Below are 68,004 nucleotides of genomic sequence, written 5' to 3' on the forward strand. Positions count from 1 at the left end.
TCAAAATAGCATACAAAACAGAAGATGTTTGATTTTTCATTATATATTTTTTTGCTAAACAGCATTGCCACCGAGAGAGCATGCCTAAAATCACACAATACACCAGTTAAGGATTGACAGTAGTTTAAAACCATTAACACTTCCAACAACAGCGTTGGTATTGTGTTGTTATTTTTTAAAACTACTGTTAACTCTACCTCTATGGGATTGGTGTGTCCCCGCGGAACAGTTGAGCTAACGTATGCTAATGTGATTAGCATGAGGTTGTAAGCAACAAGAACAACAAAAGAATCCCAGGACATAGACATGTCTGATATGGGCAGAAAGCTTACATTCTTGTTCATCTAACTGCACTGTCTAATTTACAGTAGCTGTTACAGTGAAATAATACCATGCTATTGTTTGAGAAGAGTACACACTTATGAACTTGAAAATGTAATAATAAACCAATTATGCACATTTGGGCAGTCTTGATAAAACATTTTGAACAGATACTTTGCACATACACTGATGACACCTAGTGGCCAACATCTAAATGCCTGGGCTAGAATAATACATTATGGCCTTTTTCTTGCATTTCAAAGATGATGCTACAAAAAAAAGAAGGCATGTTTTTTCTTTGTATTATCTTTTACCAGCTCAAATGTGTTATATTCTCCTACATTAAATTCACATTTCCACAAACGTCAATGTGTTTCCTTTCAAATGGTATCAATAATATGCATGTCCTTGCGTCAGGTCCTGAGCCACAGGCAGTTAGATTTGGTTATTTAACTGGTGTACTAGCTTAAAAAGTGAGACAGTAAAACGATCTTTGTTAATTGATTTCAATAATATATTGTTCGTTTTTTCAGTACATGTATATTTAAGTCACTTTTAACAATTGTTGTGATTTTAAATCAGAAAAACGTCCTGTAACGTTCAAGTAAAATAAAAAATATACGGGACCTTTATTTTGAAATGCAGCCGTATGATCAGCAACGCCTGCTCTGTGGTAAACTGAGCATGTTGCCATAAAAGACAAGTGAACAAGAAAGGTAGGTCCGTGTGTGCTGTCCCTTATTTTTGTTTTGTAGCGTGTTAACAGTATTTCATGTTCGCGGTGTCCAGATTTCTAAATGTTTGTTTTTTTCACGGCAAAGCCATTAAAAAACCGCGCCAAGTTGCTAGCTAGCCAAACGATTGCTTAGCGTTAGCTAACTTTCAAGGTGAGTTCGAGGCTTCTGGCAGTCAGACAGATGTTCCCTTCCCCCATCTGCAGTTAGCTAACCAAACAATGACTCCATTAGATGGATATCATTAGCTAACTTTACAACTAAATTGTGTTTCCTAACGTATACTTAGTTAGCTAAGTTATTTTTCCGCGGAACTAACGTTAGCTATAATTTTGGTTTAGTTAAGTAACGTTATTAACGTCGTTAGTCGTCTCCAAACATAGCTAGCTAGATAGCCCGCTTTAGCTGTATATTCACATGTGGTACGTTAACTTGGTACACGTTCGTTGAGTAATAATAGCTAGTTTGTTGACAACGCAGTTAGCTATGCTATTTAGTTAACGTTATTGTGTATTATCATTGGGCTAAATTCTCACGATTCTTGTTTCAGACTTCCCAAAATGTCAGATTCCGACTCCGGTCCAGAGTTTTTGGACTGCGACATCAGACACGGGGCGAAACTTGTGAGTAACAAGGATGGTTGACTGTAATTTTAAATATTGATGTAAGTTAGGACCGGTGAGCTAACTAGATCCATTTGAAAATGGACTACTAATGCAATAAATACGTGGCAGTACGTCATTGACCTCATGTTCTTCCTCAGATCTATGACAAAGACAGTCCCTTTGTAGCCCTGCAACCTCCAGGTAAGAAGTAGAACACTAGCTAGTTCCTTACACAAATACCTAGTTAGCACTGACTCACACTAATTGTGGGTGGAAAGGCTATTGGGAGTGGACAGGTGACTCAGATCCTCCACTATCAGACTGAAAACATATCTATTCAAGGTGGAGGTTGACAATTACATGTAAAAAATAACGTACATTTTCACTTGTGTCACACTGTTTAATTTTGCAGATGTTATATATGAGCGATGGAATAAAATCCCTGTCGTTTTGAAAAAGAAGGCGGCCCAGTTAATGAAATTGTATGCCTTTTGGTACCACATTCTGCTGCGTCAAGAGAATCACAACACCACACGCTGGGCTGTGCAAGTTGGCTTCTTAGACTCAAAGTAAGAAATGACTTGCAAATTAATGAACTCTCCTGTCTCACATTTGTTGTTCCTTAGTAGTGTTAATGTGCATGGTTTTATCTTTTCACTTTCTCTAGTGTCAGCAATGACTTGAGTCTGAAGAGACTGCACAAGATAGAAATATTGGAGGCCATCCTCAGAGCGATGGAAAAAGGATGTGTAAGGTCTTTGTTACTATAAATGGAACCATACAGGAATTACAGTGTTGAACCTGAAGGCTCATGTTGTCACTTGTTTTCTCTTTCAGTTATTAGAAGATCAAACAAGGCATATGATCTGGATAAGCAATAAATTTAACTTGGTAAGTGTAATGTATGCCTATGGTGCACTGAAAATGCAAATATGCTGTAGCATCACTGCTTTCTCTTGCTCATCTTACCTAATAGAGCAACATGGTTTCTTTTTCTAATATGGAACTATCCAACTATCCACTCAGCACAGTAATTATTCATAAGAATACAAGAATGTTCTCTTCATGCATAGAAAATGGGGCAACATTCTACTTACGGTTGTGGTAGCCAAAGAGTGGGGTGCCAATATTCATTGTTTTAACAACTCAGCAATTTTTTTTACACCCTGCTGGTACATAGCCAAGCAAAGGACACCAAAACGTCCTGTTCTGTGCTCTTAAATTTGAATCGTTGATTACATTATAAGACTCGCTCAACCTGATTTGTCACGTGGAATATCTAGCAACCTGGTGCGCATGAACTTCCCGCCGATTGGTGTATTATCTTATGGTTGCCGTGGAGTTGCCTAGGCAGAGAGCTCTGTAAATATTGTACATAATTATTACATTTTTTGGTCTTGACTCTATTGCAGAATTGGGGTAAAGGATGTGTATATATTTGTCTCATTGCTAGATGGCTGTTTGGATTCAAATAATGTAGCCCTGGCTTTGTTTAATCTGTCGGGAAGAATTACAAAAAGTACTGCATGCTGTCCAGAGATGGAAGAGGCTCGGGAACTGTTCTTAACCACAGCCAAGATGTGGTGGCTATTCATGTGCTTTTCAGCAGCTGTGGCATCACCCAAGTGGGTGCTACATGTTTGGCAATTGAGGACCTGTACCTATGGAGGAACTGTCTGCCGGCGAAGCGGATGTGGTCTGGGCCTTTTTGTCAGACTTTTTCTCTGGCTGTACCATCGATGTCCCCTATGCTGAAGATAGTCTTTCCAACACAAACTCCCTCAAACCCCACCCTTTCATCTGAAGCCAAAATGGGGGTGTTTAATCTCCCATCTGTACCATCTCAATTGATTTTCTTGCTTTGAGAATTTTCTGTAATCAGCGCTATACAAGTTGTTATGATGGTGAAGGCTAGAAGTGTTTTGTTGACTGGTACCTCTCTGTGGTCAGCATGTGCCGGAGGTCCTGGACGATGCGATACGCTGGCTGGAGCGGACAGGAGAGCCACGCATCAAGCGGCGGGTTCAGGAGCTGGGCCCCATAGGGAACTGCTTTGCTGCCCTGCAGCTCATCTTCACTGAGTGTAAGAACCACTTTCGGGCAGTGTGTCCTCCATTGCTGTTAATATGGTGGTCTGATGTACTGTCTGTAAGCCTCATACCGATGTGTTTTTACAGCCTTCTCACACTAGATCTTAACCTACTGAGGTCTGTTTAGGGCTTAGTGGTAGGCAGCTTGTGGAGGCTGAAAGGTGAAATGTGGTAGATAGGCAGTGATAGCCAAACTTTATCAGCAGGGGGTCTTGTTTTTTTTAAGCCAGAATGTCTGGAGACTCAAATCTACTCAAATCTAATGACATGACCTTAAATTGTGAGTCACTTATTTTTCTATTACATAAATAACATTACATTCATTACATATAATTAATCAAAATTAAGAACTAATGCCGTAAATATTATTTATGAAACGTTTGTATATTGCCCCATACAATTTTTATTCTTAACTGTTTTGTCACACGCGCCGAATACAAGTGTAGACCTTACCGTGAAATGCTTGTAAGTAAGCGTTTCACGGGAAGGTCTACACTGATATTCGGCGCATGTGGCAAAGTTTGCTTTGATCTCTATTCTTAACTGTTTTGTCCCCGCCCCCTCCCAACTACAATTCCCGTGTGATAACGACTTTGAATATTACTGGGCTATAGGCTAGAATACCACTGTGCAATTAAATATGACATTATTTATCCTACTCTGGCAACTTGGTTAGCAGTGAATGGGTCCCAATACAAACATGAACTTCTCTCATCAGATGCCCACTATACACAGGCCATGGGAGTCGACAGAAAAAAAATGATGCGAGAGCTTGCACAGGACCCCAGCCAATGGTCTATTGAGGTAAGAACCTGTAATTTATAATGTTGTCAACCTTGAAGGACTCATACCCTCGCCTTGTGTGAAAATGGGGACGATTTGGGGAATTTACATTCGTTCCGCTCATCAAGATAAAGTTCTGAACCGGTTCGAACCAAAAAGTACTGTTTATCGTTTTACCTGCAAAATGCATTTTTATTTGGGTAATTCAATGAGCTAATCAGTGGATAGAGCAGGCAAACAAGTAGCCTATGGTGCAAAATTTGTCAAATTTCGCAGATGGGTAGAAAGAGGGTTGAGGCTTGAAGCGCTGGGCATCTTATGACATGCATTATTTGGATTAGGTCCACATAATATAATAATATATGCCATTTAGCAGACACTTTTATCCAAAGCGACTTACAGTCATGTGTGCATACATTCTACGTATGGGTGGTCCTGGGAAATGAACCCACTACCCTGGTGTTACAAGCGCCATGCTCTACCAACTGAGCTACAGAAGGACCCCACATAATTATACATAGTGGCTTCTGTGGTGGAACTTTGCATTTCCTTTTGAGTTGGCTTTATCATTATTATTATTATTATATTATTATATATATTATATTATTAACTAGCAAAACAATCTTGTGTGCAGAGCGGCACCAGAATTTAAAATGCATCTTACCATTTTGTAGTTAATAAATCCAATGTGGTAACTAGCCCTATAACTTTTTCAATGCTAGTAAAGGATACTAATCTAATCTTCTGTAGCTAATTAAACATACCGATCTTCTGAATCAAGCTTGTCACGTCAAGACAGTCTATTCTTTGGGAGGGGCAGGTATCCTAAACATGCAACGGTGTTCATATTACAGGTAGATACTAGAGTTTGAGTAACAGTGGGCTTTGCATAGGCACTTAAGTTTTGTGGGACTAAAAATACCTAGCACATAAAGTGATTTTATTAACTGGTTCCCATGCTTCTAAAATAACAGTTATGTTCCGTAAGATTATGGATCACTTTCTTTGTTCCTTCAATGTTATTTTCCAGTTCTGTTCTATTCCCTGAACCGGTTCCAACCCCTGATAGTATTTTTTATGAACCAAGTTGATGGGTAGGTTAATTCTGACATGCGTTTTCTATTAGGATTTTGTTGGGGGAAAAAACTATTTTCCTTTTCCTCAGAAAAGTGAAGAGATGAAGACCAGAGGAAACGATCAGTTTCAGAAAAAGAAATATGATGCAGCAGTCAAGTGTTACTCAAAAGCCATCAAATATCAGTAAGTGGTGTTTTTGGTGGTTTTGACATCGGATTTACGTACTATTGGAATGTTGGAGGACAATATAACATACGCCTGTGATTGCATCAAGTCAGGCTGTTTCCCATGTACTCTTATCTGTGCATTACTGCTTCCCAATGTGTTTGTCACGGTACCTTTTGATTTAATTGTTTATTGAAGTGACTAACACCCTGCTGAACATGTTCATTTACGGCACCATAAATGTCTCTGAAGTGTAAATGCTACTTTGACCACCACTATCATGGCTCGCTTTTCCATTTGGTCTGTCAAAATGGACCAGAATGGTGTACTTAACTACTCATAAATAATATTTTTTTTTTGTTCAAGGAGTTCTTGTTGGATAACATAATCCTATCTATTTTTCAGCCCTGAAAACCACATTATCTATGGGAACCGAGCACTTTGCTATATCCGTAGTGAAAAATATCTGTAAGTCCTTCAAACTATAAACCTATGATGAACAAACCTGTTTGTGTAGGACACTTATACAGACCCATTAAACATGTTTCATGATCAAGGCATCATTTGTTACAGAAAAGCTGTTGGGGATGGAAAGCGAGCCACTTTAATACAACCAGAGTGGGCAAAGGTATGCAATTATCCCACGGCCACATCTGAATTTCCATTACGATTGCCCTCAGCTTAAAGGGATATTTATAGATTTATGAAGTTCCCCAGGGTCAGATTAACTTGTGGATACCATTCCAGTCATTGTGCTAATGCTAGTTAACAATTCTGCTAAAGCTAGTTGGAAACTTAAAATGCGAAGACAAATGGTATCCACAAGTTCATCTGACCCTGGGGAAGTAGATAAGTGGCTTTGTTGCCAAAATCCCTAACTATCCCGAGATCAAACCCACTGATGGTGTTGAAATGAATACATTTTAGTCAGCTCTGTTCTGACTGACCAGCAAGCTAGTTCTATTGATTTGAAATCAATAATACATTTTTTTTTCAGTGTGTGGCATGAAATTCTCAACATTCTACAAAAAGGATATGGTGTGTGATTGTAATGGAATGTTAATGCCCAAAGTACTGTCATTCCTAAAATGTCTATGCTGTGAATGATGGCATCTTCCCTTCCTCTGTGGTCTGTGTATGGCAGGGTCACTACCGGTATTGTGAGGCGCTGTTCCTACTGGGGGAACACAAGCAGGCGATAGAGGCCAACGAGTGGGGCCAGACCCTGTGCAAGGCTGACCCAGAGGGCATGAAGGACCTGCTGCAGCAACATGTCAAGTTCAACATAGAGATAGAGGAGAGCAAGTGCCACCGGGCAGAGGAACGCAAAGGTAATGGAGATTTGCCCACAGAACTTAATATTAAAACCAACTGATCATGTAGGAAAACATAATTACTAGGATAAATTTGGAGAAGATTGTAAGACTTGGCTCGTGGTTACCAAGATTCATTTGGCGCCTTGTAAATCTCCTAGCGATTTACCATGACAAATCAAAGGGATGGTTAAAAACCCTCCCAACAAGCGCTTGTCCCATGTGCAAATCATTCTTCATGCGAAGACCGATGCACTGCCATAGATTTTTTGCATATCCAATAGCAGGAAGTGGGGGTGGCTAATCCAAACTTTGTTTACAGTGGGTTCGGAAAGTATTCAGACACCTTGACTCTTTCCAGATTTTATGTTACACCCTTATTCTAAAATGCATTAAATTGTTTTCCCTCAATCTTAACCCAATTCCCCATAATGATAAAGCCAAATCAGGTTTTTAGGAATGTATTAAACATAAGTATTCAGACTAGGGATACTCCGCTATATCGGTGAACATATTGGAATCGGATGATATTTAAAAATGCCAGCATCGGTATCGGCCGATGTCAAGTTTAACGCACAATGTCAAAGCTGACGTGCAAACCTAATATAACGAAGGTACATGACGTAACGACACCATGTAAAATGTTGCGCTATTGCGTGCAACACAGCATCTAAACTGGCCCACAATGTCTGCTGTTTGGGTCAAGCAGTCGTTTGAAAGAGTAACAATTTCAGTGAACTCGATGGTGAAATCCATTAAAGTTAAGATAATAGAATTCATTGCCCTTGACAATCAACTGTCCTGTCGTGGGTGGTGATGGCTTTCGCTGACTGGTCCAGCACTGGTTAACACTACCGAGTGCGCTATTTTTCCGATGTTACCCTACCGGAGTTGCACAGTAATAGCTTCACGACATGCATACTATGGGACTTTGCGTTTCAAAGCTATACAAAAGTCAGCCAACACCGTCCATGAACGATGTTGGCAATAAAGCATAATTTGTTCGACCGAAACTTCTGGGGTAGCTAGCTTTAGCTTGGTACCTAGGTTGCACCAATACAATGATCAGTAGAACCTGCAGTCATTTCCATTATTCTTAGCAATAATTTAGGAATCCTTGTAAATTTCAATAGAAGAATACTTAACTTCAGTTCATGAAATTAAGTAGCTGGCTAGCTATTTAGCCCTGTTCCACAAAGCTAACGTAATAAGCAGCCAGCTATCTTCATCCGGCAAGTGAGGCTCGATTGGCCCGGGTTATGTGTTAATTAAGCTAGCCACAACAAGGATTAGCCACAAGTCGAATTTGTGGTTTGCCTTCAAAATAAGTGTCATTGACAGTGATGCAAATTAATACATAGAATTATGACATACTTTTAATGAAGGCTAACCGCAAAGTACAGTATTGTGGCTAATCCTTGTTGTGGCTAGCTTCACATAGATGGGTCCGGCCGCCATTAATCAAAAACTATAAATAGGTTATTTTAGATGACACCTAGATGTTGTTTTGCTAACTAAATAGCTGTTTCAGTAGCTATAGAAAGTAATGTTTTTGGGGAAGAAAATTGTTTGCACCCATAAGCTAGTTTTTTTTTTAATGACCAGCACTGTAGGTGTGCGAGGCAACTTTACCTGCATCATAGCATACGTATCGAATTGGGGATGGTGCCAGGTTTCCTCAAGACTTGACACTTGGCATTCAGGCTTAAGTTCAATTGGTTTCATCAGACCAGAGAATCTTGTTTCTCGTGGTCTGAGTCTTTAGGTGCCTTTTGGCCATCTCCAAGCCGGCTGTCGTACCTTTTAAAAAAAATTTTTAAAAAAGGAGAAAAAAATGGCTTCTGTCTGGACACTACCTTAAAGTCCTGAGTGGTGCAGAGATGGTTGTCCTTCTGGAAGGTTCTCCCAGAGGAGCCCTGGAGCCATGTCAGGGATCATTGTGTTCTTGGTCACCTCCTTGACCAAGGCCCTTCTCACCTGAAGTGTGGTGGAACAAGTATTGTTAACGTTAAGTTTCTTGCTATAGTAGCTGGATTGAATAATCTGTTATGAAATGTTGAGCCAATTAAGCTGATCAAATAATTGAGTTTGTCTGAAAATTAGCTGGCTAATAAAGTCACAGCTAGGTAACGTTAGTAACCTTGCCGTTGTGCCGAATTCCCCCATGTCAACATACTTAATTCTCCATTGCTGTGACTTGCTTGCTAGTTGAGATTTCTGCTTTTCATTCAGTTGTCATTTTAGCCTACATCTCAATGATCACTTCAGGCTGCATTTTATTTTTATGGCAATTTGATCGCAGGGGAGGCACTATAGTGATGTCTGGAGTTTTCGCTTTGGCTATTTGTTTCAAGTGTATTGGTCTAAATAAATCTCTTTGCCAAAATTAGTCAACTCTCCCATGCCTTATTCAACTAGTTTTGAAATGTTTATTGCTTGCCTACATTTTACTCCCTCTGTTTAATATAACACAGATTTTAATGATACACAGATTTTAATGATACATTTTGGTTGCCTGTCCGGACGTAAAGTTTGTTCTATGACGTTTTTGGCTTTAGTGACAATTTAAGGAAATTAGAAATGGGGGTGGGGGAGAAGAGTATTTCGGCAAGGCCATTTTCTTGCCTGCTGAAATTCTCCCTGCCGTCTAAGTAATGTAAGTAACTTAATTTTATGGCTAGTCAAATACTTTGTGGCACACTACTGGTCAACATGAGCTACCAAAATGATTCTGAAGTGTGCCAGGCCTTGAAGTCCCCAAAATGTGTATTAAACAGAGGGAGTAAAATGTAGGCAAGCTATAAACATTTCAGATTAACTACTAGTCAAATAAGACATGGGAAAGATGAATTTTGGCAGATTAATTTATAGACTACACTTGAAACAAATGGCCAAACCGAGAACTGCAGACATTGCCTCCCCTGCAATCAGAGGACACAAAGTGCTTTCTACTAAGATCAGTGAAATGTAGGCTTAACTGACAACGTGGTGAAGAGCAGAAATCTCAACTAGCAAGCAAGCTGCAGAAATGAAGAATTGAGTGTGCGCGCGTTCACAAAGGGGAGGGGGGGTAGTAGTTCGGCGCAACACCTTTCCTCATGTTACAATGTGTTCATTGCTTACTGGAACCTGGCAATCTGACATGTTAACGTACTAACTACTGTTTTCCCGCTACAGTATGTGGTTTTCAGAATGAGAGAATTAGGTCAAAATGAGGCGTTACTTGTTAAACAAGTGGATTTGGAGATCAAGTGTAGCTGGGCCTGGCTTATACTGGATGCCAATATAGGTGAAAGAAATGCCACACTTTCCCTCTTTTAAATACGGTGAATAAAAAGGGGTATGCCAGGTACTCTCTGCCTGAATGACAATGAGAGAAATTATGCCAACTAAGGGTATCATGCTCTGCTGGCACATTGTAGAACAGATGTCCACAGGCAGAAGTGTACAATGTAATAACATGCAGTGTAGCCCAAAGATAGTGCTTTTGTGTTGAACTTGACAGTAATGCGTGAGAGGGGATTATTAATTATTTTACTCCGTGAAAGTTATTTTTGCACATGTAGGCTCGTGCACTTGATCGACGTATACTGTAGTGGGCACTATAATAGATCAAAAATATAATGCCTGTTTAATTATATTTCTACTTAGCTGTCATGGCTAACTGCAAGATAAAAATGAGTTACTTGCAATAGTCTAGGCAACATAACATTGCTTTCCTTATAATTTTTTTTTAGCTGTGAGTTAGGGTTACGTTAATCACTTTATTTTAGACTGATCATGTAGCGCATATGTTTTAATGAGTTAATCTGCGTTTCCCCCTAGCAGGGATTCTTTTTTTTTTTTTCGTTCTTTTTTCAGTGCAACGCAGTGTCACCTTGTTGGGCTCTCACCAGTTTGCATCCCTGCTTGTTCCTCAATTGTTCTAAGTTTATAGTTGTTTGTTGGAGATAGTCTGGTTTTGCTAGATCATTGTCTATGTATTGCTAGATCATTGTCTATGTATTATCTTTGATTTTGTTTCTTTTCATGTTACAAACCATTCATTTCTAGCTGGAAGATCAAATAAAACTGCAGCTAAGAAAGTTTCAAGTAAAAGGTATGTACAGTATTATACAAGTGTTTACGAACCAATGGCAATCATGCATTTGTTGATAATTTTGAAGTTGTTAACCTGGTGTTTTACTGTTATCTACAGGACAGAGAGTAACACCAGAGCAGACACTACAGAGTCACAACAGGCCGCTAAACCCACCAGTAAGGTTGAGCCTTCTGCTAAAAACACTGTTCCTGAGAACAAGGTCAGTTACTCAGACCCGAGCCTCAACTTTCAGTACCCTAATTTATGAATTGCATTCAGGATGACACATTTTGTCCACAACAGTCCTTGTAGAGTACAAACAGGACTTAATCCAAGAGTAGTTTCAACTACAGCAACTGGTGATTGCTTTGTGTTGTGCAGGGATCAGTGAGCTGTTTGATAAGCTAAAGCATTGATGTCATCTCATGGACATTAATGTTTCTAAAGTCCTGTTTGTGAGTAATACTGTTAGGCATGTTATGCAGACTGAAGAAATATAAACAGAACATGTGTAACTGATTTCATGAGTTGAAATAAGAGGCCAGAAATTTCCATACACCTTATTTCTCTCAAATTTGGTTCACAAATGTTTAAATCCATCCACTAGAAGTTGATTAAACAGCATGGTCATTACACAGCTGTACCTTGTGCTCGGGACAAAAGGCAACTCTAAAATGTGCAGTTTTGTCAACACCATGCCACATATAACAATCTTTTGAGGGAGATTACAATTGGTATGCTGACTGAAGGAATGTCCACTGGAGCTGTTAAAAGAATGGAATGTTTTAGAAAATTTGGCAGTATGTCCAAACGGCCTCAACTGCAGACCATGTGTAACCACGCCAGCCCAGGACCTCTACTTCCGACTGCTTCACCTGCGGCATGGCCAGGGACCAGCCACGCGTACAGCTGATGAAACTGCAGAAATTCTTTGGTTGCGCAAACCCAGAAACTGTTAGAAATCGTCTCAGGGAATCGTATCTGCGTGCTCGTCATCCTCACCAGGGTCTTGACCTGTCTGCAGTTCTGCGTCATAAGACTTAAATGGGAAAATTCTCACCTTCGATGGCCACTGGCACACTAGGGAAGTGTGCTCTTTACCGCTAAATCAACTGTACCGGGCAGATGGCGTTGTGTGGGTGAACGGTATCCTAATGTCAAAGTTGTGAAGAGTGCCTCATGGTGGGGTTATGGCATTAGCAGGCATAAGCTACGAACACAATTGCAATTTATCGATGTCAAATTGAATGCAGAGATACCGGGGACGAAATCTTGAGGCCCATTGTTTCTGTATGATAATGCACAGACCCATGTCACACGGCTCTGGACACAATTCCTGGAAGTGGAAAATGCCCCAGTTCGTTCATGGCCTGCATACCCACCAGACATGCATTGCATTTGGGAAGTATTCAGACGTTTCCACAGGTTACATATGTCCTCAATATACACACAATACCCCATAATGACAAAGCAAAATCGGGTTTTTAGAATTGATCAAAAGTAAACTTGTATAAAAGTATGTAAGTATTAAGACCCTTTACGCAGTACTTTGAAGCATCTTTGGCAGCGATTACAGCCTCGAGTCTCTTGTATGACTCTAAGCTGGGCACACCTGTATTCGGGGGAGTTTCTGCAGTTCTTCTCTCCTGATCCCCTCAAGCGCTCCGGTTGGATGGGTAGCGTCGCTGCACAGCTATTTTCAGGTCTCTCTAGCGATGTCCAAGTCTGGGCTCTGGCTGGGCCACTCAAGGACTTTCAGAGACTTGTTCGGAATCCACTCCTGTGTTGTCTCGGCTGTGTGCTTAGGGTTGTTGGCGAGTTGGAAGGTGAACCTTGACCCCAGTGAGAACCTACTTCCGAAGGCGTTTAGGACTGCATCAATGAGCTCTACTTTGCTCCATTCATCTTTCCCTCAATCCTAACTAGTGTCTCAGTTGCTGCCACTGAAAAACATCCCACAGCATAATGCTGACACCACCATGCTTCACTTTAGGGATGGTGTCAGGTTTCCTCCAGACGTGCTGCTTGCCATTCAGGCCAAAGAGTTCAATCTTGGTTTCATCAGTCCAGATCATCTTGTTGCTCATGGTCTGAGTCCTTTAGTTGCCTGTTGGCAAACTCCAACTGGGCTGTTGTGTGTTCTTACTGAGTGGCTCGTCTGGCCAGGCTACCATAAAGGCCTGATTTTTAGTGGAGTGGTGTAGAGATTGTTGTCCTTCTGGAAGGTTCTCCCATCTACACAGAGGAGCTCCCTGACCAAGGCCATTCCCCTGATTGCTCAACTGTGTTCTTGGGGACCTTCAATCGTGCAGACTTATTTTTTGTATGCTTCCCCAGATCTGTGCCTCGACACAATCATGTCTCGGAGCTCTACAGACAATTCCTTCGACCTCATGGCTTGGTTTCTGCTCTGACATGCATTGCCAACTGTGGGACCTTTATTATAGACCGCTGTGTGCCTTTCCAAATCATGTCCAGTCAATTGAATTTTCCACAGTTGGACTCTAATCACGTTTTAGAAATGCCTCCAAGGATCAATGGGAACATGATGCGCCTGAGCTCAATTCTGTCTCCTAGCAAAGGGTCTGAGAAATTATGTAAATACAGTATTTTATTTTTAAACCTGTTTTCACTTTGTTATGGTGTGTGTAGAAGAGAAATTCTAATTTAATCAATTTTAGAATAAGGCTGTGACTAAAGACGTCTAAATACTTTCTGACTGCACGGTCACCCATTGAGCATGTTTGGCATGCTCTGGATCGCTGTGTTCCAGTTCCCGCCAATATCCAGTATTTTGGCACATCCATTGAAGAGGAGTGGGACAACATTCCACAGGTCAAAATCAACAGCCTGATCAACTCTATGCAAAAGATGCTGTGCTGCATGAGGCAAATGGTGGCCACCAGATACTGACTGGTTTCCTGATCAATGCCCCTACATTTTTTTTAACGCTATCTGTGATAAACTGATTTTATACCAGTATTCCCAGTCGTATGAAATCCATATTAGGGTCTACTGATGTTTTTTCCAATTGACAGCTTATATATGAACTAACGGAAATGGTTGCATCTTGTGTTTTTCAATATTTTTTTCAGTGTTTCATCCCTCATGTTTTAGTTATTGTTTATTTCTGATGTTTTTCATGTCACTGAACACAGGGCTTGGAAGTCAAGGTGGAAAGCCAGACACAAGCAGGTAGGATGTTTTTGGCTATTTCTGTTTTGCTAGACATTAAGTCTTCTGTTTGGGTTGATATCCACTGAACAAATATATATACTCAATGTGTTATGTGCACGTCCCATGCTTCATAAGTTGAATAAGACCCCAGAAATGTTCTGTGCACAAAATGATTATTTCTCAATTTGTGCTCGTTGTTTTAATGCCTGTCTGAGCATTTTTATCCTTTTGTCAGGATAATTCATCCACCTGAAAGGTGTGGCATATCAAGAAGCTGATTAAATATGATCATTATGTAGGGGGGGGGGTGTAATAAAGCATTTTGTGGGGGGAAATCATTGATTGGCTAGACCTGGCTCCTCAGTTGGTGGGGCTCAGCCCACCCATGGCTGCTCCCCTGCCCAGTCATGTGAAATCCATAGATTGGGGCCTAATGACTTTTTCAGTTGACTGATTTCCTTATATGAACTAACTCAGCAAAGTGTTTGAAATTGAGTTTATTTTTGTTCAGTATAAATGGAAGCAAATCTAGTTTGGCCTTTTAGTTTTTGTGGTAAATACAATGCAGCTTTTTAGGTTCCATGAGATGCTTATGATATGACTCAGGTATTGACATACGCAGCTAACAAGTTTAGCCTATCATCACCTTTTTGGTTGTTTTGACTTCCTTGAGCTGTCTCTTTAAGAACACACGCTGCCACTTTCTTTGCCAAGTTGCTGTTTTTTTTCACTGGGAGCCTCATGTTTTCAGAAGCTAACCCTTTTCTCCTTGGTGAAAGGTACAAGAAGAGCACATTCGGTGGATAATACCAAGGTGCCTAAAGAGATGAAAGTGTGAGTTTTATGTTCGATTTGTTTTCGGGGTTTGTAATACATTAGGCTCACCTCACTGCCAGACCAAAAGACCAGGTCTGCTGTTGATTGGGGATGAACGATTTTTAATGGAGTATATTGACCCCAAACGGGCATTACTAGTGTGTTAAAGTTAATGTGTATGAACAGTAGGGTGTTGCACGGTATACCTAAACTTCAGTCGTTTTTCGATACTAGAACATGAATTGTTCGTATTAGATTTTTACTTTCGGTTCATCTGTCAAATGTTTCATGTCATTTACTGATTGAGTTGTTTTTAATATAGATAGATAGATAGATAGATAGATCTTAATTGTATTATGTAGTTGAAAGCAATGCGTTAGAAGCCTACATAACCAACCTATAAAGTAAAATGCACCATTTATGGCCAGCTATGTAAACGCTGACATTGACTTTTTATTCTTCAGTAGATGTTGTTCAATTGGTAATATTCATTTTTGTCTTCTAATGCCTCTTACCGGTAAAGATTTTCCATTACATGCTAGAACACTTTAAAATACAAGATGATACTGGTAGCTGGGTCAAGTGCATTCTATGACTACAGCTAATAATATGCCTTTCTGCCTTGGAATTGTGATACCAAACCAGCAATTCTGGTATGACAACACTAATGAATAGTATGATGGCAAATTTAAGATTTTTGGTCCACCCTAACAGTGGAAAATAATTTAGGCTTTATCGGAAGCAATGGATATTTTCTGCTTTATTGAACGCTACCAAGAATCTGAATCTGTTCTTTTAAAATTGTGTATAGGGAAAGCACATACGGCGCACCTTTGTTTGCAAGTTGTGTGGTATGTACTTTCTTGCCAACTTGATTAATGCTTGACAGTGCTTGTCGAATCACGTGGCACACCCAACTGCTCGGTGCACACCCTTGCATACTTGGGTGATTTCCTGTTTTTGGTCTGCCTCAAGTAACACTGGAGATATTCAGTTAAGTTTTTGTGCTGTGCAATTGACGGTAGGCTACTCAGAAGTTAGCATTGTCAACACCTAAAAGTGATCTGTTTCTTTTCAGTGAAATGGCTGATAAAAATAGCAGCAAACTGGAGCCCTGCTCTTCAGAGAAAACGAAAGGGAAGAACAGAAACCAGCAGTCAAAGGTAGACCGTCATGTAACATGAGGTCATTGTCACAAGTCAAACAGGATTTCACAACGCTGGATGCTTTTCCTTCCTTGTATTTCTTGCCATAACTGTACATTACTAATGGCATGCAAATGTACTGTGGCCTCCGCACCTTCTTCCTGCGAGTTTAACCCACCACCTCCCTGGCTCTGAAACATAGTTTGTACATTCATCCCATAATCATTTTTACCACAAATAACACGTCAGCTAGGTTTGATGCATGATCTCCTGAAGTAGTTTTAACACTGACATTTTTTTTTTTTTTTCTAAACCAACTTGTGTGATATTAGTGACTCACTGATACCCTTTCCCACTCAGGCGGTATCCGGCAGCTCCAGAGACCCTAGTGTGCGGGATGCACTGATGTCAGCTGTGCAGGATGCCCACATGGCCCTGGCCGACCAGAGATGCCGCAACGCAGAGCAGGCCTTCTCCCAGGCCCTCAGCATCCTGGTGACCAGCACACCAAAGGTACAGCACAGAACAGTGTTCCTCTCACAATCAGCCCTCAGTGACACTATCAGAGGTGTGTTAGAGTTCGTCAACTTCAGCTCAAATTGTACTCCACTGTGAAATAACTTTCTATCAAATTCAATGTTTGTCAGTGGTAGTTTTAAACTGCCCTTATGTTACAGGAATTAAATTGCTCTGTTTTAATACCCAATTAAAATTAAACTCTGTCAATTCATAAGGATTTGTAAGACCCTTATTCTATAATAATGGACAGAGCCCAGTCTTAAAGTCAATCAGCAGAGTTTATTCACGAGAGTACTGAACACGATACAGTTTACCACAGGTTATAAACTGAAAATTACGTCATTAGTTCCAGTACCAACCCGTCTCTTCTCCCACCCTGGTACAAAGGCTGTATCTCTAGCCTTCCCACATTAGTCTCCCTACCAATTTAATATAATTTATGGTTGAGCCAAGGTCTTGTGTAGATAAGCATTCTAGCCAGTCTGAAGATATAGTTCATTCATTTCTACCAAGGAGCACGGTCATTGTTCTAATTCTTGATTATATTTACACACATTATACTCAGTACTAGGATTAAGAAAGAATTCATACATGTACAGTAACATAGTATTCTGACTAGTACATATACAGTAACATAAGTTTTCTGATTAGTCAGTCCTGATTGAAATGTATACATAATTAATCATTATTGATAAAAAAAATCCCTTAACACCTTATATTTTCACTGAATGTTTTAATAGGTTCCCAAAATGAGATTATCCTCCGGGCTGTGTTCAGTATGAAAAAACGTAGTATTACGTTCAATTAATCGAAAACGGTAGTGGTCTGAGCGTTTAGTTGAAAAACGTGGAGGGGTTGTGCGTTCAAAATGCACTGCTGCCCTTAAAATTTTTTTTAAAAAAATAAGCAACAATCAGCAGTTGAAACCAAGAGGTTCCCCTGTTTAGCTAAAAATCTGAGGGATGAGGCTGGAGAAATGTAACCACTCTCAAATTCATAGATGGCTATGGGTGCAAATAATGACCATCCAAGATAGCAACATTATAAACGCTTGCAAATAAATGTCCCTTTTTCAGGGCACTGTCTTTCAAAAATAATTTGTAAAAATCCAAATAACTTCACAGATCTTCATTGTAAAGGGGTTAAACACTTTTTCCCATGCTTGTTCAATGAACCATAAACAATTGATGAACATGCACTTGTGGAACAGTCGTTCAGACACTAACAGCTTACAGACGGTAGGCAATTAAGGTCAGTTATGAAAACTTAGGACAGTAAAGAGGCCTTTCTACCGACTCTGGAAAAACACCAAAAGAAAGCTGCCCAGGGTCCCTGCTCATCTGTGTGAACGTGCCTTAGGCATGCTGCACGAGGACTGCAGATGTGGCCAGGGCAATAAATTGCCATGTCTGTACTGTGAGACGCCTAAGACGGTGCTACAGGGAGACAGGATGGGCAGCTGATTGTCCTCGCAGCGGCAGACTAACAGCGCCTGCACAGGATCGGTACATCCGAACATCACACCTGCGGGACCGGTACAAAATGGCAACAGCTGCCTGAGTTGCACCAGGAACGCACAATCCCTCCATCAGTGCTCAGGCTGTCCACAATAGGCTGAGAGGCTGGACTGAGGGCTTGTAGGCCTGTTGTAAGGCAGGTCCTCACCAGACATAGGCAACAACGTTGGGCACAAACCCACCGTCCAGACCGGATCAGACAGGACTGGCAAAAAGTGCTCTTCACTGACGAGTCGTGGTTTTGGCTCACAAGGGGTGATGGTCGGATTCGCGTTTATCGTCGATGGAATCAGCGTTACACCGAGGCCTGTACTCTGGAGCGGGATTGAGGTGGAGGGTCCGTCATGGTCTGGGGTGGTGTCACAGCATCGGACTGAGTTTGTTATTGCAGGCAATCTCAATGCTGTGCGTTACAGGGAAGACATCCTCCTCATGCGGTACCCTTCCTGCAGGCATATCCTGACATGACCCTCCAGCATGACAATGCCACCAGCCATACTGCTCGTTCTGGGCTTGATATCCTGCAAGACAGGAATGTCAGTGTTCTGCCATGGCCGGCAACTTGCAGGTACCTTGGTAGAAGAGTAGAGGTGGGGAACATCTTACAGCAACAACTGGCAAAGCCCATGATGAGGAGATGCACTGCAGTACTTAATGCAGCTGGTGGCCACACCAGACACTGACTTACTTTTGAAATTCACTCCAGAGAACACGTTTCCAGTGTCCAATGCCGGCGAGCTTAACTTGTTAGGGACGTGGTCCCGTGGTGGGAACATCAATCAGCGGAAATGTTCAAGAGCGCCACCTATAGAGGTTGATAAAACTCAAACTTTCATTAAAATGGACATACAATGTACTGAATTAAAGCTACACTCGTTGTGAATCCATCCACCAAGTCATATTTGTAAAATGCTTTTCGGCGAAAGCTATTATCTGATACCATGCACCCTCAAAATACTGCAACGTCACCTAACACGACAGATTTTGCGTTAGCCGGCGCAAACCAAAACGCAGAAATAAAATATAAAACATTCATTACCTTTGACGAGCTTCTTTCTTGGCACTCCTAGATGTCCCATAAACATCATTTAGGGTCTTTTTTCGATTAAATCGGTCCATATATAGCCTAGATATCGATCTAAGAATACTGTGTGAACAACGGGGGAAAAAATAGCTTTTCTAACAACGTCATTTTTTTAAATTAAAAAAGTCGACGATAAACTTTCACAAAACACTTAAATACTTTTGTAATGCAACTTTAGGTATTAGTACACGTTACTAAGCGATAAAATTCATCAGGAGGCGATGTAAATTCTATAGATGTCCGTCTCGAAAAAATGTCTTAGAGGGCTCGACCAAAACATCCGGTCAGAGACCGGAGGGAATCGGTTCCCTTGATTCGGTTAGACCAAGAATCAAAGCTGAATCAAATGACAAGACTCTAGACATCGTGTGGAAGCTGTAGGCACTGCAACCTCGACATAATTTAATTCGGTTCACTTTGAACAATTCCTTGAAGTCGCGCATGGATATTTATTTCCATTTTCAGTGATCAGATTTTCATGCACTTTTCGATGAAACGCACATTCTGTTATAGTCACAGCCGTGATTTAACCAGTTTTAGAAACGTCTGAGTTTTCTATCCACACATACTAATCATATGCATATACTATATTCCTGGCATGAATAGCAGGGCGCTGAAATGTTGCGCGATTTTTTTTAACAAAAAGCTGCAAAAAGCTGCTTAAATTCTCGACTTCCCTAACAGGTTTTAACATCACTCCAGCCGACACTTGGCATTGCACATGGTGATCTTAGGCTTGTGTGCGGCTGCTCGGCCATGGAAACCCATTAATTTTTCCAGGCAAACCATTATTGTGCTGATGTTGCTTCCAGGGGCAGTTTGGAACTTTGTAATTTGTTTAAGCACCTCTTGCAGTGATTACAGCTTCGAAGTCTTCTTGGGTGAGACGCTACAAGCTTGGCATACCTGTATTTGGCGAGGTTCTCTGCAGAGCCTCAAGTTGGCTGGGTAGTTTCGCTGCACAGCTATTTTCAGGTTTTTCCAGAGATTTTTGATTGGGTTAAAGTGTGGGCTTTGGCTGGGCCACTCAAGGACATTCAGAAACTTGTCCCGATGCCACTCCTGTGTTTTCTTGGCTGTATGGTTGGTTGTTGTCCTGTAGGAAGGTGTACCTTCGCCCCAGTCTGAGGTCCTGAGCGCTCTGGAGGATCTCTGTATTTTGCTCTGTTCATCTATCCCTCAATCCTGACTAGTCTCCCAGTCCTTGCCGCTGAAAAACATCCCCACAGAATGATGCTGCCACCACCATGCTTCACCGTAGGGATGGTGCCAGGTTTCCTCCAGATGTGATGCTTGGCATTCAGGCCAAAGATCAATCTTGGCTTCATCAGACCATAGTCTTGTTTCTAATGGTCAGTCTTTAGGTACCTTTTGGCAAACTCCAAGCGGGCTGTCATGTGCCTTTTACTGAAGACTGGCTTCTGTCTGGCCACTCCACCATAAAAGCCTGATTTGGTGGAATGCTGCAGGGATGGTTGTCCTTCTGGAAGGTTCTTTCTCCAGAGGAACTCTGGCGCTCTGTCAGTCACTTGATTTCTTGGTCACCTCCCTGACCAAGGTCCTTCTCCCCCGATTGCTCAGTTTGGCAGGGCGATCAGCTCTAGGAAGAGTCTTGGTGGTTCCAAATTTCTGCCATTTTAAGAATTGTGGGCACTGTGTTCTTGGGGACCTTTAATGCTGCAGAAATGTTTTTGTACCCTTCCCCAAATCTGGGCCTTGACACAATCCTGTCTCGGAGCTCTACTACCATTTCCTTCGACCGCATGGCTTTGTTTTTGCTTGACATGCACTGTCAACTGTGGTACTTACATTTAATTTTTTTGATAGATACAGGTGGGTGTGGACTCGAGTTGTAGAAATGTCTCAGATGATCAATGTAAACAGGATGCACCTGTGCTCAATTGAGTCTCATAGCAAAGGGTCTGAATACTTAAATGTAATATATATATTTAAGATTTATTTTTACACATTTGTAAACCAGTTTTCGCTTTGTCATTATGGAGTAATATGTGTCGATTGAGATTTTAATAGTTTTTAGAATAAGGCTAATGTAACAAAGGGATACTTTCACTGGGTGTGCATCAGGAAGGGTGCAGAATAACTGGAAACTGGGGTGTATTTGTTACAAACTGATATTAGATGCAAATGAAGCAAGAGTTTCTATTGTCCATTTGCTTCTGTTTTAAGACACTTTCAATATAACTGGCAGAATGAGTACATCGCTGGGCTTTGTTTTAAAGAACATTGCTAGACCTTGTTCAGATGTGGAGGTGAAGCCATGGTGTGCGTTCTCAAGTGCGAAGCAGATATTTATTTATAACCAAGTCTTGACAATTTAGATTGCTAACCAACACTTTAACTAGCTAGCATGTTTTCCGGATCAATTTCAAGTGCTGGTATTGAAGTGGACATGTCTAGGATCAACAGCTCAGTCGCGTAGTGGTAGGCCACACAAGCTCACAGAACGGGACTGCTGAGGCGTAAAAATCGTCTGTCCTCGGTTGGAGTGGTATAAAGCTCGCCGCCATTGGACTTTGGCATGATGAATCACGCTTCACCATCTGGCAGTCTGATGGACAAATCTGGGTTTGGCGGATGCCAGGAGACCTGCACCAATGCGTGATACCTACTAAAGTTTGGAATTTTTTTTTTCTTCCATGGTTCAGTCTAAGGCCCCTTAGTTTCAATGAGGGGAAGTGTTAACGCTACAGAACACAATGACATTCTAGACGATTCTGTGCTTGCAACAGTTTGGGGAATGCCCCTTACTGTTTCAGCATGACAATGCCCCTGTGCACAAAGCGAAGTCCATACAGAAAGTTTGTCAAGATCAGTGTGGAAGAACTTGACTGGCCTGCACAGAGCCCTGACCTCAACGCCATCGAAACACCACCTTTGGGATTAATTTGAGTTGTGAGCCAGGCCTAATAATATAATAATATAATAATAATATATGCCATTTAGCAGACGCTTTTATCCAAAGCGACTTACAGTTATGTGTGCATACATTCTATGTATGGGTGGTCCCGGGGACCACCCATCAGTGCCTCGCCTCACTAATGCTCTTGTGGCTGAATGGAAGCAATTCCCTGCAGAAATGTTCCAACATCTAGTGGAAAACCTTCCCAGAAGAGTGGAGGCTGTTATAGCAGCAAAGGGAGGACCAACTCTAAACTAATTCCCATGATATTGTAATGAGATGTTTGAGCAGGTGTCCACAATTCTGGTCATGTAGTGTAGTTTAAGTTAGCTAGCAGCTGATTAACTTTTTTTTTTTTTTCTCCCCAGGAACTTGGCCTCTGTACTCTTGACCAAGTTGTGCTGATTTATGGCCATGCCTCAGCTCTGATAGAGATTGGTCAACCAGAGGTAAGAAACCTGTGTGCTAGCTAGCTACAAAGGGAGGCTAATGTTACTGCTTTTGAAGTGTTTTTGATATGGTCTGCAAATAAAATTTGCACTCAATCAGGCTTTGTACTAATGTGTTTTTTCCTATTTAGGAACTTGCTGAAGCTCATAAAGACTTTGAAAAGATCAAACATTTTGAAGAGAGGAAGTTTCAGTGCCTGGTTTTTTATGGCATTGGAAAGGCATATCAGAAGGAGAACCGGTAGATACAAATGGAATAATACTTATAGATCACGCTGAAATTAGCTGCACATCACTGGTTAAACTGAAATGTTTTTTTCCTCCACCCCTGTAGATTTCCACTTGCTCTGGAACAGTTTTCTGATTCTATGCAAATGGTTAAGAAAAAGATAACGCCTGGTAAACTGACATGGCCCACTACTAAAGTTATTGTTGAGGAAAGTAAGCTGGACTATTTCAAGGTATGTTTTCATTGATCTCACTTGGGTTTGGGTCAACTCAACTGTTGAAATGAGACAGGAGATGTCATTGCTTAGTGTCATTTAGATTTTGTTCTGTTTTATTTTATTTTAACCCCAAACCAGGAGCTGCTAGAAGAATCCATAGAGATGTGCAAATTTCCACCTAAACCAGATGCCATTTGTCGGCATCAGAATTGCCACGGACATTCCAAAATAGAAATCTACTTCACAGATCCAGATTTCAAGGTTAAAGGCAAATGTGTTCAACCTAAATTGCCTCCATGAAAGTCAGACCTCTAACATGTTCACTAAGCACTCAAACTGCTGTCTTTACTCATAGGGTTTCATTCGGATGGTTTGCTGTCAAAGCTGCAAAGTGGAGTACCATATCAACTGTTGGAAGAAGTTGAAAGCAACAGCATTCTCTGATAAGAATGAAAAGGTAACATCTATTTACAACAGTCAAGTGCATACCAATTTTATTTTACGTTAATCTTGCCTCTGGTATACTCATGTCTGTTTTTACCCACAGGATTTCCTGCAGGGAATGTGCTTTACTCCAGACTGTGGGGGTAGAATCTGTCATATTAAAATCTATGGTTCAACAGGGCTTGTCAAATGTGAGGTAAGGAATTTTTCTAAAGTTGTCACGTTATTAAAAGTCATTGCAAATTTAGAGAACACGCTAATTAATGTATTATTCTGTCTTTAGTTTGAAGCATCTATTGACAAACCTATGGGTAAAGCAACATTGAGAGTAAATCAGAAATGTACAAGGTGAGATGAAATAATATTTTTGTGCTCAAGTTTCTCTTAATGTCCATACCCAACTAATTTTATCAGACTGCCTACTGAACAGACAACACAATTTGTATGTCAAGCATATCTTTAACCAAGGCAGTACTCTTACACAATCACAATTTTTCTAATTTCAATGTTTTTCATTTTGCTTGCCAGTCTCAAGAAGTTAAAATCCAGAGAGGATCGTAAACTCAGGCGGAAGCAACATAGGCAAGATGCTTCTCTGTCTACGCAAGCCAAGAATGATCAAATACCTTTGGAGAACGGGGAAACAATTGTCATAGAACAGAAGGGTACGGTACACACATCTTACATGTATTATATTCCTCCGGATGTACATTCAACATGTTCCTTTCTAAAGGAACCTGTTTCAATGACATCACCCTTAAAGGATGTAAAGTTGTGACTACACTGAACAAAAATATAAACACAACATGTAAAGTCTTTCTCATGTTTCATGAGCTGAAGTAAAAGATCCCAGAAATGTTCCATACGCCCAAAATATTATTTCTCTCAAATGTTGTGCACAAATGTCTACATCCCTGTTGGTGAACACTTTTGCCAAGATAATCTATTCACGTGACAAGTGTGGCATATCAAGAAGCTGATTGAACAGCATGATCATTACACAGGTACACCTTGTGCTGGGGACAATAAAAGGCCACTCTAAAATGTGGTTTGTCACACACCACAATGCCACTGTTGTCTCAAGTTGAAGGAGTGTGCAATTGGCATGCTGACTGCCAGAATGTCCACCTGTGCTGTGCCAGAGAATTTGCTGTTCATTTCTCTACCATAAGCCACCTCAAACATCCATTTTGGAGAATTTGGCAGTATGTCCAACTGGCATCAACCACAGACCACGTGTAACCCCGCCAGCTCAGGACATCCACATCTGGCTTCTTCCCCTGTGAGATCGTCTGAGACCAGCCACCTGGACAGCTGATGAAACAGTATTTCTGTTTGTAATAAAGCTTTTCTGTACGCAAAAAAATCATTCTGATTGGCTGGGCCTTGCTCCCAAGTAGGTGGGCTGATGCCCTCCCAGACCAACTCATGGCTGTGGCCCTACACCGTCATGTGAAATATATAGATTAGGGCCTAATAAATTTAAATTGACTGATTTTCCTTTATATTAACTCGTCAGTTGAATTTATATTTTTGTTCAGTAGAAATGCATGATGCAATCCACATCACTGTTACTTTCCAAATGTTCTGACCACACCACAGTTTCTCAGTTTCTAACTGAACACCCTTCTCCAGCTTCATCCCCCGCCTGGCTAGCGTACGGGGACCGTGTTCTGCTTCAGATCAGTGAGCGTATAGACCTATTCAGGGCTGAGAGCCACAACATCTCTGTCCTGATGGAGAACCTTAAGCCATGGATGGACCTGGATCAGATCAAGGGGAACAAGCTGGGCACTTCTTACACTGAGAGGCAGGTGGAGACCCTGGGGGATGTTGTAGAGCTCCTCCTGGAAAAGAAGAACCGGGTGTGGGCCCGTGTCTTTATCCATGGCCTAAGCAGTTGCCTGGTCACCACCCCCAAGCTGCACGACTGGGCCCACCAACTGAACAGCGCAGGTCAGCACACATTTGTATTTTCAACATATGTATTGAAGGGCAATGCTGACCTCCCCAGCTGTATACCTTTGTACCCTCTCACCACTAGATTACTGGTTCTCTTCAGGTACTCAGCCGCAACACAATTGGGCATGACGATGCTTTATGGGCCAGCTTGGCTAATTTTCTTCCCCTGATGTCCCCAGGTCTGAATTCAGCTGCACTGTTCATTGACCGCTATGCAGACCATCTGGAGCAGCTCGACCTCGCTCCTTTGCTCAATTTTGCCCCCCTGCAGGACATGCTCATAGAGAAGTTTGGGACCATGCCTGAGTTTTTTAGCCGCCTAGGCCTGACTCTAACGGAGTACCTGAAGCAGGCCCCTTCCCAGGAAATGAGGCTGTTTATCTGGACTCTGGAGGAGCACAGAGACCAGTACACCACCTGTCACACTGTGCTGGATGATTATTTTGAATTAATGGGTAAGTGTTTGGACCCGCACACCTTCCTTACCAGGGGAAGGGTCTACTTGAAGCAAACATTTCAGTAAGTTTTGCTGCTGTTCTTGTTCCTGTTTCCAGCCGTGTTAACTTAACTGTTTCCACCTCTTTCAGACGGGCATTGTTTAGTGATTAAAAAGACAGGGATTGAAAATGAAATTGTAAGTATTGATTGTTGGATGCCACATTTTTATAATTTCCTTTTTAAAGCCAAGTCTTTTAATGTTGCATTTGACGTAAGGCATAATATACTAATCAAAACCCTCAATTTCAGAATTCTCCTATTAAGACTAAGAACAGAAACCGCAAAAAAAAGCAGAAGGAGCCAAAGGGGGTGAGCATTAGGACTTGGGCTGTTACACTATGCAACTTCCACGCTATTTTAGTTGCTTGCAACGGAGTTGCTTCGAAAAACACACCCCTGCAACTTGGCTGCATCTAATTTTTGCAACTAGTTGCGTGCAACAGCCAATCAAAACAAACTTGTCACATGAACCATTCGAAGGTTTGGATTTCTGACCCAGTTACGTTAACACCGCTTTCAGTGCTGTGCAGCAAACTAATCAGGGTTGACAGAACAGGAGATGTATACAAATGATTGTACATGGTTTAGCAGTCTAATTTTGACCTGAACCCTAACCTTTGCCTAAACAGATTGTCCACCATGAACTTTGCTTGCTAGCTTAGTTAGCTGTTGGTTGTACAGGCTGTTTTTCTTCTATATCCTTGCCGTTAGAATAATCAAACAGTTGGATAAACAACTAATTTGTGAAAACATGATATAATGCAGCAGATCGCATGGGTTGAGTTTAGAGTTCTCAAACAAGCAGCTTCAATTTGATTGGCTGTTGGATGCAATTTTTATTGCTTTGGAGTTGCTTCATATAATAGCAGTTGTTTTGAAATGCAATTTTAGTTGCAGTTGCAAGTGACGTGAAAGTTGCTTTGTGTAACTCTAGCCTTTAACCTAAAATGTAGGCTATTGTGTGTTTTCTGGACATACAATCTAATTTTATTTTGTTACTTAGTCCGTTATTGTCCTGTCGGGAATGAGAGGTGGTACCTCAAGAGAGGAGGACGACGAGGATTTTTTACATGACTCTTTGTAAGTTACCTATTTTGTAGAACACTGTCTTCATTAAGTCTGCCCATTGACAACCCCCACATTGTTCTCACCAGCTCATAATTTCTCTGCAGAATGTTCCTTGACTCCACTGACCCATTCAGCATTCCCAATCATCTTCGAAATCAGGTTGCAGAGTTTGAGGGACAGTACAACATTGGCAGTCGCAGTAGCCACTACAATAGAATATTGGACAACAACCCTGACCCAACTAAGGAGAGTTTGTACGAGTAAGTGCCTCAGGTATTTCTCCTTTGGGTATTGGACAACAGGGTCTTAGGCTGCAGAAAATGTGTGCTATATCTTGTATCAATGACTCATGAAGATGCTCAAGTCCAAGCAATGACATGAAGTATTGGTTGTGTATTCAGATGTCATGCTGATCCTTGTGTATGGACTCTGGCTCCTCTAACCTGTAAGTCTGCCTTTCCTCCCAGCTACTTTGCCCAGATCCTGGAAGAGTACGGTCCCTTAGGGGCCCAGGACCCCTTGCTGGTCGGTGAGCTGGACAACTTCCCTCCTGATGCCCAGCAGAAGATCCAGGAGGCAGGTGGCCTTGAGCACTTCCTCCTTGAGTCGCTGCGCTTCGTCATGACCGACAACCTCCTGGGCCTCATGAAGCACGCTGTGTCACTGCAGGATACCAACACTCACAGAATGGACAATCTAGACTTCATAGGGGATATCCCCAATGGACTCTCTCTAAACCCTTCTGCTATGGAGTTCCTCCCAAACTCTCATGACTCTGGACCTAGGGATTATGATGAGCCTTTTGCACTCATTAATGTGCGGCCTAACCCGGTTGAATTCACTGGCAATCTTGAGGTGATCGCCAATCTCCCCAGCCCATATGTTTTACCTGTTTTTGGTGCTCCACCAGCTCCGCCTGCCAACGAAGTAGCACGTGCCATTGGAACTCTGAGAGCGGAGAACATGTCATATAATAACCATGATCCACGTAACCTTGAGGCTTTTGACCTTTATAATAGCGGAGTGGATGAACAGGGATTGTGTGAGACTGTTTATGCTCCTGTTCTCGGTGCCAAGGCACCTGGAAAGACTGCAGTGGAAGTACAGGTGGGGTAAATGTCCTCACTCCATTTGAAAGTTTCTAAGATCACCGATCACAAGGCCAAATGTAATGTCTCGTTTTTCCCCCCCTTTCTATAGGTAGTAACTTGTGACACGTTGAGTGAAGTGGCTGTTAACACGGAGCCTTATGAGCCTTTTGAAGGGAATAATGTGAGTTTTGAATACCTAATAAGCCTTTGTACTTAATACATTATTGTGCTCTATCATATTAACCTCTCATATCATTCCTGTTTCCATGCTCCAGGGAGACATGAACAAGAAAGAGAAGAGTAATGCAGAGTTTGAGCAGCAGATCCAGCAAATGAAGCAGGATTACGGAGCTGTGAAGCAAAGACGCCAAACGGAGATATCTGCCCTAGAAGGAGAGCAAGAGGAAATCAACCATTCAATACAGGTAGAAAGGAGTACTCCCATACTGGTGTGGAAGGCTCAGGATGAAGTTTTCCTAGGTAGAGCTTATGATCAGCTTCCCTAACCTTAATCATTAGTGGAGTAATACAAAACTGACCCAAGATCATTGTCTATGGGCAACACTTCACCCTACTTCTGTCTGGAAGTGCAGTTGAAACTACCGTTTTAGTGTGGGCGGAAGAGTTCCATGATGTTTTGCCCAGTGACTGATGGTGTTTTGTGTTCCAGATCATCCATAAAGAGCTGGGCCTGTTCCAGCAGAAGCTGGAGGAGGAGGTGAAGAAGGACCAACAGGAGAAGAAAGAGAATCAGGAAACACTGAAGGCCTTAAAGATTGAGATAAAGGAGCTGGCGGAGTCACAGGAGAGGTATGGCCAACGCTGTCTAGCCCTGCCCTGTGTATATCCAAATGGGCACCATGGGTGAACGTCAAAGGGACCTTCGTTGGAGTCATTGATAAATGCACATTTGGTTTCTATATAGGTGAGAGTGACGAATAACTTTGATTCTAACTCTTTGTTTTCATTTTCCACAGCATTTCTAAGAACATCCACAAGAAGAACAAGGAGTATGAGACCCAGCTGAATAACTTCCTGGAGCTGAGGCATGTTGACATGTTTCTAAACACACAGCAGCATCACAACACCAGTGTTTTCACATGTGTCCTAATGAGTGGCATTTAGGTTAACATGCCACTAACTCTTCTGAGCATTGTGCTGCTGCTGTGCTAAATGTGCAGTGATTCTTTCCCATAGTAACCAGTCAGCTGCTGAGAAGATGAGCCTGGAGGATGAGATCAAGCGGTGCAGAGACCTGTGTGCCAAGGCAACTAGGAGGTCTCAGGGAGCAGAGGTATGTGGGTTGAATGTGTATGTTGAGATACCTGCATGTTCCTCAGAATTCTGTTAGTGTGGGTAGTGAGTGTTTCTCATACCATTTGTAGCTCTAATGTTCTTTCCCAACTGACATGTTCCCTAGCTGTCTATATTGGAGAACCGGCGTAGCCGTGGCCTGTGCTGCCTCTACAGGTCTCTGTCTGATGCCAGGGCCATCCTGGCCAAACTCAAGGAAGTCTCACCCAGGTAGGTGTCGGTAACACTAAACACAGGACAGACCGAGGGCCCGTAGAGTCACTTGCATGCTGTCACCAGAACCAGTTTAGCAGTTTCAATCTCTTCTCTCCTTCATCCTCCTCAGATTACCTTCCCAAATTCTCCAGTCAGCCACAGAGGCTTGGATAGCATGTGCTCAAGAAGCAGAGGAGAAAATCCGCTCAACTGAGGTACAAAAGAACAATGCTAACAAACACAGATTCAACTATTGGGATGCCATTTCCAATGTGACCATTACAGAAGACATTGGACATAAGGTGCACAGGCTTTTGAGGGCTGGTCTGTTTGTGTTTGTGACAGCTTTGTTGTTCTCCACAGGCACAGTACCAGGATCAGATGGAACAGGTGAAGAGGGGGACCAGGCTGTGCACTCTACCCCCAGTTGCAGTCCCCAGTGCCCCTTGGCCCCCACCTGTACCGGTAAGATGCAGCACAACCAGACTTTAAGTTTAGCAAAGGTTTACTTTTTCTGATGTCTTTATTTTGTTGTCCATTCTGACAAACAGGATGCTGAGCTAACATGCTATGACGGGTTTTTAAAAATAAAATTGTTAGTGTTATCTTGACCATAAACACCTAGTAACGTGCTTTGAAACTGCATTGGCTATTCTCAGCCTATACCTTGAAGCTGTTAGTCAGATGAGTGAGGCCTGTGGTGCCCTGCTTCTCCCAGATATACTCTGTCCCAGAGGAAGACCTGTCCCTGGTACCTCTCTGCTTTCTCCTAGTGGTGCCAGGCTTCACACGGCACGCAGGTCCTGGAGCTAGAGGGGTACATGGGGGGGGTCCCTGGGGTCAGAGCAGGCAGCTAGCTAGGGGCAGAGCAGCTCTGTCAGGGAAGAGATGTCTCTTATTTGGGGTGGCCCACAATCTAGTCAATGTTGCTTGAAAAAGACCTTGAGTTAAGAACAGAACTCACTTTCTATATGTACACACAGCTCTACCATCTCACCAGGCTTTACCTCTGCCCCATGTCAGTTTGTCAAGGTGTTTTGGAACATTTCCGTTGTAATCTCCTGTCAAGTGGTCTTACTAACCTGTTCCCACCCCAGGCTCACCAGCAGCTCCCTTGCCCTCCAGTGCACATGAGAGCCCCCCTCTATGGTCACCCGGGGTTGCCGAGAGCCCCTCCAGCCCCAGCCATGGATCAGAGTGTTGCACTGCCCTCCGGTATGGCTCGAGTTCCAGCTAGTGCTACCACTAACCGTCCTATCACAAGGCCGAACCAGGCTTCCAGGCCACCGGCCCCACAGCCCATCAATGTGTACGATAGAATCGTAGATCGGCTCAGCGTCATGTTCCCTCACTATAGCAGGTAACGGAACAGAAACGTGTGCACACAAATGGCTATTATGGGTGTACGAGCGCTCTAGTATTCAATACTGATTTGTCATTTCAGGCCTGTGCTGTCCAAGTTCATTGGGGAGATGCGCACGGCCAACAGAGGATGCTTGAACTCCCTGTCCTACCAGGAGGTCATCAACAGAGTGGCCCAGCTCATCCTGGACCACCAGGACTCCACCAGAGTAAGAGCCCCAAAGTAACCTGCACCAAGGACTAGGACCATACTACACCCGTTGGCAAATGTCTTCATACTTGCGCTAGTTCTGTATCCCCTCTATCAGGGATGATCTTTATCACTATGTTTAGCGAGATTTTGAACTAAAGGGATCTCAAAGTATATTGAATGGAAGCATCAATTGAAAACGTATCGTGTCCTTATTCACGTTCACTCCTAGGTTAAAATATGCCTACAACTGTTGGCTTCCATGTGAACTAACGTATTTGTGTGTGTCCAGGAGCAGCTGAGCAGTGCTGGTACGGGTGACACTGCTGGGCCCCCTTCGCGCTCTGACTCTCCAGCCTCTGTCCACTCTACTGGACCCCCCGCCCATGTCTGGAAGAGTGTGGGTGCCCAAGGACACTCCAAGTCAAAGGCAGTGAGTTCAGCTTGCACTTCACTGAGTCGCGCACAGTAATGACAGCAGGGCTCGACTCTCCTGGTCAGACAATAACATGGATGTACAGATGCCGAAGCTTAAATAGTGCGTAGATTGTAGGGTTTGCTGTTGTGTACTACAAGGACTTTTTGATTCTGATGTATGTGTGTCTTGTACAGTTGAACATGGAGGATCCCTGTATCATCTGCCATGAGGACATGTCCCAGGAGGACCTGTGTGTGCTGGAGTGCAGACATAGCTTCCACAGAGAGGTAAGGCCACTTCATCACACCCTTAAGTAGCCTGCAACTGAGTTTGCCCAGTGCTTTTATCTATGGCCCTGTAGTTATTTAGGGCAAGTAGAACACAGAAACTGGGAATTCCATGTTCTAGCATTCGGGACTGGTTTGATGGTCAGTCATTTTCTACCACTTATCTTTTCCTCTCCCCTTCTCTCTCTAGTGTATTAAGTCGTGGCTGAAGGAGCAGAGCACCTGTCCCACCTGCAGAGAGCACGCTCTCCTACCTGAGGATTTCCCTCTGCTACCTGGCAGAATACGCAGGGGCCACACGCCTGCTGCTTTCTCTTAAACACCCCCAGCTACCAACCCCCTTAGGCATGAATTCTAAACACAGATTGATTCCTAGCATATGTTCAACTGCTCAATTTCTGTCAGATGTGGCGATAAAGAAATTGGACGAAAGTCAAGTGCGATGGACCAGTTATCGAGCGATCTCCTTACTATGATTATCGGTTTATACTCCATCATGCAATGAATGTTGAGCTTTTTATTTTTCGTCTATCGTATGTGCCATTATATTGTTTAGACTTTTTACTTAAGCAATTTTTTTTTGTAGTAAACAACGTTTGTTAAATATGTTCATAACCATTAAGCACAGCGTTGTCATTAGACACATGTTTGAGTAAGGAGTGGTTTAGTTGGGCCTGGTGTAATAAAGTTTGATTGCCAGTTACTTTGTTTGAAAAGTTGGAACTGGAGGAAAGAACCAACTGCAATTTAAAAAATATTTACCACATTTTTGTGTAGTTAATTTTAAGATTGACAGATTTTAATTAAGAGTTAATCAGACTTGTTCATACAAGTTCTATGCTGTTGAAAGCAGTCAGCCGTAGCCTGAAGGATTTTCCTGACAACTGCTGTCATCTGTTGGAATCTCAGGAAAAAACGGTTTTTAACTGACCTAATGGCTTTCAGTTTGTTTTCAACGAGACCCCTACAACTGTTCCCTATCAGATAAAAAGCATGTGATTCCTTCTTTTAATAGAATGTCAGGTACACTGTGTGTGTGTCACACACAGAAGTATGTGGAGACCCTTTCAAATGAATTGATCCGATATGTACTGTCAGTGTTTGTTCCTGGCATGTCATCCCTAAGTTTGCTTATCTTGCCAATGAAAATCCTTAAAGAATTTTGCAATATCAATGGGCTTTGTGATGAATGAGCCATCTGATTCTATGACTGAAGGAGCAGCTGAGTTGGCTTTTTTTTTTTTAAACCAAAATTTCATTTAAGGTGCTCTAAAGCTTTTTACTATCATTCTTTACATAATTTCTTTGTTTCATAGTGTAGTTTCCTTAGTTTTATCACATGATATCTTAATTTGCAGTACATTTGCCAATCAGTTGGGCTGCCAGACTTAATTGCTATACCTTTTTCCTCATCCCTCAATACAATTTTTCAATTCCTCATCAATCCAAGGGGATTTAACAGTTTTCAGTCATTTTCTTAATGGGTGTGAGCTTATTAGTAACTGGAATAAGTAGTTTAATAAATGTGTCAAGTACAGAGTCTGATTTCTCATTACACACCACAGACCAGTAAATATTCTTTACATCAACATGTGAATCACTACAAAACGTCTTGTTTGACCTCTTATACACTATATTAGGCCCAACCTTTGGCACTTTACTTTTCCTAGATATGGCTATTATATTTTGATCACTACATCCTATGGATTTGGATACTGCTTTAAAGAAAATATCTGCAGTGTTAAAGATGTGATCAATACATGTCGATGATTTAATTCCTGTGCTGTTTGTAACTACGCTGGTAGGTTGACTGACAACCTGAACCAGGTTGCAGGCAATAGTTAAGTTTTTTTCCTGAGTGGACAGCTTGATGATAGCCGGTCAATATTTCAATCACCCAGAAAATATACTTCTCTAATATCACATACATTATCAAGTATTTCAAACATATTATCCAGGTACTGACTTAGCACTTGGTCTATAGCAGCCTCCCACAAGAATGGGCTTTAGGTGAGGCAGATGAACCTGTAGCTATATTTCTTCAACAGTATTTAACAGATCTTCTCTAAGCTTTACAGGAATGTGGTTCTGAATATAGACCGCAACACCTGCGTTTACATTTGTCTTTTCGGTAGATGTTATAACCATGAATTGCTACCCCTGTATCATCAAATGTATTATCTAAGGGAGTTTCAGAGATGAATGTGAATGTCCTGTGATACAAGCAAGTTACTCACTTCATGGACCTCGTTTCTTAGGCTACATTTTAATATGGGCTATTTTTAGCACTTTTCTGGGTTCCTTGATTGTTTTTAATGCTTTACTGGGAAGCTTATCAGGTAGACTTCCTCATTATTTTCATGGAGCTGATAGTTCAGGGTGAGCTTCATAAAGTGATCTTCCTACTATTCCACACCGCCTAAGTGTAACTCTGGTTTGTAGCCTCATGATTACGGCTTGCAACAGTTGCCCCGAATACATTAAGTTACTTACATTGTTTGCCAGTGCCCCTAAAATCAGCATTATGACAACTCATTGTCACAATAGTAGGGATTAGTTTAGCTGATCTTGGATCATTATTCCTCCTCCAAAATTTAGTTGGCTTTGCATTAGGGCAGGTAGCGTTCTCTTGGCATCTACAAACCCAGATTCGTCTGTCCGTCGGACTACCATCACTCCAGAGAACACGTTTCCACTGCTCCGGTGTCCAATTGCAGCAAGTTTTAAGCCACTCAAGCTGACACTGCATGGTGATCTTAGCCTTGTGTGCGTCTCCTCGGCCACGGAACCTATTTCATGAAGCTCCCGACGAACAGTTCTTGTGCTGACATTGCTTCCAGAGGCAGTTTGGAACTCGGTATTGAGTGTTGCAAGTGAAGACATTACTTTTACACTATGCGCTTCAGCGGTCCCATTCTGTGAGCTTGTGCAGCCTACCACTTCACTTCAACAGTTATTTCTACTAGACTTTTCCACTTCACAATAACAGCACTTAGTTGACCAGGGCAACTCTAGCAGGGCAGAAATTTGCCAAACTAACTTGTTGGAAAGTTGGAATCCTATAATGGTGTCACAATAAATTGGGGCGGCAGGTAGCCTAGAGGTTAGCGCCTTTAACAGAACGGTTGTTAGATCGAATCCTTACGGTGACAAGGTAAACATCTGTCGTACTGCCCCTGAACAAGGCACTGCTCTTAGGCTGTTGGAGGGAAGTCATTCCTCTACCCAAGAATAGTAAAGCCCCCTTTACTGACTCAAATAGCTGACCAATCAGCCTGTACAAAACCCTTAGTAAACTTCTGGAAAAAATGGTGTTTGACCAGATACAATGCTATTTTACAGTAAACAAATTGAAAATCTGAGTCCTGGGGGGGGGGGAGTACAGTATATCAGAAAGCTGGATCATTACTTTTAGCCAGCCATCTCTGATCTTATGGTTTGGGAATATAGATTCAGTCTAACATGTGTCAATCTTTACTGAAACTGCTTAACTCCTTGAGCCAGCTCTTTGGTGTTAAGCCAATTCACACAATTTACAATTATAACATAACTGGAATGTTAAATAGCATTTAATAACATGGTTGATTTTGAATTCCTTGTTAGTTTGAAATGCCTCCATTTAGAATGTTCTTTGGGCTACATTTTGACAGTGCCAACATTCAGTTAGAAATTGACCATATTACTACTAATGATGGGCAATGTTTCCCCAAAAGACTTCTGAAATGCAACAATGTGGCTTCAACGATATCATGAATTGATACACAATTATGTTACTTGATCCATTTTGACATTTGCACTATTATATTGAATGGTAGCCCACAATCTTGAACATCCTCTGCTTTTTCAGTCTTTTTTTTCTGAACTGGAGACATACATCCATATAACATTATTAACTTATAGACTGTCATTCAGAGCAGGGAAGCCCAGCAAACAGATATGGCTGTCTGCCAGGACTTGTAGGCTTGGCTCTCTTTGGACTTTGAGTCCTTGGTCACTTCAGGTCGTTCTTGTCCAGGCATGTCAACGGCACTATCCTGACCATCCTCCGACCATCCTCCATTGTAGTGGAGCTCTGGGCTCTCACGCTCGGCACAGCTTCAGAGGAAAGTTCTCAGTGATCAGATGTTCGTCATGGAGGACAATCACCACATTCACCTCAAACTCTACAGAGGAACAAAGAATCGCATTGGTCAGCCATCGGTAAACCACAAACTGTTGCACTATTCGACTTATTTACTACAGGTGAACTCACCGACTTTAAAGTTGATGGTCTCAAGGGTAGGGCAGGTAAAGAGCCTGGGGAAGACCATGTAGATGGGGATGGGGAGGCTGTGGCAGACATCTCCCTCTGCTATCTGGATGTTCTGGATCTCTGTGGCATCTCTGGCATAGCCCTCAGCACAGCCTGGCGCAGATGGAAAAACACACCATTAACTTCTATAGGAGTGGGTAGGGCCCTGTTTAGACACTAATCTGGATTGGTGAAAGCAAAGTAATTGGAATCTTCCTTTCATTCAATCACATAGTTCCGATGAACGATACCCTCGAAGGAAGCATTGTTACAGTATTCTACCAGGGCCTGCCCTCTAAATATACTGAACAAAAATATATAAAACGCAACATGTAAAGTGTAGGTTCCATGTTTCATGAGCTGAAATAAATAAAAAATCCCAGAAATGTTCCATACGCACAAAAAGCTTTTCAAATTGTGTACACAACCCTGTTAGTGAGCAATTCTCATTTTCAAAGATAATCCAACCACCTGACAGGGGTGTCATATGAAGATGATTAAACAGCATGATCATTACACAAGTGCACCTTGTGCTGGGGACAATAAAAGGCCACTAAAATGTTCAGTTGTCTCACATAACACAATGCCACAGATGTCTCAAGTTGAGGGAGTGTGCAATTGGCATGCTGATTGCAGGAATGTCCACCTGTTGCCAGAGAATTGAATGTTAATTTCTCTAACATGAGACACCTCTAAAGTAATTATAGATTATTTGGCAATACATTCAACTGGCCTTACAATCAAAGACCATGTGTCATCACACCAGTCAAAGACCTCCATATCCAGCTTCTTCACCTGCAGGATCGTCTGAAACCAGCCACCCAGACAGCTGATGAAACTGTGGGTTTGCACAACCAAATAATTTCTGCACAAACTGTCAGAAAATGTTTCAGGGAAGCACATCTGCGTGCTTGTCACCCATACCATGGTCTTGACCTGACTGCAGTGGGCAAATGCTCACTTTCATTGGCCCCTGGCACGCTGGAGAAGTGTGCTCTTCACGGATGAATCCCGGTTTCAGCTGTACTGGGAAAATGGCAGACGTATGGTGTGGTGTGGGCGAGCGGTTTGCTGATGTGAACAGAGTGCCCCATTGTGAAGCGGGGGGGTTTATGGTATGGGCAGGCATACGCTACGGACAATGCCCACAAATGTATTTTATCAACGGCAATTTAAACGCACAGAGATACCATGACGAGATCCATGTTGCAAGGATCTGTACACAATTCCTGGAAGCTGAAAATGTCCCTGTTCTTCCATGGCCTGCATAGTCACCAGACATGTCACCCATTGAGCACGTTTGGGATGCTCTGGATCGACGTGCATGTTCCAGTTCCCGCCATTATCCAGCAAGTTCGCGCAGCCATCGAAGAGTAGTGGGACAACATTCCACAGGCCACAATTAACAGCCTGATCATCCCTATGCGAAGGAGCTGTATCGCGCTGCATGAGGCAAATGGTGGTCACACCAGATACTGACTTGTTTTCTGATCCACGGCCCTACTTTTCTTTTAAAAAGGTATGTGACCAATAGATGTATATCTGTAGATTAGGGCCTAATGAATTTATTTCAATTGTATGATATCCTTATATGAACTGCAACTTAGTAAAATATTTAATTGCTGCATGTTGCGTTTATATTTTTGTTCATTGTAGATGGGCTACAGTAAGTAACGCCAGACTCACCGCAGGTCTCTACGCGGACCAGCTGTAGCTCGATGCTCTTGATGGCCACATCAGAGCTCTCCACCACCAATTCTCCAGTCAGGGGCTTAGTGATCACACAGTTGGTGGCATCCAGGTGGCCCCGGATCAGGAACTTGGGCAGCAAACTCCTCTGAGGGAGATGGTGAGTAATACAAAGATGGGATGATGTTAACGGTCTGAACATTCCCGCTACGGTGTCTGCTGGTTTCCCTCAAATAATTTTGATCAATGATGGAGTAGACCGATTAAGACCCAGGAAACCAACATCTAGAATGCCAAAAGGTACACTATACAGTTGAAGTCATACGTTTACATACACTTAGGTTAGAGTCATTAAAACTATTTTTCCAACCACTCCACAAATTTCTTGTTAACACACTATGGTTTTGGCAAGTCGTTCAGGACATTACTTCGTGCATGACACAAGTAATTTTTTCAACAATTGTTTACAGAGATTCTCACTTAAGTCACTGTATCACAATTCCAGTGAGTTAGAAGCTTACATACACTAAGTTGACTGTGCCTTGAAGCAGCTTAGAACATTCTAGAAAATCATGTCATGGTTTGAGAAGCTTCTGATTGACTCATTATGTCAATTAGCCTATTGGAGGTGTACCTGTGGATGGCCTACCTACAAACTCAGTGCCTCTTTGCTTGACATCATGGGAAAATCAAAAGAAATCAGCCAAGACCTCAGAAAAAACATTGTAGACCTCCACAAGTCTGGTTCATCCTTGGGAGCAATTTCCAAATGCCTGAAGGTACCACATTCATCTGTACAAACAATAGTACGCAAGTATAAACACCATGGGACCACGCAGCCATCATACCGCTCAGGAAGGAGACGCGTTCAGTCTCCTAGAGATGAACGTACTGTGCTGCGAAAAGTGCAAATCAATCCCAGAACAACAGCAAAGGACCTTGTGAAGATGCTGGAGGAAACGGGTACAAAAGTATCTATATCCACAGTAAAGTCCTGTATCGAAATAACCTGAAAGGCTGCTCAGCAAGGAAGAAGCCACTGCTTCAAAACCGCCATAAAAAAAGCCAGACTACGGTTTGCAACCGCACGTAGGGACAAAGATCATGCTTTTTGGAGAAATTTCCTCTGGTCTGATGAAACAAAAATAGAACTGTTTGGCCATAATGACCATCGTCATGTTTGGAGGGAAAAAGGGGATGCTGGCAAGCCGAAGAACACCATCCCAAACGTGAAGCACGGGGGTGGCAGCATCATGTTGTGGGGGTGCTTTGCTGCAGGAGGGACTGGTGCTCTTCATAAAAATGATGGCGTCATGAGGCAGGACAATTATGTGGATATATTGAAGAAACATCAGTCAAGAAGTTAAAGCTTGGTCGCAAATGGGTCTTCCAAATGGACAATGACCCCAAGCATACTTCCAAAGTTGTGGAAAAATGGCTTAAGGACAACAAAGTCATGGTATTGGAGTGGCCATCACAAAGCCCTGACCTCAGTCCTACAGATAATTTGTGGGCAGAACTGAAAAAGAGTGTGCGAGCAAGGAGGCCTACAAACCTGACTCAGTTAAACCAGCTCTGTCAGGAGGAATGGGACAAAATTCACCCAACTTATTGTGGGAAGCTTGTGGAAGGCTACCCGAAACATTTGACTCAAGTTAAACAATTTAAAAATGCTACCCAATACTAATTGAGTGTAAAAGTATGTGGACGCCCCTTCAAATGAGTGGATTCAGTTATTTCAGCCATACCTGTTGCTGACAGGTGTATAAAATCGAGCACACAGCCATGCAATCTCCACAGACAAACATTAGCCGTAGAATGGCCTTACTGAAGTGCTCAGTGACTTTCAACATGGCACCTTCATAGGATGCCATCTTTCCAACAAGTCAGTTCGTCAAATTTCTGCCCTGCTAGACCTGCCCTGGTCAACTGTAAGTGTTGTTTTTGTGACGTGGAAATGTCTAGCAGCAACAACGGCTCAGCCGCGAAGTGGTAGGCCACAAGCTCACAGAACGGGACTGCTGAGTACTGAAGCATGTAAAAATATGTCCTTGGTTGCAACACTCACTACTAGCGTGTTCCAAACTTCTGGAAGCAACGTCAGCACAATAACTGTTTGTAGGCAGCTTCATGAAATGGGTTTCCATGGCCAAGCAGCCGCACACAAGCCTAAGATCATCATGCACAATGCCAAGTGTCAGCTGGAGTGATGTAAAGCTCTCTTCCATTGGCAGTAGAAGCGCATTCTCTGGAGTGATGAATCACGCATTCCCATCTGGCAGTCCGACAGACGAATCTGGGTTCGGCAAATGCTACGAGAACGCTACCTGCCCGAATGCATAATGCCAACTGTAAGGTTTGGTGGAGGAGGAATAATGGTCTGGGGCTGTTTTCAGGCTAGGCCCCTTAATTCCAGTGAAGGGAAATCGTAACTCAACAGCAAACAATGACATTCTAGATGATTCTGTGCTTCCAACTTTCTGGCAACAGTTTGGGGAAGGCCCTTTCCTGTATCAGCATGACAATGCCCCCATGAACAAAGCAAGGTTCATACAGAAATGGTTTGTTGAGATCAGTGTGGAAGAACTTGACTGGCCTGCACAGAGACCTGAACTCAACCCCATCGAACACCTTTGGGATGAATTGGAATTGTGAGCCAGGCCTAACCGGCCAACATCAGTGCCGGCCTCACCAATGCTCGTGGCTGAAAGGAAGCAAGTCCCCGCAGCAATGTTCCAACATCGAGTGGAAAGCCTTCCTTGAAGAGTGGAGGCTGTTATAGCAGCAAAGGGGACCAACTCCATATTAATGCCCAGGATTTTGGAATGAGATGGTCGACAAGTAGGTGTCCACATACTTTTGGTCATGTAGTGTAGATTAAATGTAATTTAACATTTTGTAGGTGTTTGGTCATATTCCCAACAGGTCTGCTGTACCTCGCGGACATTCTGCAGGGTCTCTGGCGTGATGGTGAAGTCTACCGGGGTGGGTTGCAGCTTGGCTTTCTGTGGCTGAGAGAAGAGAAAATGGACAGTCTAACCATGAGCAAATGGAAGAGAAGGAACAGTCCCCTAGTAATCATGTATGATGTCATTGTGCAAGTATACATTACAACATCACTTCACTTGTAACTTCATCTATATTGAAGAAAATTATGAGAAACTACAGGCCTGTTTCTTACTGTAGCTACATGAAACTTAAAATCAAGCAACGTCAGATCATGTTATGGTGGTGTTTTTGTATGGTATTCTCAGAAAAGATTAGATATTGGTCTGAGTCAGGATGATGGTTGATCTCACCAGACAGTGCACCATGAATTCACAGGTCTTGCTCAGGTCTTTGGCCAACAAGGAGCGCTTCATGTCACAACGGAGGGTGTACTGAGAAAATAAACACCATACAAATGATTAACATTAGTAACAAGGCTTTCGTGGATACAAATAATTTTTCCACACATGATATTGTCAGGAGAAACAGGCATATATGATTGTTAAAAGCCTGCCTTAAAATAAAGCTGGATACCTTTTCCAGTGGTAGAATTGAGACTGATAAGTCACCCCCCCCCATGAGGTTCCTCATCAGTACTATCTGAAGTTTAGGTCTAATATTAGATGCAGTACAGAGCCTCCCCTCTGTCCTTCGAATGCCTCGCTTATTCTGGAAAGCAATAAAAATACCTAATCTACTAGATCGTACTGTTTCAGAAGACATAGCTTTTCAAGGGTAAACATTGTTATTGGACAAAAACAAAGCCTATTAGAGAATTTTTCTCCAAAGGTTTAATGCTCAAGCGTTACACTATTGAAATGTTGGTCTACACCTCATTGATTTTGCAGACAACAGAACACATCTAGATCCTTTCTGAAGCTTGACTGATTCAGGGGACAAAAAAAACTCAAGTTTGAGAGTAAAAATGCCTCAGCAACTACAGAATGCCTTATTTTTACTCCAGCAAAATGTAAGATTGCTGGAACTTGACCTTTCAGCATCTGCTAATAACATTATTTCATTGCTTAGGCCTATACATCTGCAGTGATGAAAACATGATTTTTTAAAGCAAACATTTAGTTTTCCTTGTATTTTTTTGTTGCAGTTTCCTTGAGACAACAAACGACTGGAACACAGGGAATGTCAATCTGTGCCTCTCTGTCTCTACAATTACACCTCATTAGCGTCAGAGAGGTTTACAATCAGTTGTTTTTGTATTTCTCCAGATGACATGACAATAAAAGGGATCTTGTAAATTGTCATTAGAAATAGCATGGGCACTGCGTCAGCTGAAGCAGGTCTGACCCAAAGATGGCAGACAAAATGCATACACAATCAATTCTGGACACTGAAATATCTGCTTTGTGAGGTATAGTATGGTTCCCTGGCTGGTCCTTGACTGACATGGAGAAGAATCTAGGTCGTAGTCTGAAAACACAGAAGACAGCCATTTGCAAAGTGCAGGGCAGGCCCCAGTTCTGTGGTCATTACCTGAATGTTGACGAAAACGCCATGGTAGGTCTCATACAGCACTTTGTTGCCCTTTGTGTGCAGGGGGAACTCAAAGGGAATCTCTGTCTTGCCTCCAGGCACCTTGCCTTGCTTTACCACTTCAATGTTGCTCGTGATAAGTTGAATGGGCTGTTACAGAAAGAGGGGAGAGATCAATCTGTGACATCAGAGCCATTGATATACAGAATTAGGTAAGGTATCTATGCTCCATGTTGGCACTAAACAGTCCATGACAACAACAACATAATCTAATCATGTGAAAGAGGCAGTTCAATGTGTGGTGATCCTTGGGCTTGGGAATACCGTTGGACTCTCACCTTAACAGAGTTGTAGAAGGCCTCAAAGACTCCCACACTCTTGGAGCTAAGCTGTAGGTTGACAATTCCCTCCATGGTGAGAGTGATGCCCTGGTGCTGGACCGCCTCCTTACTAACTATCGCCACAACACCGGCAAGGACCTCCTGACATAATAAACCAGAAATTATATTACCAATATGAAATGCAAAAAGTATCACTCTTGGTGTTTAGGATGTTCATAAAGCGGTACTATGACCAGAGGGTTTGGTGAAAAGATACACATAACTGACAAAATAAAGGAAACACCAGCAAAGTGTCTTAAGCCGCCAGAACCACTTCAGTGCAAGTTGGCATTTTTTTTTTACAAGTGTCTGGAACTCTATTGGAGGGATGCAATACCATTCTTCCACAAGACATTCCATGGTGTTTTGTTGATGGTGGTGGAAAACACTGTCTCTGGCTTCGCTCCAGAATCTCCCATAAGTGTTCAATTGGGTTGAGATCTGACAACTGACACACGCTGATGAGATGTTAATTGCGTAATTAACTTAGGTACCACAACTGTTTGGAAGCACCTGCTTTCAATATACTTTCTTTCCCTCTTTTACTCAAGTGTTTCCTTTATTTTGGCAGTTACTTGTATGTCATCATGCGCGACATGCAACTTTTCAGGGAAGTTAGGAACCAATATACACAGGCAGTTAGGAAAGCAAAGGCTAGCTTTTTCAAACAGAAATTTGCATCCTTTAGCACAAAATCCAAAAGTTCTGGGACAGTGTAAAGTCCATGGAGAATAAGAGCACCTCCTCCCAGCTGCCCACTGCACCGTGGCTAGAAAACACTGTCACCACCGATAAATCTACGATAATTGAGAATTTCAATAAGCATTTTTCTACAGCTGGCCATGCTTTCCACCTGGCTACCCCTACCCCGGTCAACAGCTCTGCACCCCCTACAGCAACTTGCCAAAGCCTCCCCCATTTCTCCTTCATCCAAATCCAGAGCTGATGTTCTGAAAGAGCTGAAAAATCTGGACCCCTACAAATAAGCTGGACAATCTGGACACTTTCTTTCTAAAAACATTATCCGGCACAATTGTTGCAACCCCCATTACTAGCCTGTTCAACCTCTCTTTCCTAACGTCTGAGATTCCCAAAGATTGGAAAGCTGCCATGATCATCCCCCTCTTCAAAGGGGGAGACACTAGACCCAAACTGTTACAGACCTATATCTATTCTACACTGCCTTTCTAAGGTATTTGAAAGCCAAGTTAACAGATCACCACCATTTCGAATCCCACCGTACCTTCTCCGCTATGCAATCTGGTTTCCGAGCTGGTCATGGGTGCACCTCAGCTACGCTCAAGGTCCTTAATGATATCATAACAGTCATTGATAAAAGACAATACTGTGCAGCCGTATTCATCGACCTGGCCAAGGCTTTCGACTCTGTCAATCACCACATTCTTATCGGCAGACTCAACAGCCTTGGCTTCTCAAATGACTGCCTTGCCTGGTTCACCAACTACTTCTCAGACAGAGTTCAGTGTGTCAAATCGGAGGGCCTGTTGTCCGGACATCTGGCAGTCTCTATTGGGGTGCCACAGGGTTCAATTCTCGGGCCAAATCTATTCTCTGTATACATCAATTAAGTCGCTCAGTCTTGTGATTCTCTGATCCACCTCTACGCAGACAACACCATTCTGTATACTTCAGGCACTGTGTTAACTGACCTCCAGATGAGCTCCAATGCCATACAACTCTCCTTCTGTGGCCTCCCAACTGCTCTTAAACACAAGTAAAACTAAATGCATGATCTTCAACCGATCGCTGCCCGCACCTGCCCGTCCTCCCTTGTCTTACCTCATTTGCACACACTGCATATAGACTTTTTTTCTACTGTATTGACTGTGTTTCCATGTGTAACTCTGTGTTGTTGTGTGTCAATCTGCTGTGCTTTATCTTGGCCAGGTCGCAGTTGTAAATGAGAACTTGTTCTCAACTAGCCTACCTGGTTAAATAAAGGTGAAATAAATAAAAAATAAAGCCAATTCCTCCTTTGGCCGCCTTTCATTCCAGTTCACTGCTGCCATTGACTGGAATGAATTGCAAAACTCACTGAAGCTGGAGACTCATTTCTCCCTCACTAACTTTAAGCATCAGCTGTCAGAGCAGTTTACAGATCATTGCGCCTGTACATAGCCCATCTGTAAGTAGCCCATCCAATTACCTCATCCCCATATTGTTATTTTCTAGCTCCTTTGCACCCCATTATCTCTACTTGCACATTCATCTTCTGCACATCCATCACTTGTGTTTATTTGCTAAATTGAAATGATTTCACCACTACGGCCTATTTATTGCCTTACCTTCCTAATCTTACTTCATTTGTACACACTCTATATAGACTTTTCTATTGTGTTATTGACTGTACATTTGTTTATTCCATGTGTAACTCTGTTATTGTTTGTGTCACACAGCTTTGCTTTATCTTGGCCAGGTCGCTGTTGTAAATGAGAACTTGTTCTCAACTGGCCTACCTGGTTAAATAAAAGCTAAAATAAATTTAAAAAAAAAACTCATGTTCGACAACGCAGGACATTCACTAGAGGGCAGTAGAAACCTTACACATTGAAGAAATTGATAACTGCTGATCAGTCAAAATAATCATTATCATCTCTTCACCACAAACACATAAAAGGTTGCTCTGTAGTAAGCAAAACAATTGTCATGCACACGACTTGCCAAGTTGCCAGAGCAATTTAACTCAAGGTTAATCTAGCCACTGTATGGTGAAATTAATGATACAATTGGAGTAAAACAATGGTCAACACGAGTTAGTAACGGAACACGTCGAGGGTAGAAGAGGTTAAAATACGGGTGGTTAAGTACTTATTGAACACTTCACCGTATCACCTGTCACTGATGCACTTGTTCAAGCTATACCATTTGGAATGACTTCTGCTGAGTACGTGAGCTGCTTTATACCCAAACAAGCGTGACACAATGTCATCGCTTCTTACAGTTTGGTAGCATCGATAGTTATACTGTATCTTACTATGTACATTTCAGGCAAATTGATCCTTACCCCCTCATGATATACTTTATTTGCTCTTTTCAGTCTGATGTCCAAACTAGCACTCATTTTCGACGATTTGGCGGATATCGATCAAAATGTAAAGCAAAGACAATCCACCTTTCTCCTCTTCAGCTGCGATATTTCCTCATACAGGTCATGTGATCAATACTCCGACCCGCTATGTCCGCCCCCCAAATTAAGAGAATTTGGCGAGTTCATATGCTAGTCGGAACTAGGAAACTCGGAAATGTCTGACTTGCTGATTCGTTGAACGCGTCACGTGTGCGTCACGTGTATAACTATAACCAGTTAGCAAGTCGGAAATGTCCATGTTTCCTTCTTCCGACTGGTACGTCAACGCGTCAAGAGTCAGAGCCAGCAGTCTAAATCGCGTTATTTTTACCCTATCAACCCTCGCGCTGAATCTTAGGTAGCTGCCGGGCTGGAGTGACTCATAATGGGCGTGTCGAGAGAAGTGGGAGGATGGGGAGAAATGGGACAATCAAGATCAGTGACAGTTGGGTGGAAAGAGAGGAAATAGCTACTGTGCTTGAATCTGAAAGTGCGGCAAGTAAAGTGTGTGACAATTAATGGAAAATAGTGGAATCAAAGAATGGAACAAAACGAGCAAAAGTTGCAGTAGAAGACAAGGACCTGTCCAATAATGCTTTTCTTATTGGACTGTGTTTTTTGGACAAGGAGATTTATTTGGAAAATCCATTTGTAATATCGAGGACTGTGAAGAAAGCAGTGGATTGAATCAAGGTGACTAGAAGCAGCCTTATTTTGGTTAATTGTGTTAATGGAGAACAGAAGAAGCATGCACTAGATCTGGCAAAATTGTCCACATCAGAAGTAACATATTGCTCTTCGGAGCAGGGCACCTGCCAAATGAGTTATAGCTGGAGTCTCGTTGGATATAGATGACAAGTACCATAGTCACAAAATCACAGGAGTGGTCAGTGCACATTGCCTGACCCGCATGATAAATGGAAGGAAGGAGAAAAGCCTATCGATATTGTTGTTTGAGGAGACTCTATGTGAAGCTTGGATATGTGAGAGCATTTGTGTACTAACCATTACAGTGTGGGAATTGTAAAGGATATTGTCATGTGTCATAAATTCAGGCGGGAGAAGTATAATATTGAAGAATCTGTCATTCTGTCCGGACTTCCTTGAGTGCCCTATTAGGGTGAAGGAGGTAGAGGTGTCAAGGTTCAGGGCTGTGCAGCAGATCACCTATGTGGAGACGATGAAGAGAGTTGAAGTGGCAAGAGGCAATAGTGTTGAAGATATGGCAGTTGATGCATTGCAACCAGTTCCTAATGTTTTAAGTCAATCGAGTGATCTGGATACACTCATTGTGAAGAAAGTGGATTTTGTGGCATTTATAGCCACAGTGATTAATTGTACAGCACAAGGGTCTATGAAGCTGGAGATCACTATATTTGCAGCCGAGAAGTTTTTGGGTCTCTATGAAGCACTGCAAGGACTATTGTCGCTAGGAAATGTCCTGCCCTCACAGGAGTCATTTTGAGCCTGTGAATGGACCTGATTAGAATGTATGAATTAATTTTTACAGAAAAGTGTGTGGGGGCTGTGCTTTGGCAAAGTGGGTGGGGTTACATCCTTCCTGTTTGGCCCTGTCCGGGGGTGTCCTCGGATGGGGCCACAGTGTCTCCTGTCCCCTCCTGTCTCAGCCTCCAGTATTTATGCTGCAGTAGTTTGTGTCGGGGGGCTAGGGTCAGTTTGTTATATCTGGAGTACCCCTCCTGTCCTAATTCGGTGTCCTGTGTGAATCTAAGTGTGCGTTCTCTAATTCTCTCCTTTCTTTCTCTCTCTCAGAGGACCTGAGCCCTAGGACCATGCCCCAGGACTACCTGACATGATGACTCCTTGCTGTCCCCAGTCCACCTGGCCATGCTGCTGCTCCAGTTTCAACTGTTCTGCCTTACTATTATTCGACCATGCTGGTCATTTATGAACATTTGAACATCTTGGCCATGTTCTGTTATAATCTCCACCCGGCCCAGCCAGAAGAGGACGGGCCACCCCACATATGCTCTCTCTAATTCTCTCTTTCTTTCTTTCTCTCTCTCGGAGGACCTGAGCCCTAGGACCGTGCCCCAGGACTACCTGACATGATGACTCCTTGCTGTCCCCAGTCCACCTGGCCATGCTGCTGCTCCAGTTTCAACTGTTCTGCCTTGTTATTATTCGACCATGCTGGTCATTTATGAACATTTGAACATCTTGGCCATGTTCTGTTATAATCTCCACCCGGCACAGCCAGAAGAGGACTGGCCACCCCACATAGCCTGGTTCCTCTCTAGGTTTCTTCCTAGGTTTTGGCCTTTCTAGGGAGTTTTTCCTAGCCACCGTGCTTCTACACCTGCATTGCTTGCTGTTTGGGGTTTTAGGCTGGGTTTCTGTACAGCACTTTGAGATATCAGCTGATGTACGAAGGGCGATATAAATACATTTGATTTGATTTGAAAAGCAGGTTGATTTTGTTTAGTTAATACATTTTTTAAAATAGTTTGTATGATATTTGATTTATTTGACCCACATTATTTCGTTTTTTGGGATTCTTATTATTCACCTGTACAGTTGGTGGTGAAATGCACATGAAATTGTTGCGAACTCCATTATACCATAGAAGAAGAAGCATTGACAATTGGGATAATTTGTTGCCAATCAATGCAATTTTTGGGTCTGCTTTGGCCGTTGTGTTTCAGACTTTCAGTGCGTGTTCTTTGGCAGAGATGACGGTAGGTATTTTAGCTAACGTAACATTTTGCTGTTCACTTAGAGCTCTGTATTTGGTATAACGTTAGCTAGCTACTAGTATCTAAACCAAATCAAATGTTATTTGTCACATGCACCAAATACAACAAGTGTAGACTGTACTATGACATGCTTACTTTACAAGCCCTTAACCAACAATGCCGTTAAATAAATAAAGTTAAGAAAATATTTACAAAATAAACTGAAGTAAAAAATAAGTAACACAATAAAATAACAATAACGAGATTACATACAGGGTGTACCGGTTCCGAGTCAATGTGCGGGGGTACAGGTCAGGCGAGGTCATTTGTACATGTAGGCAGGGGTAAAGTGACTATGCCTAGATAAACAGCGAGTACCAGCAGTGTAAACACAAAGGGGAGAGGGGTGTCAATGTAAATGGTCCGGGTGGCCATTTTATAAATTGTTCAGCAGTCTTATGGCTTGGGGGTAGAAGTTGTTAAGGTGGCCTTTTTGACCTAGACTTGGTACTGCTGGCCATGCAGTAGCAGAGAGAACAGTCTATGACTTGGGTGACTGGAGTCTTTGACACTTTTTTGAGCCTTCCTCTGACATATATATAGGTCCTGGATGGCAGGAAGCTTGGCCCCAGAGATGTACTGGGCCGTACACACTATCATCTGTAGCACCTTCCGGTCGAATGCCGAACAGTTGCCATACCAGACAGTGATGCAACTGGTCAGGATGCTCTCGATGGTGCAGCTGTAGAACTGTTTGAGCACCTGACAAATCTTTTCAGTCTCATGAGGAGGAAAAAGTGTTGTGGTGCCCTCTTCACAAGTGTCTTGATGTGTTTGGACCATGATAGTTTGTTGTTCAGGTAGACAACAAGGAACTTGAAACTCTCAACCCACTCCACTACAGCCCTGTCGATATTCGGCCCTCATTTTCCTGTAGTCCATGATCAGCTCCTTTGTCTTGCTCATGTTGAGGGATAGGTTGTTGTCTTGCCACCGGACTGCCAGGTCTCTGACCTCCTCCCTATAGGCTGTCTCATCGTTATCTCACTGTTGTGTCATCAGCAAACTTAATGATGGTGTTGGAGTCCTGCTTGACCACTCAGTTGTGGGAGTACAGGAGGGGACTAAGCACGCACCCCTGAGGGGCCCCCGTGTTGAGGATCAGCGTGGCAGATGTGTAGCTGCCTACCCTTACCACCTGGGGGAGGCCTGTCAGGAAGTCCAGGATCCAGTTGCAGATGGAGGTGTTTAGTCCCAGGGTCCTTAGCTTAGTGATGAGCTTTGTGGGCACTATGGTGTTGAACGCTGAGCTGTAGTCAATTAACAACATTCTCACATAGGTGTTCCTTTTGTCCAGGTGGGAACGAGCAGTGTGGAGTGCGATTGAGATTGCGTCATCTGTGGATCTTTTTGGGCGATATGCGAATTGGAGTGGGTCTAGGGTTACCTTGATGATGGTGTTGATGTGAGCCATGACCAGCCTTTCAAAGCACTTTATGGCTACTGACGTGAGAGCTATGGGGCGGTAGTCATTTAGACAGGTTACCTAAGCTTTGTTGGGCACAATCAACAGTATCAGTCAAAAGTTTGCACACACCTACTTATTCCAGGGTTTTTCTTTATTTTGATTATTTTCTACATTGTAGAATAATAGTGAAGACAAAACTATGAAAAAACACGTATGGAATCATTAAGTAACAAAAAAAGTGCTAAACAAATTAAAAATATTTTAGATTCTTCAAAGTAGCCAGCCTTTGCATTGATGACAGCTTTGCACTCTTGGCATTCTCTCAACCAGCTTCACCCGGAATGCTTTTCCAACAGTCTTGAAGGACTTCCCACATATGCTGAGCACTTGTTGGCTGCTTTTCTTTCACTCTGCGGTCCAACTCATCCCAAACCATCTCAATTGGGTGGAGGTCAGGTGATTGTGGAGTTTCATCATAGTGCTTGATGGTTTTTGCGACTGCACTTGAAGAAACGTTCAAAGTTCTTGACATTTTCCAGAATGACTGGCCTTCATGTCTTAAAGTAATGATGGACTGTCGTTTCTCTTTGCTTATTTGAGCTGTTCTTTCCATAATATGGACTTGGTCTTTTATCAAATAGGGCTATCTTCTGTATCCCACCCCTACCTTGTCACAACAACTGATTGGCTCAAAAGCATTAAGAAGGAAAGAAATTCCACAAATTAACTTTTAACCAGGCACACCTGTTAATTGAAATGGATTCCAGGTGACTACCTCATGAAGCTGGTTGAGATAATGCCAAGTGTGCAAAGCTGTCATTGAGGCAAAGGGTGACTACTTTGAAGAATCTCAAATGTAAAATATATTTTGATTTGTTTAACACTTTTTTCCATATGTGTTATTTCATAGTTCTGATGTCTGCACTATTATTTTATAGAAAACTAAATAAAAACCCTGGAATGAGTAGGTGTTTCTAAACTTTTGACTGGTACTATGTATGTATGTACAGTGGGGCAAAAAAAAATATTTAGTCAGCTACCAATTGTGCAAGTTCTCCCACTTAAAAAGATGAGAGGACTGAATTTTCATCATAGGTACATTTCAACTATGACAGACAATTAGAAAAGTAAATCCAGAAAATCACATTGTAGGATTTTAATTAATGTATTTGCAAATTATGGTGGAAAATAAGTATTTGGTCAATAACAAACGTTTATCTCAATAATTTGTTATATACCCTTTGTTGGCAATGACAGAGGTCAAACGTTTTCTGTAAGTCTTCACAAGGTTTTCACACACTGTTGCTGGTATTTTGGCCCATTCCTCCATGCTGATCTCCTCTAGAGCAGTGATGTTTTGGGGCTGTTGCTGGGCAACACAGACTTTCAACTCCCTCCAAAGATTTTCTATGGGGTTGAGATCTGGAGACTGGCTAGGCCACTCCAGGACCTTGAAATGCTTGTTACGAAGCCACTCCTTCGTTGCCCGGGTGGTGTGTTTGGGATCATTGTCATGCTGAAAGACCCAGACACGTTTCATCTTCAATGCCCTTGCTGGTGGAGGGAGGTTTTCACTCAAAATCTCACCCATTCATTCTTTCCTTTATACAGATCAGTAGTCCTGGTCCTTTTGCAGAAAAACAGACCCAAAGCATAATGTTTCCACCCCCATGCTTCACAGTAGGTATGGTGTTCTTTGGATGCAACTCAGCATTGTTTGTCCCCTAATATTGCTTCTCTTACTCCATTCACTGTTTCTATAACTGATTTGATATCAGCCTTAGGCAGCTCCTGTTCACTCAACTCCTGAAACTGAACCTACTCTACCCAGCTCAAATATCCATCTCAATCAATTTCCAACTGATTCTTAAACCCTCAATCCTACAGTACACATATGATAGTGATCACTACCCCCTGTAGATTCCTCAAACCTCCCAACTACATCTGCCTGCCATTGATCTTGATATCAAAGTTAGATCCAGAGCAGATTCATTCCCAATTACGGGGTCATTCCTGGCCATCCAGTAGCTCATCCTGTCCATTTACATCAGTCCGTAACCCTCCCCAGAGCGTACTATGAGCATTGAAATCCCCACACCATCTTACTTATCATATCTTATGTTGACGTTCTACATTTCCAAGGGCCATCAATTCTAGTCTCTTACATAGGTTGTAAAAGTTAACTATTACTATATTCCCCCCTCCCAACACACCTCTACCACTACATACTGTTCAACTCCCTCTCCTACACACCTATATGGGATCGTCCGCTTTATTAAATGTAGCACACCCTCCTCCTGCCACCCTCTCTACAGACTGCAACATAAATTTGTGATACCAAATCTAGAGTAGGTTTAAGCCATGTCTCCTGGAGACATCACATCAGGTTTGGCTGGTAACTCTTCAAGAAATTTTTTTTTTGTTTTGTTTTTACTCTTTTTATTGGTATTTTTTTCAGTTACAGTAAACAATGCTTGAAATACAGGACATTGCACATGTGATTTTTATACATTCGATATACCATGGGAACATGCTTTTTTAAAACTAGATAGGAATGTATATGCAAAATCGTAAATGTAAAATACCTAAGTAATACTTTCATAACAAAACATACATTAGAAACAACAAAGTAGCCATGTTTTTTTGTGCAGTCTTCAAAACGAATAGAAATATATAATAAGACAGGATAATATTAAACACACAAAGGTAGATAAATTAAATACACAGCTTAGGTCAGCAGTTTACTGTAGAGTGGTGGGAAATTTCAGTGTCTCTACATAGGTAAAGAAAGGTTGCCACATTTGGTAGAATTTGTCAGAAGGGTACATTTTATCTTCTCCAATTTACTAAAGTGTAAGACATTTTTAATCCACACAAAATGAGGAGGAGAGGGCGAATTCCACAGAAGTAAAATCAACATTCTTGCCAACAAACTCAAAGGCTACAAATATGTGTATTTTGGTATTGTAATAGTATCAGGTATTACCCCAAATAATGGATGTTTTGGCAGTAGGCGCAAAAGGCACTTGTAATACTTTAGATATGGTATCAAAGATGGCAGACCAATAGTTATGTAGAGAAGAGCAGGACCAAGATATATGTATTAATCAAGCTGGAGCTTACCGACACCTGTCGCAAACAGGGTCGACATCAGGATAGATCTTGGAGAGCCTGAGTTTAGTCCAGTGAGTGCGGTGGAGGATTTTGCATTGGGATCAAACAACGTTTAGCACAAATAGAAGAGGAGTGGACATGGTACAGAATCTTCCCATTTGTCATCAGTAAACTCATCACCTAGATCCTGTTCCCATAAGGTTTTAATAGCTGCGAATGAAGGATTGTGAAGAGTAAATTTGATCATAGCTATAAGAAATAATACATTTTACTGTTGGGAATGGTGTCAAATTAATCAGTAGGAGGGGCCACCGGCAGAGTGGGGAATTGAGGTCATGTCACGTACAAAGCTGCACACTTGTAGATATCTAAGGAAATTACTTCGGAAGGTGGAATTTATCTGAGAGTTGTTGGAACAATGCAAACTAGGGATGGATGGAAAACTTGATTTCTGAGTAGAGGGGCCATTAATGAATAGGTTTGCTAACCAAAGTGAAGTTTAAACATTTAAGGGAATGTGCCAAAGCAGCCAGTGAGGATGGCATACATTAGGCAGATTATATCTTCAACCAAGCTGGAATGATATGTGGGGTATCTGCAGGGATCCAGTACGGAATTACACAGAAGTTGGCAGCCCATTAATTGAACTGGAAATTAGGTAGAGCCATGCCCCCAAAGGGTTTAGGCTTTTGCAGGAAAACCTTGCGGATTCTTGGATTTTTTAAATATCCCAGATGAAGTCTGAGATAATCCCATCATGTTTGCAGAAAAAAAATGTTGTAATGAAAATAGGCATACATTGAAAGAGGTGAATTTAGGAAATGTATTCATTTTAACCTAATTATTTCGACCAGGTAAAATCTTTCTCCACCAGAGAGGGGTAAAATTAGCCTTAAAAAGGTTATCAGGGGCCTCCCGGGTGGCGCAGTGGTCTAGGGCACTGCATCGCAGCGCCAGTTGTGCCACCAGAGACTCTGGGTTCGCGCCCAGGCTCTGTCGCAGCCGGCTGCAACCGGGAGGTCCGTGGGGCGATGCACAATTGGCCTAGCGTCGTCCGGGTTAAGGAGAGTTTGGCCGGTAGGGATATCCTTGTCTCATCGCGCACCAGCGACTCCTGTGGCGGGCTGGACGCAGTGTACGCTTACCAAAGTTGCCAGGTGCACGGTGTTTCCTCCGACACATTGGTGCGGCTGGCTTCCGGGTTGGATGCGGGCTGTGTTAAGAAGCAGTGCAGCTTGGTTGGGTTGTGTATAGTAGATAGTACATTTAAAGGGAAAAGCTTGCTCTTATTCAGATGTAATACTATAGCCATAGACTCAGCCAAATGCAACCCATAGCACAATGGGTAAGGATACATCAGGGTTTGAGATATAGAGAAGCAAGTCATCAGCTTAAAGTGAGACCCTTGTTTTGATGTCGCCTCTGAACACTCCCATTTATACTGTTGAAGTTGGAAGTTTACAAACACTTAATACTCGTTTTTCAACCACTCCACAAACGTCTTGTTAACAAACTATAGTTTTGTCAAGTCAGTTAGGACAACTACTTTGTGCATAACACAAGTAATTTTCCAACAATTGTTAACAGACAGATTATTTCACTGTATCACAATTCCAGTGGGTCAGAGGTTAACATACACTAAATTGATTGTGCCTTTAAATGGCTTGGAAAATAATGTCATGGCTTTAGAAGCTTCTGATAGGCTAATTGACATAATTTGAGTCAATTGGAGCTGTACCTGTGGATGTATTTCAAGGCCTATCTTCAAACTCAGTGCCTCTTTGCGTGACACCATAGGGAAATCAGCCAAGACCTCAGAATTATTTTTGTAGATCTCCACAAGTCTGGTTTATCATTGGGAGCAATTTCCAAACACCTGAAGGTACCACGTTCATCTGTACACACAATAGTACGCACGCATAAACATGGGACCACGCAGCCGTCATTCCGCTCAGGAAGGAGACGCATTCGGTCTCCTAGAGATGAACGTACTTTGGTGCGAAAAGTGCAAATCAATCCCAGAACAACAGCAAAGGACCATGTGAAGATGCTGGAGGAAACAGGTCCTTGAGGTCACATGACCAAGACCCTTCTCCCCCGATTGCTCAGTTTGGCCGGGCGGCTGGCTTTAGGAAGAGTCTTGGTGGTTCCAAACTTCCTCTATTTAAGAATGATGGAGGCCACTGTGTTCTTGGGGACCTTAAATGATGCAGACATTTTTTGGTACCCTAACCCCAGATCTGTGCCTCGACACTATCTTGTCTCAGAGCTCTACGGACAATACCTTCGACCTCATGGCTTGGTTTTTTCTCTGACACGCCCTGTCAACTGTGGGACCTTTATATAGACAGGTGTGGGCCTTTCCAAATCATGTCCAATCAATTGAATTTACCACAGGTGGACTCCAATCAAGTTGTAGAAACATCTCAAGGATGATCAATGGAAACAGGATACGCCTGAGCTCAATTTTGAGTCTCATAGCAAAGGGTCTGAATGCTTATGTAAATATGTTTTTATTTTTTTATTTTTAATACATTTGCAAAAATTTCTAAAAACATTAATCCATTTTAGAATATGGCTGTCACGTAACAAAATGTAGAGAAAGTCAAGTGGTCTGAAGACTTAACGAATGCACCGTACCTGCTTGAGTTTGAGCGCCTTGTCATACAGTTTAGCACACAAAGAACATTAGCAGACACAACTTCTCCTACTATACTCTTCAAATCCCATATCAAGGCGATCGAACTTGCCGACGTGACTCCACGTTGGTCCTTAAATTTCACTTTGAACTCCTCTTATCTCAGTCAAAACATTACGAACCGAACTTCCCTCATCAATACTCTCCTCTGAGAAGACCTACAAAGGCACTTCAGGGTTTGTCTTCTTATTAACCTTGACTACCCTACCTCCACCTTTTTCCACTCCACCACTACACTCCACCCCATCCTCAACTCCTAACCCCCTACCTTTCCATCCATCTCTGCTCCAGTCACAGTGCAATGTTGCTCATCCACCTCCACCGGATTTCTTCACGTTTCGTCAAATTCTCGTGTGTTTCAACGAGGGGCTGTGTGTTTTCTACTGATCAACTTTTTGGCCTCAATCACTCTGCCTCCCTTCACATTTTCTTTAGTATCATCTATGGACATAGATATTGGGACCCCAGTGATGACTCCCCTCAACCTAGCATAAGCACCATGGACATAGCTTTTAATCTTCTTCCCATTAAGATTTTCCGTTTGAAGAATCTTCCCTTGCTGGGCATGGCTACCACAAAATAATAGCAATCTACCATTTCCAATGAACCGGGCTAGTTTGACTTCAACAATCTCTCTCTACGGCATTGGTTAATCGGATAGGGTGTAAATGAGGCCCTGTGGTCTCATCAAACACCATCACAACTTTCCACTCTGACACATTATTACTCTTGCTTCTGACCATGGCCCTCTTTATGCTTTCTATACTAGACTAGACTCCTTTCAGTATCATGATCTTTCTTCTTCCTATGTCTTTCCACTACAGACCATTCAGATCGTTGACCCTCATCCTCCGGCTCCATATCATCAGAGCTGTCACCCATATTGATCACATTCCAGCACAGCTGCTTCTCCCAACCTTTTCTCCATTTCCTCCACTTCGTCTGCACTACTCTTCGCCATTTCCAACCATCCACCATACGTTCCCCATGTACTTTATCTCTGCATCAAACACTTTACGTTCCGGTCTGCGGCGATGGAAATACCAGATGATGTTGGGGTCCAGGATGTCTGCCACTGGGACCCAAGAGCACTAAAGACCGTATCCCTCCCAGTCCACTAGGTACTGGAGCCGACCCCTTCATTGTTGAGAGTCCAGGAGGGACCTAACAGCATAGGCAGGGGTCCCCTGGATGTCCAGTGGAGGTGGTGGGCTGTCATGGGGGATGGCATCAGCCAGGGAACCTGGAACCACCGGCCTGAGGAGTGAAACAAGGAAGTTGAGATCCGGTAGTTGGTGGGGAGTTTGAGACTGACATAGTGGGTGACGTCCTGCACCAAGGTGGGTCACCAGTACTTTTCGGACAGGGATTGGATAGTGCGGGTGATACCTGGGTGTCCAGCGGCGAGGGATGTGTGTGCCCAGGTTAACAGCTGATCTTTCACCCCTGTAGGAACGTAGATGCGCTCCGGAGGACAGGTGGCAGGAGCGGGTTCCCGCTCCAGAGCATGGCGGATGTCTTCATTTACGTCCCAACATACGGGCCCAATGATACGCAAGGACCGATTGATAGGCTGGTGGGAATTCACAGGCCCTCATCCGGCGTGGAACCACAGGATATGGGAAAGCAGGTCCCCCGGCATCCGGGTCCCCAGGCGGTAATTTTCATACTTGACCATGTGAAGGTGGGATTGTGACGTTGGAGCCACATGAGGCTTAGGATTACCTTGTGTACAGGTGCGGAAACGATAAAGAAGGAAAGGCTTTCCTGGTGCATGTGTCCCACGATGAGGGTGAGCGGTGCTGTGATGTGTGTGCTGGATCCCAATGATTGTGTGTCCAGAGCTTGAATAGGAAAAGGAGAGGAGAGTGGGTATGAGATTAAGTTCAGGGAGGAGGCGAGGGCCTGGTCGATGAAGTTCCCAACGGCACCAGAATCCACTAGAGCTGTAGAGACAACACTTGAGGGACAGCCAGCCAGTGAAATAGGCACCTTAAAGGGCTTGGCAGAAAACTATGAAAATGGGATACTCATGCCTACCCTGGGAGATGGAAGGTCATGAGGGCACACTGGACACCACTGAAACTGGTGCCCCTCCTGGCCGCAATGGGGACAGCCCCAGCTGAATCAGGTGACGCTGCTCTGCCCCTACCTCCATAGGTTCAGGCTCTGGCTCAGGACAGTCAAAGGAGGGAGGCGAGTGGAGAAGTGGACACCGGCACTCCCGCAGAAGGTTATCCGACGAATGGCCATCGAGGTGAGTGAGAGCGTCCAAGGAAATATTGTCATCCCGACATGCCAACTCCGTCTGGACCTCTTCGTTGCGAAGTCCACTATGGTATAGAGTGTAGAGCACCGGCTTATTCCTTCTGCTGGAAGCTGCCACAGTCCGAAAGGTGAGGGTGTACTTCGCAGCGGTCTGAGCACTATGCCGGAGCTGAAAATTTCACTCACCTCCCCCTCTGGAGGTTGGTCGAAGATGCTGGCGCACAGCATGTTTTGGGGCATATTTTGCACATATACAAGGTTTATATAAATGAGGGCCCAGTGGAGTAAAAAACTAAATTATCAGCCCTTGTTCAGTCAGCACATAAAACCACTTTGGCAGGCCAGACATCCACACACATGCTTTCATGACACATGTATGTATTATACCCTATTCTATTTATCTCTTTCTCCCTCCTCCTTCTCTCTCTCTTTCTCTATTATTTACCCCCCCTCTGCAAATCACTCTCTTCTCTCTCTTTGCCTCTACCTCCTTTATCCCCTCCTTCTCTCTCCCTCTCCCTTCTTTCACCCCCTACACCCCCCCCCCTCACTCTCTTCTATTTTCTCTCGCTCTCCCTTCTATTATTTTCCTCAATCTCTCTCCTTTGTTTCCTTATCCCCATGTCTCTCATCTCGCTCTCCCCCCTCCCTCCTTCACGCTCTCTCCCCTCCCTCACACTCCCCCTTCTCTCCCTCTACCCTCTCCATTCTCTCTCTCCCTCCTTTACTTCCCTTTCCCTTCCTCTCATCTCTCTCTTTCTTTCTCTCTCCCTCCCCTCTCTCCCACCTCGACCTCTCTCTCTGTTGTCCATCCAATCAAGGTATCAGAGAATTAATCTAGTACTGAAAGCATAAACTACAGCTAGCTAGCACCGCAGTGCATGAAGTTTGGTGAGTAGTTGACTCAGAGACTAAAAATATAATAGTTGAATGGGTTTTGAACTAATTATTTTCATAAATTGAGGAACAGCAGAGAGAGGAAGAACTACAGTATATTTTATTGCATTTCCTTTCCTTATCCCGGGTCGCTGAGCCTCTCACATAAAACAACTGTCTTTCCTGTATTTTTTTTTGTCTTGCCAACTTAGTGGTGCACACACTAAATGATCTGGCACAGATGGGGGTTCACACATTACAAGATTCTTCACTTGGTCTTGAGGATTGTTGATACCACGCTGTCTCGAGAAAAAAATGACGTGATTAGATTGTTAACATACAGTGCCTTGCGAAAGTATTCGGCCCCCTTGAACTTTGCGACCTTTTGCCACATTTCAGGCTTCAAACATAAAGATATAAAACTGTATTTTTTTGTGAAGAATTAACAACAAGTGGGACACAATCATGAAGTGGAACGACATTTATTGGATATTTCAAACTTTTTTAACAAATCAAAAACGGAAAAATTGGGCGTGCAAAATTATTCAGCCCCCTTAAGTTAATACTTTGTAGCGTCACCTTTTGCTGCGAAATACAGCTGTAAGTCGCTTGGGGTATGTCTCTATCAGTTTTGCACATCGAGAGACTGAATTTTTTTCCCATTCCTCCTTGCAAAACAGCTCGAGCTCAGTGAGGTTGGATGGAGAGCATTTGTGAACAGCAGTTTTCAGTTCTTTCCACATATTCTCGATTGGATTCAGGTCTGGACTTTGACTTGGCCATTCTAAAAACCTGGATATGTTTATTTTTTAACCATTCCATTGTAGATTTTGCTTTATGTTTTGGATCATTGTCTTGTTGGAAGACAAATCTCAGTCCCAGTCTCAGGTCTTTTGCAGACTCCATCAGGTTTTCTTCCAGAATGGTCCTGTATTTGGCTCCATCCATCTTCCCATCAATTTTAACCATCTTCCCTGTCCCTGCTGAAGAAAAGCAGGCCCAAACCATGATGCTGCCACCACCATGTTTGACAGTGGGGATGGTGTGTTCAGGGTGATGGGCTGTGTTGCTTTTACGCCAAACATAACGTTTTGCATTGTTGCCAAAAAGTTCAATTTTGGTTTCATCTGACCAGAGCACCTTCTTCCACATGTTTGGTGTGTCTCCCAGGTGGCTTGTGGCAAACTTTAAACGACACTTTTTATGGATATCTTTAAGAAATGGCTTTCTTCTTGCCACTCTTCCATAAAGGCCAGATTTGTGCAATATACGACTGTTTGTAGTCCTATGGACAGAGTCTCCCACCTCAGCTGTAGATCTCTGCAGTTCATCCAGAGTGATCATGGGCCTCTTGGCTGCATCTCTGATCAGTCTTCTCCTTGTATGAGCTGAAAGTTTAGAGGGGGTCTTGGTAGATTTGCAGTGGTCTGATAGTCCTTCCATTTCAATATTATCGCTTGCACAGTGCTCATTGGGATGTTTAAAGCTTGGGAAATCTTTTTGTATCCAAATCCGGCTTTAAACTTCTTCACAACAGTATCTCGGACCTGCCTGGTGTGTTCCTTGTTCTTCATGATGCTCTCTGCGCTTTTAACGGACCTCTGAGACTATCACAGTGCAGGTGCATTTATACAGAGACTTGATTACACACAGGTGGATTGTATTTACTGAACTTCTGGAGAGAGTTTACTGCACTGAACGTAAAGGGGGTGAATAATTTTGCACGCCCAATTTTTCAGTTTTTGATTTGTTAAAAAAGTTTGAAATATCCAATAAATGTCGTTCCACTTCATGATTGTGTCCCACTTGTTGTTGATTCTTCACAAAAAATACAGTTTTATATCTTTATGTTTGAAGCCTGAAATGTGGCAAAAGGTCGCAAAGTTCAAGGGGGCCGAATACTTTCGCGAGGCACTGTAGCTAGAATGAGCTGTGGCTCAAAGCAGCCTTATAAACGCTTTCAATCAGAAATGCATGTTTGCTATATAGAGATTAAATATCTAGCCAACATTTTAAATGGAATAACATTGCATGTGAACTTCAGAGCTGTAAAAATGTCACACTTTGCTTTGGTTAAAGGCAAATACAAACACATACTAGTAGTAGTCATCGCTCCTCCTCGAGTCACCAAATTCTGGGTGATGCGAAACAACATCATCATCTCACTGGCTTCTTCTCACCATTCTCAAAACTTGCACATCTCACACTACAAGAGCTTTGCAGATTTTGTGCCGATAAAATAAAACTTGTTTGAAAATATCGGGACGCCTGGGACTGCTAAAAACGGGATCGATAGCCCTTAGATTGCGTCTCTGACCCACTCACATCAAACGAGCGGCGGTGGTGGTCGTGCTTCCCGAGTAGGCAACAACATGGGGATTTTGTCTCTGATCTCAAAAACTTGTCAGTTGTGTTGTGACATGGTAGGGGTGGTATACAGAAGATAGCCCTATTTGGTAAAAGACCAAGTCCATATTATGACAAGAACAGCTCAAATAAGCAAAGAGAAATGACAGTCCATCATTACTTTAAGACATGAAGGTCAGTCAATCTGGAAAATTTCAAGAACTTTGAACTTTGAGTTTCTTTAAGTGCAGTTGCAAAAGCAAAATCCATCAAGCGGTATGAAGAAACTGGCTCTCATGAGGACCGCCACAGGAAATGAAGACCCAGAGCTACCTCTGCTGCAGAGGATAAGTTCATTAGAGTTACCAGTCTCAGAAATTGCAGCCCAAATAAATGCTTCACAGAGTTCAAGTAATAGACACATCTCAACATCAACTGTTCAGAGGAGACTGTGTGAATCAGGCCTTCATGGTCGAATTACCACTACTGAAGGACAACAATATAAATAAGAGACTTGCTTGGGCCAAGAAACATGAGCAATGGACATTAGACTGGTGGAAATCTGTCCTTTGGTCTGATGAGTCCAAATTTGAGAATTTTGGTTCCAACTGAACGGATCGCTGCATGTGTGTTTCCCACTGTGAAGCATGGAGGAGGTGTGATGGTGTGCTTTGCTGGTGACACTGTCAGTGATTTATTTAGAATTCAAGGAACACTTAACCAGCATGGCTATCACAGCATTCTGCAGCGTTACGCGGGACAATGACCCAACACACCTCCAGGCTGTGTAAGGGCTATTTGACCATGAAGGAGAGCGATGGAGTGTTGTAAATCATACAAAAAAACACCCTTCCATCTAACCCTGCACACATTCAAATTCCACTACCCCATTCCACTACTTTGACCCTATCTGCTCCTGTACCATGCCAGCAGCCTGGGATGACGGGACACCACCACTCAACATTCCCTGTAACTCTTCTGATGTCAAATTTCGTATACCCAAATACTTCTCTGCAGCTGCCACCACAATATCAATTGTTTCGTGATTTACGTTCCATTTCTGCGGTACAGTTGATAACCATTGCTATGAACGCTAAGAGGTCAACCTTACTGAAGCTTTTATCACTTGTTGGCCGATCCTTCCGTGCTGGCACGAATCTACTACTCACAGGGATCCTCTCAGGATCCCTCACTCTTGACCCATCCTACTCTAATTTCTTCACTGCCTCAGCATACAACACCTTCTGCACTATGACTTTAACCACTTCAACCTGCCTCTCTCGCACCAGACACTTCCGATACCCAGCAACATGTGCACCCCTACAGTTGACGCACACCTTTATCCCCCTAAACTACACAATCCTCTATCCCATGCCCTCCTGCACACTTCCCACGTATTGGAATCTCCTTCCTACAAACTGCTGCAACATTTATATCCAACAAGACTCCAGCTATAACTCCTTTGGTAAGCGCTCTGCTCCGAAGAAGAATACATGCTACTTCTGAAGTGGACAATTTAGCCAGATCCAGTGCACGCTTCTTCTGTTCTTCATCAACACAATTAACCAAAACAAGGCCGCGTCTAGTCACCATGATTGAATCCACCTTCCTCACTGCTTTCTTCACAGTCCTCGATATTGCACATGGATTTCCCAAATTCCTTGTCCAAAAACGCAGTCCAATGAGAAATGCATTATTAGACCGGTCCTTGTCTTCTACAACAATTTTGGTTGTTTTGTTCCATTCTTTGATTTCACTATTTTCCATTCATTGTCACATACTTCACTTGCCGCACTTTCGGATTCAAGCACAGTTGCCATTTCCTCCGCCTCCTCTGGTCACGTCTTCTTCAAATGTTATATTGGCGGATTGCAACCAACTGAAAGGTGCATACACCGCCACCTACTGTACCTGACTGTGAAGCCGGTCACAGCCTCCCTATTAATCTATTTCTCTTATCTAGCCCTGTGTTTCTACCTACTGTTCCGGAGTGTGAATTCATTATACTTTGTGACACAAAGGGCAAAGCAATTCACAAGTCTTGTCCCGAGGCATGTGGTGTGGAGAGCCCGCTCAATCTGGACAGAAGACACACAAAAAATCATCAGGAGTCCACTTCAATTTGCTTTCACTGATTCAACTGTCCCCAACCTTTTATCCACCCATCCTGACACCACATATGGATCAGCCAAAAGGCAAGGATCCACTCCAAAAATCTCACACTCACTTGTCATCATTGGGACGAGGCCCAAACACTGCAGTCTTCACCGCACCTGCCACAGCAAGAAATTCATCCCCACTCTCATCAGGTTACATTTTTGAGCTATCGGAGTACGTTTTGTTTTAATTTTGTACTTCACGCCAATCTTCCTCACCACACCCCTTCCATCTACACTCATCTTCATTCCTTATTCCTCACTGTCCATTTCCACATCTCCATGCTCTTTCCGCTCCTTCATCCGCTGTAATAGCAATAGCACAAAAGTCCACAAGCGAAGGGAAAAGGTGAGAAGAGGAGTCGCCTCGATGCGAGAAGGAGTTATACAATGAGCAAAGTGATTGTATTGTGCTGTATGTGGCTGCTATGAAAGTGAACTGTCTGTGCGGGTGGTCAGGGGTGTATTCAATGCACTGATTATGTTGCAAAACATTTCTTAAACTGTAGCAAACAGAATGAACTGGGGAGGGACCTACCTGAATTTGTCCAGTAAACTGTCGTTGTAGTTACAACTTTTTGGACTAATGATTACACCACAGATCAGCTAGATGCAGATAAAAGTGTGCAATGCAGTATTGAATGTGTCACTGTCTGTCACCTTGATTACTCCAATTTGTCTTTTGCCCTGTGCACCTACGTTATGAACTTTCATTTGTAGACGAGGTTGTAGCAACCTTATGGGTATAGGGCAAATTCGAGTATCATGTAGTAGCCTAAATCTATTGATGTTTCTTTGAGCTGGGTGGATGGGAATATGAATGACAGTCAACCAATATGCTGTAATAGAAATAAGGCCATGCCCATTAAAAAAAATGTGTCCTCCCTAATCTTGAATGGCACCAACGTCCACTGGTCTAGGGTTGAGGCCCTAACCCTAGCTTCAAGTCCATATTTTGGCTCAACCCTCACCTAAGACTCATCCCTAACACTAACCCTATAACTCACGCTTCATCTCGGCTCAACCTTAACCGTAGCCATAAGCCTAACCTTAACTTCTTGCAAACATCCCTTCTCAACCCTAACTCCAACCTCAACCATAACCCTATGGCTAGGGTTGAGTCGGGATGTGGAACATGAAGCTAGGTTTAAGTTTAGGGTCGAGGATAGAGTAAGGTTTGAGCCAGGATGTGGACATGAAGCTAGGCTTAGGTTTAAGGTTGAGGTTAGAGTCTGAATGTCTGCCTGCCTGTCTATTTGTCTGTCAGGTTAGGGTTGAGCTGGGAGTGGAGTTGAAGATGGGTTAGGGCCTCAACCATAGACATAACCATAATCCAATTAACATTGAATGAATTTGCCCCTCCCCCACTACATGGCAGAAATGTTGGCCTTAATGTGCTTTTGAGTACATTGGTAAAATGGTTGAGGCTAGAAACACAATTCACATATGGGATCATTCAGCAGAGGCTCCCGATGAAGCACGCCTACACCTGAAATTAACTTTGTCCCACAGAGAACAAGGCCTTTCTTCCATAGAAAACATTACCTACGAACCTTACATAACCATGACGCCCCTGTGGACTGCGATTGAGCTAGCTAACCGTCCTTGCACACAACCCACCGTGACCTTATAGGGATGCCCTGTGTTGAGGTTCACCTTCTTTTGGAAACAGGAAGTGGCTTAATTCATCCTCAACATGGTTCTTAATTTTCTCCCTGTAGTTACACAAAAACACTGTGTTCCATCCTCTGTAATATAAAGAGGACGGAGAGAGAGGGGGAGAAAGAGAGGAAGGAGAGTGATTGAGAGAGGAGATTAGAGAATAGAGAGAGTAAGAAAGAGAGAGAGGAGAGAGAAAGAGAGTGTGATGGAAAGAGGGGATTAGAGAATAAAGAGAGAGAGAGAGGGGGAGAGGGTACACCCATTTTTTTTTACTTTTAAATTATTATCCATTGATACTTTAAGAATGTAACTGAGAAATGCCTCATGAGCAACAATCTTATCCAGTAGTGTAGTGCACATTTTTATTTCAGTGCAGGAACACAATTTATTTATTACTTAATTTCTCAATCAAACTTTTGAACCGACTGTTTAGCCTAATCAATATTATTTTCAAATATGCATAAAATGCTACCCCCAACTGCAATGTCTGCCCATGCCCACACATAATGTCAAAGAAATGTTTAAATTTTTTATACCCTCAAACACCATATGAGACATACCTAATTTTCAAAATAGGCCATCGTCACTGCCAATCGTGAATGACCACAGTATGAGTCATAATACCCATAAACCTAGTGGTCAAACAGGGAAATGGTTCCAATTGTTTTCCACCATTCATTTTTCCCATAAGGGATTTTTGAAACACTTAAAATAAGGGCTGTGTTTCGTGTAGGCTTACCCTGGCGTGACGTTTTGATAAAAGTGTAAATCTCTCTAGGCCAAGGTGACCTGTATTTGCCTGTCCCAGACCATTATTCCTTCTCCACCAAACATTACAATTGGCACTCTGCATTCGGGCAGGTAGCGTTCTCCTGGCATCCGCCAAACCCAGATTTGTCCGTCGGACTGCCAGATGGTAAAGCGTAATGAATCACTCCAGAGAATGCGTTTCCACTGCTCCAGAGTCCAATGGCGGCGAGCTTTACACCACTCTAGTCGATGCTTGGCATTGCGCATGGTGATCATAGGCTTGTGTATGGCTGCTCAGCCATGGAAACCCATTTCATGAAGCTCCAGACGAACAGTTATTGTGCTGACGTTGGTTCCAGAGGCAGTTTGGACCTTTATAGTGAGTGTTACAGACTATTTTTTGTACACACTGCGCGTTTCAACACTCCGCGGTTCCGTTCTGCGAGCTTGTGTGGCCTACCACTCCGAGGCTGAGCCGTTGTTGCTCATAGACTTTTCCACTTCACAATAACAGCACTTATAGTTGACCGGGGCAGCTCTAGCAGGGCAACAATTTGACAAACTGACTTGTTAGAAAGGTGGCATCCTATGACGGTGCCACATTGAAAGTCACTGAGCTCTTCCGTAAGGCCATTCTACTGCCAATATTTGTCAATGGAGATTGCATGGCTGTCTGCTTGATTTTATACACCTGTCTGCAACGGGTGTGGTTGAAATAGCTGAATCCACTAATTTGAAGGGGTATCCACATACTTTTGTAAATATAGTGTATGTTAAATTATGTATGGTTACATAAGACGGATGGTTACTGGAGACAAAAATGAAAATGTAAGGTATTTGGTCAGGAATATAACATGGACCTGTAACAACCCAAAGGTTGCAAGTACAAATCTCATCACAGACAACTTCAGCATTTTAGTTAATTAGCAACTTTTAAAACACTTTTAGTTACTTTGCAACTACTTAGCATGTTAGCTAATCCTTCCCCTAAAACCCTTCCCCAAACCTAAACCCTTTAACCTAACTCCTAAACTTAACTCTAACCTTAACCCCTAGCCTAGCTAACATTAGCTATCTAGCTAACGTTATCCACCTAACTAGAATTCGTAACATATCATAAGCTACGTTTTTTAAATTCGTAACATATTGTACATTTTGCAAATTTGTAACATATCATACAAAATGGGTGATGGACATTCACAAATTAAAACATACTATACGAAATGCAGTGGCGTGTATTCAGTGATGCCAAGGGAAGAGGTCTTCCACAAAAAAAATAGAAAAAAGGGGAAAAAACATACTAAATAATTTATCTTGCATTTATCTATCGTAAATGTCCTTATATTCACAAAAGGCTGAATGGACAGTGCATTCGGAAAGTATTCAGACCCCTTCCCCTTTTCCACATTTCGTTACATTAAAAATGTTCCTCATCAATCTACACACAATACCCCATAATGACAAAGTGAAAACAGGCTTTTAGACATTTTTGCAAATGTATTAAAAATAAAAAACGTATTTACATAAGTATTCAGTATTCATTGATTGGAGTCCACCTGTGGTAAATTCAATTGATTGGACATGATTTGGAAAGGCACACACCTGTCTATCTAAGGTCCCACAGTTGCCAGTGCATGTCAGAGCAAAAACCAAGGCTCCGAAACAGAATTGTGTCGAGGCACAGATCTGGCGAAGGGTGCCGAAAAATGTCTGCAGCATTGAAGGTCCCCAAGAACACAGTGGCCTCCATCATTCTTAAATGTAATACGTTTGGAACCTCCATGACTCTTACTATAGCTGGCCGCCCGGCCAAACTGAGCAATTGGAGGAGAAGGGCCTTGGTCAGGGTGGTGACCAAGAACCCGATGGTCACTCTGACAGAGTTCCTCTGTGGAGATGGGAGAACCTTCCAGAAGCACAACCATCTCTGCAGTGCTCAGGACCTTAGACTTAGGCAAAGGTTCTCCTTCCA

The 68,004-nt window shown here is 42.7% G+C and overlaps 2 protein-coding genes and 1 long non-coding RNA gene across 5 annotated transcripts; 2 read left to right on the forward strand and 1 right to left on the reverse strand.

Annotated features, from left to right (window-relative positions):
- The first annotated feature begins 946 nt into the window (after positions 1 to 946).
- On the forward strand, positions 947 to 33,608 carry ttc3 (tetratricopeptide repeat domain 3). 3 transcript variants are annotated; one of them, XM_035782076.2, is made up of 46 exons: positions 947 to 1,037; positions 1,606 to 1,678; positions 1,819 to 1,861; positions 2,073 to 2,229; positions 2,328 to 2,409; positions 2,498 to 2,551; positions 3,611 to 3,743; positions 4,469 to 4,554; positions 5,699 to 5,793; positions 6,181 to 6,243; positions 6,349 to 6,403; positions 6,920 to 7,106; positions 11,142 to 11,187; positions 11,287 to 11,389; positions 14,328 to 14,364; positions 15,126 to 15,180; positions 16,241 to 16,325; positions 16,668 to 16,820; positions 22,716 to 22,796; positions 22,928 to 23,037; positions 23,131 to 23,257; positions 23,381 to 23,503; positions 23,598 to 23,699; positions 23,790 to 23,882; positions 23,970 to 24,034; positions 24,215 to 24,351; positions 25,322 to 25,642; positions 25,828 to 26,103; positions 26,236 to 26,282; positions 26,396 to 26,455; positions 27,150 to 27,226; positions 27,319 to 27,474; positions 27,682 to 28,321; positions 28,415 to 28,486; positions 28,581 to 28,730; positions 28,976 to 29,115; positions 29,283 to 29,351; positions 29,503 to 29,599; positions 29,726 to 29,829; positions 29,945 to 30,029; positions 30,178 to 30,279; positions 30,912 to 31,174; positions 31,259 to 31,385; positions 31,659 to 31,799; positions 31,979 to 32,071; positions 32,262 to 33,608. In XM_035782076.2, the coding sequence occupies exons 2-46, from the start codon at positions 1,616 to 1,618 to the stop codon at positions 32,388 to 32,390; spliced, it is 5,484 nt and encodes a 1,827-aa protein (XP_035637969.1). In that variant the 5' UTR covers positions 947 to 1,037; positions 1,606 to 1,615; the 3' UTR covers positions 32,391 to 33,608. The 3 variants fall into 3 exon arrangements, with proteins under 3 accessions (XP_035637969.1, XP_035637970.1, XP_035637968.1); XM_035782077.2 differs by lacking the exon at positions 947 to 1,037 and adding an exon at positions 1,048 to 1,477; XM_035782075.2 differs by lacking the exon at positions 947 to 1,037 and adding an exon at positions 1,048 to 1,208.
- A 2,014-nt stretch (positions 33,609 to 35,622) lies between these two features.
- Positions 35,623 to 46,127, reverse strand: vps26c (VPS26 endosomal protein sorting factor C). Its single transcript, XM_035782079.2, has 8 exons — positions 45,936 to 46,127; positions 42,869 to 43,012; positions 42,531 to 42,680; positions 41,351 to 41,431; positions 40,988 to 41,062; positions 38,049 to 38,199; positions 36,324 to 36,476; positions 35,623 to 36,234 (listed from the first exon to the last, which is right to left on the reverse strand). The coding sequence occupies exons 1-8, from the start codon at positions 45,990 to 45,992 to the stop codon at positions 36,152 to 36,154; spliced, it is 894 nt and encodes a 297-aa protein (XP_035637972.1). The 5' UTR covers positions 45,993 to 46,127; the 3' UTR covers positions 35,623 to 36,151.
- Positions 46,128 to 46,266: 139 nt separating this feature from the next.
- Positions 46,267 to 48,902, forward strand: LOC127906295 (uncharacterized). The gene is made up of 2 exons (XR_008060799.1): positions 46,267 to 46,691; positions 47,772 to 48,902. It is a non-coding gene; the product is annotated as an uncharacterized LOC127906295 (long non-coding RNA).
- Positions 48,903 to 68,004: the final 19,102 nt, after the last annotated feature.

Source organism: Oncorhynchus keta, chromosome 12 (genome assembly GCF_023373465.1).
Source record: "Oncorhynchus keta strain PuntledgeMale-10-30-2019 chromosome 12, Oket_V2, whole genome shotgun sequence".
Taxonomy (NCBI): domain Eukaryota; kingdom Metazoa; phylum Chordata; class Actinopteri; order Salmoniformes; family Salmonidae; genus Oncorhynchus; species Oncorhynchus keta.

Bases quoted from the DNA above. Each gene is read 5' to 3' on its own strand.
- ttc3 (XM_035782076.2), top strand. From the start codon at position 1,616: ATGTCAGATTCCGACTCCGGTCCAGAGTTTTTGGACTGCGACATCAGA. The intron at 14,365-15,125 runs GTAGGATGTTTT...CCTTGGTGAAAG, and splicing joins GGAAAGCCAGACACAAGCAG to GTACAAGAAGAGCACATTCG. The intron at 28,731-28,975 runs GTAGAAAGGAGT...TTTGTGTTCCAG, and splicing joins AAATCAACCATTCAATACAG to ATCATCCATAAAGAGCTGGG.
- vps26c (XM_035782079.2), bottom strand. From the start codon at position 45,992: ATGAGTGCTAGTTTGGACATCAGACTGAAAAGAGCAAATAAAGTATAT. The intron at 38,200-40,987 runs GTACAGCAGACC...CATCTCCCTCAG, and splicing joins CCCTGCAGAATGTCCGCGAG to AGGAGTTTGCTGCCCAAGTT. The intron at 36,477-38,048 runs GTGAGTCTGGCG...CATCTGCGCCAG, and splicing joins GGTCCGCGTAGAGACCTGCG to GCTGTGCTGAGGGCTATGCC.